This window comes from Mesoplodon densirostris, chromosome 1 (genome assembly GCF_025265405.1).
Source record: "Mesoplodon densirostris isolate mMesDen1 chromosome 1, mMesDen1 primary haplotype, whole genome shotgun sequence".
In the NCBI taxonomy this organism is placed as follows: Eukaryota; Metazoa; Chordata; class Mammalia; order Artiodactyla; family Ziphiidae; genus Mesoplodon; species Mesoplodon densirostris.
This window is the reverse complement of record NC_082661.1, coordinates 13,327,580-13,399,668: the sequence shown is the minus strand read 5'-3', so window position 1 is coordinate 13,399,668 and position 72,089 is coordinate 13,327,580. Positions and strand designations below refer to the sequence as shown.

At 41.4% G+C, this 72,089-nt stretch overlaps 1 protein-coding gene across 2 annotated transcripts; it reads right to left on the bottom strand.

Moving 5' to 3' along the window:
- Nucleotides 1-36,117: 36,117 nt before the first annotated feature.
- FAM204A (family with sequence similarity 204 member A) lies at nt 36,118-68,711 on the bottom strand. Of its 2 annotated transcripts, none has more exons than XM_060098737.1 (8): nt 68,672-68,711; nt 62,096-62,337; nt 61,463-61,550; nt 61,301-61,331; nt 61,012-61,111; nt 50,596-50,685; nt 36,623-36,729; nt 36,118-36,319 (listed from the first exon to the last, which is right to left on the bottom strand). In XM_060098737.1, the coding sequence occupies exons 2-8, from the start codon at nt 62,327-62,329 to the stop codon at nt 36,268-36,270; spliced, it is 702 nt and encodes a 233-aa protein (XP_059954720.1). In that variant the 5' UTR covers nt 62,330-62,337; nt 68,672-68,711; the 3' UTR covers nt 36,118-36,267. The 2 variants fall into 2 exon arrangements, with proteins under 2 accessions (XP_059954720.1, XP_059954779.1); XM_060098796.1 differs by having other exon boundaries at nt 62,096-62,334; nt 68,672-68,710.
- Between the last annotated feature and the right edge of the window lie 3,378 nt (nt 68,712-72,089).

Here is a 72,089-nt window from a genome sequence, read left to right as displayed (position 1 = left end):
CAGTGCCTATCCTCCAGGATTGTGACAGGCGGCTCTGGCAAGGACATTCTGCATCAAGATGTAAATTTCCTGACCTGTTAGGGAGATGGTAGGGAGGCTGGAAGGGCACAGCAGTTCATTCATTCAGTGTCCTCGGCACATGAGCTTCTCAACTTCCTGGAGACCAGTTTGTGCATCCAGGAAACAGGAATCACAATTCATCCTACCAAGTGCTGTTGGGGAGACCAAGTGCCGTAACTCAGCTCACAACGTGGGCGTGGGGCAGGAGCCCAGAACATGTCCACTCCCCTCCCTTCCCCTGGAGGCTTTAAAAAGAGAAAGCACAACTTGATGCTGTTTTATGCAGCCTGGCCAAATGATGTAAAGAACTGACCCTCAGAAACAACACTAGAAAAGGAAAGTGTGGGCACCAATTTCTGAACTGGTAGTGGAGGGAGGGGAAAAGATGTTCTGGTGTCAGTGACATTTCAAGAAGTAAGTCCCTTTCTTCACATGAAGGGGAAAAGTACTTCAAGGGACAGCGCATTTAGCCTGACTGATTACAGCTCACCTCCAGGGTTTATTTGTGACCAGGAGCATAAATTGAAGGGCACTGATTTATGAGAAACTAATATCTGAATTCTGTGCACATTAAGCAGAAACTAAATATTTAAGTCATGACCTGTAATTATCTTCCATTTCACATATAGATCTTTGAGTTACAAGAGAGACACAGACTTCTTTTCATCAGGGTTACAATTAAGCTTGAAGTGGCATTACATGTCCAACTTGCATTTTCTTTTCCATGAAACCTGCAGGATGTCAGGAGAACCCAGAGGAAAGAGGTTGGGATTTGTAGTAAAGCCATTTGGGTTTGAATCTTGTCTCCAACACTTACTCTCTGTGTGACCTGAGTAAATCACTTAACTGCTCTGAGCCTTAGTTTCTTCATCTGTAAAATGGGGGCAATAATGACACCTGCCAGGGTCATTTTAGGGCTGAAATGAAGAAGGGGATGTCCAAGTTCTGTGTTTAAAGCAGTGTCCACCCTGAGGAGTTTCCAGGCTCACCCTCTACGTTGAAGACCAGGGCACTCCGCCAGGTAGGGGAGGTGGCACAGGAATCTTTCAGTTGTCCAAAAATACATTCTCTTCAAAATCGTTTCCTGGAAATAGGGTGTGTGTGTGTGTGTGTGTGTGTGTGTGTGTGTGTGTGTGTGTCTTTCTCTGAAGTGGATGAAATTTGTCAACAAAATCTTTACTAAAAATGGAAGTTTTGCACATCTAATTGCAGAATTTTGCAAAACAAAACAGAAGATATCTTGCCTGCCTCCAGGCATATCCGAGGGGATTAATCTGTCCCCCTTCAAAAACCCTCTTTGATTCTCTATTCTCACATTACTTAGTAGTAGAAGGAACACCGCACACACTTAGGAGAAGTATAGAAGTTAGGAGAAAGAAATCTGCCCGCCCTCTCCAGAGGGAGAAACAGGGAGGGGAGCCAGGAGACAGGCTCCACCGCCCACCCCCCGCCCCGCAACCCTGCTCCCCAGGGATGGGGGCGGGGGTGAGGGGGCACTGCCCAAGCCTTTGCAGTAGTTATCGCCCTCCCCAGACCTCTGCAAGGACAATCAGGCATCATTATTTGGTAGAGAAGCTCTGAAGACTGTTTAATAAAAATATTGCTTTTAAGCCTAAACCCCAGTGATAACCCCAATTGCTTAAAACAGAGACATAGTTGATAGGCTCTTTTTAGTGATTATGAAGGAAGATGATTATATTGGAACCAGATCCCAAACCAGATATCAGAGTTGGAGATTATTTAAGGTCAAACACTGAATACCATTTGTACTTTTGATAAAGTACATATTGATTGTATTGATTGATTTGTCCCGATCAAAATCTTTGTCTGAAGCTATCTTTGTTTCAGATCCATAAGTGTTTATCGTAAGTGATGTTCCTTTAATAGATTATTTTTAATAAAGTTTAGATTTGCTCCTGTCATTTTGTGTGGCTTGACTACAATGATTTTTCTTTAAAAACTTTTAAACATGTTCATCAATTTTCATCTTTCAGAAAAATCAAAATAATACCCAATTAATAGTATGTGTTTTACTGGCTGGAGAGAGCATTTCTGTCTCTAAATTGGGCACAGGCCACCTTTGAAGGTATACATCATGGGTCCCTCCTAAAGGGGAAAGACTAAAGTCCCCATGTAAGTAGACACGTGGAAGTCTGAGTGTAGACGGACATCCGGTGTCCCCCACTTTTCCCCAGGGCTCCTAGCAGGCAGCTCCAGAAGCAATTTCCATTGCCTGCTTGTTTAAGGTAATTACACCATGCGTTTCTTCCCTGCTGGCTCTGCTGAGGCAGAAAATACTTCATCATTTACTTCAGTCCTGAGAATAAAGCAAAAAATCTGGAACATAAACACCATTTCTTCTTTGCATTCAAAGACCGGGCTCAGGGTGAATTTGTGAATAACAAACCAAAGTTGGCAATCACGCTAATAAGTATGAAGCTGCCCGGGAGAGGTGTCCTGCAGTGGCCTGGAACTGAAGGGGTGCCCGGGTTTTTGTCCTCTTGTTGGTAAACAACAGCCCTTTATTTACATACAGTTGTTCAGTTTCAAAAGATATTCAAAGCCTGGGTAGTTTCTGCATTTGCTTTATAGGGGAAGGGATATGTATGTGAATTTTTAAAGGGATTTCACCCTAATTAAATCTGTACTGTCCGGAGAGAGTTGTAGGTTGCAACAGGGAAAGGAGACACATGCGATCGGCGGGTCAGTGCTGTAAACAGGCGCTTTCTTTCTGAAATCAGAATTACCTGAGTTCGTATTCATCATCGACAGTCTCAGGCTCAGAGAAATCCCAGGGCCAGGCGCCTTTGGGTTTAAGACGAGAACTTTGAACTCTCCATTTCAAAAGCAGAGTTTCTCCTCCTCTTCGTGGTTAGCAAAAGCATCTGATGCAAAGCATTTCCATTCAAACTCTCCAGACTTTAAACATTTTCCATTTTAAGCTCCTAGCAATGAAAACCTCTGGTAATGAGTTCCCTGCCCCCGACAGAAGTCCTGCATCCAATTTGTACTCCTTCCTGGTGAAATGGTTTACAAGTCTGAGAGGAAAAAAATCCAAAGGAATGCTCTAGAGAAGGAATGAAGTGCTATCATTGAAATCTTTATTTATGGGAAGAGAAAGAGCTAAAACATTACCTCAGAATGCAAGATTACAACATCAGTCGGATATAAAGTAAATCTATTCTAGTGGTGAAACATCAGAAACCCATAATCCTTTCTCAAAGCCCTTTTGTTATTTTAATGTCTGACAAATTATGCTTTTTTTTAGAAGAAAAACACTTAGATTTGAGAGGTTTCTTTTGCTCCAGTAAAAGTAATTTCACTGATTTATAAAGTTTTAATTTTCTGTAACGCAGACTTTACTGTGCTGGCCAAGCATATGCACACAGTTAAGGTAATTTTTAGCTTCAATAGAGTTGGTCGCAGTGACCACCAAGATGGGCTTCAAGTTGCTATGACAAAGGTAGCCTAAAAAGTACTTAAGTTAAGTGGGGCATTTTTGGTTGCTAATTTGAAACTTTTGCCTTTTATAGTTTTTTTTTTTTTCTTTAAGTGGCTGAGGATAGATGAGTAAATTGCAATAATTTACTGTATTTTCTCTCTCTTTATGTCAGGTATTTCATAAGGATCCTGGTTACTTATCTCCTAAATGACTCTTTAAAGACTAGTAAGAAACAAGGAAATTGTGAAGAAAATTGGGCAAATGGCAAAAAATAAAATAAAATAAAATAAACCTGTTTCTCTGCAGAAGCTCTTTCAGGGAAGTCATCATGGGAAGCCCATGAGAGGGGGTGGGGCTGGAGAAGGGAGGTGGCTTCTCTGTGTTGACCCTGGCTCCAGGCTGGATATAAAGCTGAGGAAGATGGGGTCCACTCTCCTGGAATGAATACAGTGTGCATATTGACACCCTGTAATGTGGCAGATGATGAGAGTGAAAGCAGCTACCAAGAGCTCTCTTTTTAAAATATACTAACAATTTGACCTTTCCTTAATGACTCAGAGTTGGAGGTTAACCAACAGAAATTTACTGAGTGTCTAATACATGCTCTGGCCATGGGCTCTATTGGGAAAAAAAACAAACACTCTGGCACTCATGGAACTTATATTCCAAAGCGAGTAGTCAAACAAAAGCTATAATACAAGATAGAAAGATGACTGACAGATTGAAAGGCAGGTAGATAGATAGATAATTGATAGAAGATAGATAAAGTGAGGATGGATAGATAGATAGACAGACAGATAGATAGACAGATAGATAATTGGTAGATAGATAATAGATATAGATAGATAGGTAGATAGATAATAGGTAGGTAGATAGATAGATAATTGGTAGATAATAAATAGATAGATGATAAATTGGTAGATAGATAATAGGTAGGTAGATAGATAGATGATAGGTAGGTAGATAGATAGATAGATAGATGACAAGCAGTATGTCCAAAGCTGATGAGTACTATGGGAAAGTTCCAGGAGCCAGGATGGGAAATAACTGAGAATAGAGTTGCTAGGGTGGGTGTCGCTGAGGTTGGGGACATTGCACAGAGACATGAAGCAGTTGAAGAGTCAGGCCAGCAGAGGTCTGGGGAAGAGCATTCCAGGTAGAGGCAACATCAAAAACAAAGCCCTCAATTCAGGAGGAGATTATGAATATTGGGTTATTCATAACTATACAAAACAACAAACCTCAGGGTCAGTGTAAGGTTTTGAGCTCCTCTACTAAGAGACCTCAGGCTTCATTGCATAAATTCCTGACTCTGAGTTTCCTTATCTCTTTCCTCCAGGTCAGCCCCCCTTCTACATCAAAATCAATCTTTCCCTGCCCCAGAAATTAGCACCTGCTTCCTTTTCATCTGTTAGATCTGAAGTCACGTGATTTAGGAAAACAGTTGAGCAAACCTGTTAGACTTGGGTCTACGGAAGGTTGGTGGTGCCCAGGGTGAGGGTCTGTCTGTATCGCGAAGAACCCCATCACTTTAGTGCACTGGGTGTCCCTTTGACTTTTACACTGTGAATCTCTTCAAGCCGGGGCCACGTGGTACCCTGTCTGTGTTCTTTCATACCCTGCTAGCACTGGCACCTTGCGCTGTAGGATAAGTAGATGCCCCACGAATGCATGAGTCAACTTTGAGATATCTTTTTGTCTGTTCAAATGCTTTTTCCCTTCCTTCATGGTTCTTATCACTTGTGGATGCCAGATAAGTGAGTGTTGGGGTGAATATGAGCGTGCTTGTTTAGAGCAGCATTTTTCACCGGAGCATTTTCCAATCTATGACCTCACTTGGATTCTAACAACAGCCCTATGAAGTACATGGAGAAAACGCTGTTAGCAGCAACCTCTAGATGGGTTGGCAGATGGAAAGAAACTAAGTGACTGACCCACACCACAGTGACAGGCAGACCCCACTAGGTCAAGGGGTCCTGAGTTCACACGTGGCCTGGGGCTATCTCCAGAATGGACAATGACAGCTACAACAGCAGAGGCTTGGAATTCCTCCAGAAACATGGGAACTGGAGGACCAGCTTAGCTCCAGTCAAAATGTAAATTGCCAGAATTCACTCAGGAATGAACCTGGTAGGTGCAGCCTATGTGAAACGTTTCTAGAAATAGGTGTAGGGGCCGAGGTGCTGGGGAATCGGGGGTCGAGAGTGCTGGCCTGGGCTCGGCCACCAATGTGCGAGAAGGCACAGCAGTTCCCCTCTCTGAGCCTCTGTTTCCTCAGCTATAAGAAGAGAGGTGTTCTAGACTAGCTTTCTCAGAGTGGAGGGGGGAAGCTAGGCGGTTCCCTGAGAGAACAGAGCATCTGCTGAGGCAAGATCTGTGAGCATGACCCTCCCCCCTTCCCTTCTCTCTCCATCCCTCAATTCAGGCGGGCAGCAGTACCCAGTTAACATTCAGTAACACTATTTTCACTGAATTTATGTTTACATTTTCTTTCTACTTACAGCAAAGGATGCTGATTTTTCATCTTTAATAGGAATATCAAGATTCCTTTCAAAATAAATGGGTTTAATTAAACATAGTGATTTATTCAGAGAAAAATATTAGGTAAATAACATTATAAGCGGGACACAGATGTTGCAAAATAATGTGTGTAGTTTAGGAGTGAGGGATGTTTGGGAAACCTGGGTCAGATAGCCCCGAGGATTCTTGTACTTTGCAAAGCAATACAGAATGGTGGTCATGAACATGGGCTCTGAACTGCCTGGGTCTGCATTCCTGGCTCTGCCATTTACACCTGGATAAACTTGGGCAGGTTACTTAATCTCTCTGTGCCTCACTTCTCTTATCTGTGAAACGGGAGTAAGAGTGCACCTACAGCAAGAGGTTGCTACATATAGCATTTAGAAGAGAGCCTGGCTCAGTGTAAGCACTATATGAGTGCTTCTTCTTATTATGACCTCTAGCGGTCCTTGGTTGGACCACAAGCCAAGGGTTTTTGGAAGAGGGAGGTGGGCCCCAGTGACCACGTCCATATTCAATGGCTTACCAGGGTCGCTTGCTCATACCTACTGTTTCCTGTCCCTGAACACATAACCCCAGTGTCCCTCCCTCCTTCACTCTTCCTGTTGAAAAGCGAGTGAAGCTTTCCATAAATAAAGGAGGTGGGGCAGTCCATCTGGCTCTGTCTTCAATCCACACAGAATGAATAGCACAAAGGTGCTCAGGTATTATTTTTCTTCTCATCGTTTATCTGAGATCCCTGCAAAGAGTCAGCTGTGAGCCACATGTTAAGTCATCTCCCGAGCCAAAGAGAAAGAAAGAAAAGAAGGAGTATGAAGTTAGAGCAGCAAAAATGGCAGCGCACCCATTCACTGTCCTCTGCAGGCTATTCTCTCATACCCGCCACCCTGCTCTGAGTCACACTCTCTGTTTCTTTGTGACAAACCCTGTTGGTTTCCCTCTCCAAGGCTGGAACTGCAGCATCTTCTGAGACATGACTGAAGCCCCAGGACGTGGCCTGACCTTGCAGGTGGCCTTGTGCAGAACCTCAACTGTGTCTCAATATACAACTGGTCTACCCCAGCCCGTCTCCACTTCGGGGGCCACAGAGGCAGCCCCAGGCTGTTCCTGGGAAATCCAGTTGCTTTTTTCTGGTGCAAATTCACCACATTCTCCTGGGGTCAAATGTACAGGGAGGGCTATTCTAAGCAGGTTGAATTTTCGTTCATAATTTACTACCCAACACTCCTCAAACAAGTGAGTGAGATGCTCCCCACCCGTCTGCATTCCCTGGCAGCAGAGAGCAGATAACTGTCAATAGACTGGCTTGGGAAGTTTATTTAAAAGGGAAGTTAATTGTATTCTTTTCTAGGGAGGTGTGAAGATGCTTGGGTAGCTTGGTTGTGGCATATACACCCCATCAGCAAGCATCCTGAGGATGATCTCAAGCAGTGATGGGAAACAGGGAGCCAACTGTCATCCACACGTTGTGCAGAGTAGGTCACTGTGTAGATCAGGATCATTCCAGTAGGGCAGAAGCTTCTGGATTCTGGAATTGCTATTCTGAGCACAGTAGCAAACAAATTGCCCCCACCTCTTTAGCTTCCTCCTATTCTTCATATTTCCACACCCACTCCCACAAAACAATTGCAAAAAGCCATGGTGGCAGAATTTAGTGTGATCAAGGGGCAGGATAATACAGTGCTTACAAGTGTGGCTGCTGAAGCCAGGCTGCCCGAGTTTCAATTCTGGCTTTTCTCCATACTAAGTGAATGACATTGGGCAAATTACTTAAACTCTTACTACCTCAGTTTCCTGGTCTATAAAATGAGTGTACTAGCACCTACCTCATAGGGTTGTTGGGAAGTTTAAATACATGTAAAGCACTTTCAGCAGTGTCTATAACATAGCAAGGCAGGAGAAACGTTAGCAATTATTGTTTACTGAAAAAATTCTTCCACTAGGCAAGTATCTCATACGCTGAGTGTAGTAATCAGCCTCCAAGATGGTCCCCAAAGCCTCTAAGATGGTCTCCTGGCATTCATGTTTTTGCATGGTTCCCTTCACATTGAATGGGGATGCAACCACTAGAACATTGAGGAAATGATGGAGTGTGACTTCTGAGGGTAGGTTGTAAACATCATTGCACCTTCCACCTTGCACTCTCTTCCAACAGCCATCATATGAAGGCTGCAGGATCCATTTCCAAAGTGGCTCATGCACATGGCTGACAAATTAATGCTGACTGTTTGCAGGAGGTCTCAGCTCCTCCCTACATGGACCTCCCTATAGGGCTACTTGAGTGTCCTCACAGCATGGCAGTTGGCAAGCGAACCTGAGTAAGTGATCCAAGAGAGTGCATATGGCTAATACTGTTGTCTTATCTTACACTTAATTTCTTATCCTCAAAAGTCCATCTTTTCTCCAATTGTATTACAAGTATCAAGCAGAAGCTATCTAAAAGCTTTGTTTCCTTAGGTAAATGTTTTTCAAAAGAATTATCTTCTGCATCTTCAGGCAATGTTCCCTTCTGTTTTTTTTTTTTTAAGCTATAGGCTTGTCTTTTTTTTTTTCTCAATCAACTGCCCCAAATTCTCTCTTCCTTTCTTCCTTCTTTCCTTCCCTCCTTCCTCTTTTCTTTCTTCCTTCCTCCTCCTCCTGCTCCTCCCCCTCCTCCTTTCTTACCCAGAAATAAAGAAGGGCTCTATCCATTTTAGCTGTTATCCATGTTTGCTTCTAACACAGTAGGTGGATTTGTCCTGACCCTTCATTTAACAGCTCTCTTGCTTTCTGATAGACCCTTTCTTCCAGAGCTTGTGGGAGGTTGGTATCAGTTAGTTCTGCTGTGTAACAAACCACTCAACTTTCCGTGGCTTAAAGTATCAATGATTTATAATTGCTCACATCTGTGGATCTACTTGGATTTGGCTGATCTAGGCTGGGCTCAGCTGAGGCCTCTGCTTCAGACATCTCGGCAGCTCTCATTGCAGGACTGTTGGTTGGTTAGAGCAACCCCACTCCATACGTCTCTCATCCTCCTTTGACCTCCTGCCTAATGTAGGCATGTTTTTCTTATAGTGATGGTAGAGGTACCAAACAACACATAGGAACACAAGCTCAGGATCAGAGCTATCACACTGTCCTCTCACCCATATATAACAAAAACGGGTCACATGGCCAACCCAAAATTCAAGGAGCATGAAACTATATTTCCCCACTCTGTCCTTGGAGATGGTGGGAGAGCTACAAAATCACTAGGAAAGGGTGAATGCAGGGAAGGGTAAGGAATTGGGGCCAATAATTCAATCACCCACAGTGGTTCAAAGAAAAACAAGAGATTTCTTGACTTGGGGTCTGCCTTTAAGGATTCAACAGAAAAGACTGAAAAGGGATGGTATGAGAGAAGGAAGGGTATCAAGGGGAAGACATTAGTGAAGAGCAGCCCAGCTGAGCTCCACCAGTCTCTCTCCTTGCTTGGGGTTTCATCCCATCCTCCCAGAATTGCTCAAGCCTGCTATTACCACAGCCTCTCATGGAGCCAACCTGGTTCCAACCTACTGATTCTTTCTCTTGGAGTCTGCAAGGAAAAACCATGCAGTGTTGATTTCCAAGCCAGTCCAACCAAGCCCATTAGACCCTTCTGTCTGCATGTGGATCAGCTCTTACATGTCTGAGCACATTTCTTGACTGTGACTTCCTGGAAGCTTCATTGTTTTTAATTGCAAATACGTGCTCCCCAACTGGTACAATGAGCAACTCCCTAATGGGCTTCATTATGGCAATGGGCAGAATTTTTTGTACAGAAGAAAAATAATTTCCCTGGAGGACAGAGCTCAGCCTACATTCTGTATCCCAAGGATTTGGTCTCCACTCCCCATCATCCCAGGGAATGGCATTCACTGTCTGCTTGGGACACACAGACTTTTGGCCTAGTTCTTCAAAGAAAACCACATCTAATGCGACTTGTGTGTTCTACCTGCTCAGGAAATCACAGAGAAAAATACAACGTTATCTAATCCAGGAGTCAGCCAACTTTTCTATAGGAGGCCAGATAGTACATATTTCATGTTTTGTGGGCCATCCGGGCTCTGTTGCAACCTCTCAACTCTGCCGTTGTGGCATGAAAGCAGCTATGGACAATAGGTAAAGAAGTGGGCGTGGCTGTGTTCAATAAAAGTTTGTTTACACAAACAGCAGGTTGGTCAAATGTGGCCCACGGGCCAGGCTAGCACTGGCTGACCTCTGCTCGAATCTAAGCCCTCATTTTATGTATGTGGAAACTGAGACCTTGGGGCTACTTTTTCCATCATCACTGAATCTTGCGCACATCTACACCATGGCCGTGGGCTTTTGGTGCCATGCTTCTTGGAGGGGCAACACTCAGCTGGGATGCCCCCATATGAGTGTGCCGAGTGGTGGATGCCCATACCTTCCTGGTGGTTAAATAGCTTAAATATCATGCTTGCTTGTGTTTTCTTTGTTTGTTTGTTTATATTCAAGACTTCCTACAAAAGCAACCTGAGACTGGAGACCTTGAGTCACCCATCTTGTAACCTCAGTGACTTCCCAGCTCAGCCCTTGATACAACAGAAAAGCAGTTGTAATAAATGAATGAGGCCCAGAGAACAGAAGTGACTTGACCAAGGTCATACAGTCTACTACAGAGGTCCAGTTCTGCTCCCATTATGCTTGCAGTCCAGTCGGGGAGACAGACACAGAGCAAGGAGTGACAGCAGAATATGCTAAGGCTCATGTGGAGGTGGTGCAGAACCACATGGTGCACAGGACAGGGCACCCGGTAAGGACACTGAGTCAGGGAAGGCTTCTCAAGGGAGGGACATCTAATCTGAGTTCTGGAGGATGAGTAGGAGGAAGCTAAGTCCCTGTGATTCCTTGGACCTTGTCATTGAGAAGGAAAGTGGAGAGAAAATGCTCAGGATAGTAGGGTCTGAGCTCAAAAGGGTGAGGTCTGAGCCAAAGGTAGTGAGTTGGCCATCAGAAGCATGTAACAGGTAAATTAGGGAATTTTCCCTGGGCAAGGAGGCTTTCCCAAGGAGCGCTCACACCCTGGCCTTCCCCCACCCCAGATCAGATGCCGTTGCATGCCTGGATGCCAGGGTTGCTAGCCTGGAGGCCAGGGTTGCTATCTCTAAGGCTGGTGGTTGGACTCATGACCTAGAAGCTGCAGCTGTCCCTCCACTGTCTGACCACCCAATTCCGAGGGGATCTGGATGGAATCTCTCTACCCACACCCACCAGTGTCCAAGAGGTTCATCCCAGAGCCTCATGACTGGGGGACAGAGCCATTCTACATGACCTACATAGAGTCAGACCATGGCCTTGGCTGCTCTGGAGGCCCCATAGTCCCAGGACGGGAAGAACAATTGCTGTGTCCTGCTGCATTTCCCACAGCATCAGTGCCCTGACATGATGCTGTCTTCTGGATCACACACCAGCAAACACTGTGGTGGTGTACCAATAGTTCAAGAGGCCTGAGTGCAGGGAAGAACATTCACTGGCTGTAACAACAGGCACAGAACAGAGCCAGTCCTGACCAGATCCTAGAAGCCCTTTCAAACCTGAGATCCTTTTCTTGCTCTTGACCTGAAACATCATGTGAATAGCTCTTTTCTTGGGGCTAGAGAGGAGCAGTGGAGATGCACAGGGTTCTGAACCACTTCTGACTTGGAAGATGGGAGTATTAACCTTCAACACTTGCTAGAACAGGAAGCAAGACGACCATATCCACATGGAAACAATCAAAGACCAGTGGTATTTTTCCCTTAGGGTGAATCCAGCTTTAAGAGACACAGATCTGAGACAGGGGCAGATGAAAAAACTTACCTGGCCTGGAAGAGAGAAGAAATGCTCTGCTGGACCATTTCTAGAAAATATACTGGAAATCTAATAAATATATATATATATATTTTTTTTTAATCAGTCTATAACTGAACTAGAACTCTTAATGTAATTTGGTTTTTAACAAGAGGAGTTGGAGTTCTGCTATTTGACCATACTTTTGGAATTCACTTTCAAAGTTAGACATTAGCCCATGTTGGCAATACGTCGGGGAACCCCAGGGACACTAACACATTTCGAGTTAACACCCTGATTGGGAAATCCCTAGCTCCAGGTCAGTCCTTGACGGAGGATCACAACTCTGTTTTCACATTCCATTTTGGCTTGCCCTGTGCAGAGCCACAGCCGTGTCCATAGTAATGACCCCTCGGCTGCTTCTCCAAAATGAGGAATCTGGCCACCTCTGACCCCAAGAGCCTGTGCTGCCATTGTCCACCCAAGAGTACAGGCCCTCCCTTGGGAATCAGGCCACCGCTGTCAAAGTCCATGTAAAGAGAACAAGGTTCACAGACTCTGGACCACAGAGGAAAAGTTTCAACATACGCATTGCAAACATTGCAAATGGCACAGGGAGAAAAAGCAGTGTGGGGCTGTCTCCCTCTACTACTGCACTCCGTGTTTGAAATTTTCAAACAAGTGTTATTTTCTAAAGTATCCAAGTATATCAGAAAACTCAGCCAACATGGTCTCAAACATATGAGGATTTATGTGGCCCATGGAGCAACAGGTGTAGAAGGAAATTCCTGGTGTAACTGCTCAACGAATTCATCAAGGGTCCACATCCTTCTGTCGTTCTGCTCCTCGGTCCTGTAGACATCAAACCAGCCATCGCTGTCACAAGATAGCCATGGCACTTTCCACATATAGGAGGAGAAAGATGAGAGGCTGAAGACCAAAAGCCTTCTCCATGGGAGGTTTGTTTCCCAACACTTTATTTTGAAGACAAAATTCTAACATATGGCAAAGTTGGAAATATTTTACAGGAAGCATTTGTATATCCAGCAGTTGGTTCCACCATTAACATTTTCCCGTATTTGCTTTATCATATATCTTTCCAGCTCTCCAGCTCTCTATCCATCCATCAATTCACAGGATTGATTTTTGAGGCATTTCAAAGTAAACTACAGACATTGGTACACCTTCCTCTGACGAGGTTTTACCCTGTCCATTCGTTGGCCAGAAAGGCATCGCATGGCCACCTGGCTGCAGTGAAGGCTGGGAGATGATGTAGTTAAAATCAGGTTACATAAGTAAGAAAGAAATGGCACTAGACATTGGGCAGGCAACTAGCAGTGTCTGCACAGAACGCACAGCTCTTTATACGGTTTGGCTTCACTAGAATTTTTACCTCTCTTACCTGAAGATGCACCCAGAGCTGAACACTGATGTGGAAGAACCGATGGGGGGCCCTTGAGGCTGAGCCCACACGATTTGATGGCTTAACCTCTGGCACATTCAGCAGCTGTCCTCTTTAGGGACACAGATGGACTGAGGAACAGCCCCTTTCCCCCTTTGACAGCTGTTGGTCCTGTTCTCAATCTTGTTATCTCAAAAAGTTCATTGGAAGGTGGGAAGACCCATATTGGTGAATATTTACATGGTCAAATTACACCTATCCAATGGTGATGCTTCCAGAAACTCAGTCACCCAAAATGTAGGTATAAACCAGAGTAGAATTGTGTAACTCTACTTTCTGTAAATATATTGTGCAGAAAGAGTGAATCCTGGGACAAGAGTTAGGGAGCTTGGGCTCTGGTCTCAGCCCTGTAGCTAACCATCATGTCATCCTAACCATCATGTCATCTCCATCAGTTCACTCCTTTCTGGGCCTCCTTTCCTTTGCTGGAGACATAATCTATGTAAACTAACAAACAGCTCTCACTGCTGAGCCATTCTCTATTCTATGCCTGGGATGATTTTATCACAACCACATGATCGCCATCTTTAAGGATTGATAAGTCTATGCAGTGGAACAGACCCCATTTCTTTACCCTGCAGGCCAACAGGTTGGTAATTACAAGTAACATAAGGCAGCAACTAGACAGTGTGTGGCAAGAAATGACAGCCTAATAGAGAAAGGAAATAAAAGTACAAAAGTGCAGCCATATGGGGACATTTAGTGAAGGTGTGAAAGCTCTAAACACAGCTGCCCCGTGGACATCTGCACCACCATACGAATCTATAAATGATGATTCTAGTGATTACGCTGAACCATTACAAGGTCTCAATTATGTTCGGTTAAATCTGGTTAAGAAAAGAGAGGCATTTGTAACTCATTTGAGAAATATTTCCATAAAATGTTTATTTTCAATGTTATTTACACTTAGGTCACCTGGATAACTCATATGTTTTGTTTCATCTCCCCGTGATGCAGGATACACCGCATCCTGTCGACTATGTCCTACATACAGAGTTATAAATGCACTCACTTATTTACTCAATAGGTAGAACGCCACCTCCGTGTGAAGTGCTGTGAGCCCATGAGAGGTATATAAAGGGTCATGGAGAATTAAAGGAGGGATAGACGGCCAACTTGAATTTCATGAAGGCAATGGCCCATCCTCCATACTTGTAATAGCTGCAGAGCAACTCTTGTACAGTGATGGGTGAGGCTCTCCTGGAAGAATAGGGGGAAGGTCCAGGAGTCCAGGAGTGTGAAGGGGGTTTCTGGATGAGAGTGGGTTTGCTGTGGCCAAAGGAAAGGTGGATTATGAGTGATGTGAAAAGATATGTGAATGTTCTTGGCAATAAAATAATATTGACTTTTAATTATAGACTGTGAGACATCATAAAAGGTATGACAGGATCAGAGTTGTGCCTTGAGAAGAATGTTCTGGAAGCAATGTGTAGGCTGTACTGGCACAGGGAAAGGTTGGGACAGTAAGACCCAGTATGTGGCTATTGAAATAGTTAAATTAAAAATGAATGAGGGGTTCCATGCAAAGACTTGTGCACAAACTTCATAGCAGTTTTAGTCACAATAGCCCCAAACTAGAAACAAAGCCCTTCAGCCAGAGAATGGTTAAACAAATTGTGGTATATCCACACAATGGAACACTACTTAGTAATACAAAAGAACAACTGTATGTGCAAAACATTTATGAATCTCAAAATCATTACGCTGAGTAAAAGAAGCCAGACAAAAAGAGTAAATTTTTTTAAAATAAATTTATTTATTTATTTTGGCTGCATTGGGCCTTCATTGCTGCACACGGGCTTCTCACTGTGGTGGCTTCTCTTGTTGCGGAGCACGGGCTCTAGGCACGCAGCCTTCAGTAGTTGTGGCTCGCTGGCTTCAGTAGCTGTGGCTCATGGGCTATAGAGCACAGGCTCAGTAGCTATGGCGCATGGACTTAGTTGCTCTCCGGCATGTGGGATCTTCCCGAACCAGGGATCAAACCCATGTCCCCTGCATTGGCAGGCAGATTCTTAACCATTGCGCCACCAGGGAAGCCCCAAAACAGTAAATATTGTATGATCCCATTTATATAAAATTCTAGAAAATGCAAACTAATTTATAGTGCTAAAAAACAAACTGGTGGTTGTTTGGGACACTAGAAGGAGGCTTGGACTGCAAATGGAGCACAAGGAATATCTGGGGTAATGGAAATGTTTCGTATCTTAATTGTGGTAGAGGTTTTACAGGCATATACTTCTGTTAAAACTAATGGATTGCACATTTTAAATGGGTGCAGTTTATTATATATATATCACATTTCGTGAAGTTGATTTAAAAAACTAAGAGAGATTTCCGGACAAAAATGGTGGATGGAACTTATCTACTTTCATTCCTTCCACCATAATACTAAAACCGTCTTTTAAAGGCACATATCTACAAGGACAGTAAATAGAAAAAGAGTCATTTGCAACCAAGTTAATAGAAGCTGGAAACAATGAAGAAACCTGAGATGACTGGATCCTTAGGGGCTGATGGGAAAAGCCAAGACCCACTCACTGCACAAACGGTAAGAAATTCTAATGGCTCCAGTTACCTCTAGACGTGGGGGTGAAGGGAGGTTGGAAAAGTAAGGAGGATTGATTGAAAAATCTGTTTATAAGCATTTGGCTTTTTTTGAGGTACATGGGCCTCTCACTGTTGTGGCCTCTCCTGTTGCGGAGCACAGGCTCCGGACGCGCAGGCTCAGTGGCCATGGCTCACGGGCCCAGCCGCTCCGTGGCATGTGGGATCTTCCCAGACCGAGGCACGAACCCATGTCCCCTGCATCGGCAGGCGGACTGTCAACCACTGCGCCACCAGGGAAGCCCAAGTATTTGGCTTTTAAGCTGATATCCTTCCCCACCCTCTCCCTGGAGAAGACGAACAGGATGTCTTTGGACTGAGAGATCTTAGACATGGTAGAGGGAGGGAAAACATACCAGGCCAGGGTGATGAGGGAAGGTACACATGCTGGAAGTTGAGATGCCCACCCATTTACTCATTTAGGTCCCAGAAAGCTGGTAGCCAAGACTTCAACCTTTAAGGAGAAAGTGGTGGCATCTATGGGGAATTTGACTGGTCTGAAAGACCTAAACACTGTCATTTAAATCACAGCCCAGTTAGGTCATCCTACCATAGATAAGGCTGTGGTGTTTGAGCTCCCCTCATGCTCTCAGAGCTTTAAATCAGCATGTCATCTCTCCACTCTTAAATATAACCAGACAACCAAGGATTATAATGAAAAAGAAGAAAACCAAACAAATGAACATAAATAAGCAATTTGGTGGAAACAGATAATTTGCAATTAGAAGTAAACCTCTGAGACCTAAGATATTGCAACCATAAAACAAAAACAGATTACTATAAAAAGGGAAATTCTGAGAATTGTAAAAAGAGCTCCAAGAATTTTAAATAGAGCAGAAATGAAACCCTCAATTGAAAACTTGGAAGATGATAATATTATCTTAAAAACAGAATGAAAGCAAAAACAAAACAAGAGATTCTAGAATGAGAGGTGAATTTTTTCTGTAAGAAAGGGGAAAATATCAATAAAATATTTTAAGAAAGTTTCCCATAATTGACAGACATTAGTTGGTAAAATTGAAAGGGCCCAGGACAATGAGTAAAAACGACCTTGCAAAGACGTATCAACATGAGCTTCCAGAACACAGGAGAAAGAGAGAAGAGATTACAAGCTTCCAGAGAGAATGAAAAAAGAAGAAAAATAAAAGCAGTTCACCCACAAGGAATCAAGAATCATGATGCCTTCAGATTTCTCAACAGCAATACCAGAAGACAGAAAGTAATGGAATAAGGCCTTCAAAATTCAGAAGGAAAATTAATACCAATTTATAATTTCAAACTCAGTCTATTATTCAATTACAGGGTAGAATAAGGCAATTTCAATCAGGCAAGTTCTCAGAAAAATTTTTCTTCTCTGCACCCTTCCTTAGAAATGTCTCGAAGATGAGTGCCACCAAAACAAGAGATTAAGAAAGAGGAAGATGTGGAGTGCAGGTAATAAGAGCTCAACATGGGAGGGAGATAAGGGAAATTCCTAGGATGACGATGTGGGGAGATTTCAGAATGATACCTCTGGTCTGCAATTCATAGTTGTTTTTCCTATTAGGAGCTTACAGCCCAAATGGTATCTCTTGTTTATTAAAAGATTTTTTAAAAGCCCAAAACCAAAATCCTAACCTCTGAGGCATTTTTTGTGCAAAAAAAATTACCCAAGAGCTTATTAGAAATGCAGATTCTGTTGCTTCCATTCCACTGGGGCATCAGGAAAATGCAGTTTGACCAGTTAACTTCAGTAAAGTACAGATGGTTCATGACCACATCTGCAGAACATTTGTCTAAACAATAACACTAACAGCTGAGTAAATGTAAACATGGTTATGGCCTGCCAGTGTATCTACTCTTTTCTAAATTGAGATATAATTCACATAAATGAATTTCACTATTTTAAAGTTTAGATAGAGTTCTGTGGTTTTTAGTGTATCCACAGAGTTGTACAACCATCACCACTGTCTAAATCCAGAATATTGTCATCACCCCTAAAAGAAACCCTGTGTCCCTTAGCAATTACTCCCCATACCCCCTTCCCTCCTTGGCAATTACTAATCTACTCTCTGTCTCCATGGATTTTCCTCTTGTGGATATTTCATATGAATGGAATCATATGTGGCCTTTTGTATCTTGCTCCTTTGACTTAGCATAATGCTTTCAAGGTTCTTCTACGTTGTGGCATGTATAAGTACTTAGTTGCTTTTTATGGCTGAATAATATTCCATTGTGTGGATCTATGGCCTTTTGCTTACCCATTCATCAGTTGAGGGACATTTGGGTTGTTTCCATCTTTTGGCTATTGTGAATAATGCTGCAATGAACATTAAATATTGATCTTTAGTGCCAAATTCTCAGGCTGCAAGATGTATTTATTGCCATCCTATTGTTTGGGTTATTATCCCCCTCAAATTACCCTGGTCAAAAATGCTTTATCCTTTCCTAACAAAATATTATTTAATGAGATTATTATGACAATGTATCAAAGTTCTAAAAAACCAAAAAATTACAGGGATTCGTGTTTAAATGCTTTTCATAGCAATGACTTTTTGATTAGAAGTTGAAACCAGAGGAATATCTCAGCTCTAATGAAATGGCTTGATAGAGACCCATGATCTGGGTGGTTTACTGTAGTGACCAAATTAATAATTTTTATATTTGCTGACAAGTGTAATATTATTCTAAAATAATTTTGCTAATGGATCATCAACTGAACCATGCTTATAAAATACTGGGTTGGTCATAAAGTGCCTTCAGTTGGTTTTTTTTTAATTAATTAATTTATTTATTTATTTATTTATTTATTTATGGCTGCGTTGGGTCTTCGTTGATGCGTGGAGTCTTCGTTGCTTCTTTGCTTCTCTAGTTGTTGCGAGCAGGGGCTACTCTTCGTTGTGGTGCACAGGCTTCTCATTGCGGTGGCTTCGCTTGTTGAAGAGCATGGGCTCTAGGCACGCAGGCTTTAGTAATTGTGGCTCACAGGCTCTAGAGCACAGGCTCAGTAGTTGTGGCACACGGGCTTAGCTGCTCTGCGGCATGTGGGATCTTCCCGGACCAGGGATTGAACCCACATCCCCTGCACTGGCAGGCGGATTCTGAACCACTGTGCCACCAGGGAAGTCCCAATGCCTTTGGCTTTTTAAATAAAAATAAAAGACACATTTTTCATTTTCACCAAGAACTTTATTGAATAACGTATTCACCATTTTGTTCCACTACCTTCTGCCATTTTTCAGGCAACTTCTTAATTCCATCTTCCTGAAACTTTTTTATCTTTTTGAGCAAAGAATGTTCCAGGTGCCTTTTACAGTTTTTCAGGGAATTGAAATTTCTTCCATTAAGAGAATTTTGTAAAGACCGAAATAAATGGAAATCTGAAGGTGCAATGTCTGGTGAATATGGCAGATGAATCAGAACTTCCCAGGCAAGCTGTAACAGTTTTCGCCTGGTCATCAAAGAAACATGCGATCTTGCGTTATCCTGATGGAAGATTATGCGTTTTCTGTTGACTAATTCTGGATGCTTTTTGTAGAGTGCTGCCTCCAGTTGGTCTAATTGGGAGCAGTACCTGTTGGAATTAATTGTTTGGTTTAACGGAAGGAGCTCATAATAGAGGAATCCCTTCCAATCCCACCATATACACAACATCACCTCCTTTCACTGAAGACCGGCCTTTGGTGTGGTTAGTGATGGTTCATTTCGCTTGTCCCACGATCTCTTCTGTTCCACATTATTGTACAGTATCCACTTTTCATTGTTTGTCACCATTTGTTTTAAAAACAGAAAGTTTTCATTATGTTTCAGTAGAGAATCGCATGTGGAAATACGGTCAAGAAGGTTTTTTTCACTTAACTATGTGGAACCCAAACATCAAAGTGATTCACATAACCAAGGTGGTGCAAATGATTTTCAACGCTTGATTTGGATATTTTGAGTATGTCGGCTATCTCCCGCGTGGTATAACATTGATTGTTCTCAATTATTGTTTTGATTTGATCGCTATCAACTTCAACTGGTCTACCTGACCGTGGAGCATCCATCACCCAGCAAGCAATCTCCAGCGCAAAACTTCACAAACCACTTTCGACACATTCGATCAGTCACAGCACCTTCTCCATATACTGCACAAATCTCTTTTTGCATTTCGGTTGTGTTTTTACCTTTCTGGAAATAATAAAGTATAATACGCTGAAAATGTTGCTTTTTTTCTTCCGTCTTCAATATTAAAATGGCTACACAAAAATTCACCAATTTTGATTAAGTCTTTTTTTAAATGCACGCTGATATGACAGCTGTCACATACAATCTAACAAAACTGTCTTGAATGAAGTTAGAGACAACTAAGTGCTACTGGAGCCATCTTACAGAAGAAACCGAACGAACCTTTTGGCCCACCCAGTAATCACTCAGGAGGTACCTAGAGTACATCCTTTTAAATAACTGATGATCATAAAAACATGTACGTGATGACAGTGCAGGTTATTTTGTAGCATGGTGTTTCCCGGCGCTCTGTTGATGTTCTCCTAAAGTGTTGTGTGTCTGCATGGCACCAAAGGACAAAGAACAATCATCCTCCCAAAGAGCCCAGGAGGAGGGTGGCGAGGCTGTGAGGAGTCCAGTCGTCCTGAGATGGGAAGGGCCAGCTCCTCCGGACGGCCAGGAGTCCAGCTGCTGCATTCCTAAGCATGGTTTTCCCACACACTATAGCCTCTTCCAGAACCATTATCCCCTTTGGGACAATGGGGGATCACAGCATGTGTAAAAGCACCAAGTAAAACTTCTTCAACCATAGAGGGAAAGGCTATGACTAAGTGAAGCTCCTAAGAGGGATGATGGATGTGCAGAAAGGCAGAGGGCCACCAGCAATGGTCCCAGAGGCTGAGACCATGGTGGAGGGGGCTGCCACGGGGAGCAGGGGCAGGCTGGGTCCAGGGGTGGCCCCTGCAGCTGGCAGCCCCTGAGATCCCTGGGCCTCCACAGCAAGTGGGCTCGACCAATGTTAGTGATCGCAGGAGTGCTTGGGTCTTCAACACGCTGTGTGGTTGGCCTGGGCTTATTCTACTCCTGACCTGAAGCTTCGCCCCTGACCTCCCCACTCCTGGATTTCTCTTATCCACCCCCAATCCTCTTAAGCCTCTAAGAGTGTCACCTCCCCCTCACCAGAGGACCTTGGGCTGTTTCCCGGCGTGGAGCATGCTTCCACGCGCTCAGCTTTTCAGAGCTGAGCTCCACTCTCCTGTCCTCAGGGAAGTCTCCCTGGTCCTCCTGCATCTTGACCCAGTCATGTCCACTTATCGTGGCCTCTCCTGGAATTGAGAACTCCTTTACACCGTTTACCCCAGTTACTTTTCTCTATTTGGGTGACTCCGATGACATCTTTCTCCTACATTGGACTTTAAGAGGAAAGTGACTGCAAGAGGGAAACCTACATTCTTTTCTTTTTTTAACGTAAAGACAAATTTTTTAGAGCAGTTTTAGGTTTACAACAAAATTGAGAGGTACAGAGCTACCTCATATACCCTGCTCCCACATAGGCATAGTCTCCTCCCTTATCAGTATCACTCACAGAGTGGTACGTTTGGTACCAAGGATGAACCCATATTGTCACATCATAATCACACAAAGTCCACTGTTTACCTTAGGGTTCACTCTCGGTGTTGTACATTCAAATGTATAATGGCATATATCCGTCATTGTAACATCATACAGAGTATGTTCACTGCCCCCCAAATCCTCTGTGCTCCACCTTTTTGTCTCTCCTCTTCCCCCCAGCCCCAGCCCTGGTAACCCTTGATCTTTTTTACTGTCTCCAAAGTTTGGCCTTTTCCAGAAGGTCATATAGTTGGAATTATATGGTGTATATACTCTTTTAGTCCAGATGGAGTTGCATTTAGAACACTAAATGCAGCCTGGAGGAGTAACAGACATCTGAAAGGGGCAGCGTGAAGCCATGTTTCTCTACTGTAGAGGAACAGTGTTGGTAGTGAGGTGGTGTTAGTAGCAACAAAAAGTAATAATGATAATAATGGTGGCTGCCATTTACCATCCATGATATTGTTTAATTCTCATAACAGCCCTGATGAAGTAGATATTATTGCCCTCACTTACAAACAAAGAACACAGGAAAGTTGCCCAAGGTCACACAACTTGTGAGCAAGAGAACCAGGCTTGGAACCTAGTTATTTGCATATTTGACTCTCCCAGGCCCTACACCCGTTCTCATCTCCTTATCTTGGGGTGTGTATGGAAGTGAGAGAACTAACTTTATATGTGTGGCTTTAAGTGTTTGAGCGCCAGTCCATGGAACCAGCCCATCTTCTTTCCCTGAATCCCTTCCCAGGCAGGTCCCCTGAGCCAGACAGTGAACCCACTGGAATTTAAAAAAAAGACCCTATGTGCGTAGTGCATGGCAGGCTACCAGTAACTCCCCTAATCCTGACTTCCCTTTTGCTGGGTACCGCCTCATCCTCTTGTAAAAGTCACAAATGTATCTCTAAAACTTGAAGGCACATGGGTTTCTGAACAAAGACTCATACTGTCTCCTTTCAGGTACTTTTCATTTTTATGTTCCAGAAATTGTTCCTTACATAAACAGGAGGTATTTCCCTGTCTCTGCTCAGATACTGTGAATAATATGCTTTCAGCTGTCTGCAAAGCTGATGAGAGCCAGAACTCCATTTCACCACCTCTAACAACCATTCTTTTCCGGTAGAGAAACTTGCCATAGGACAAGCTCTAGCTTGGGGTAGGTCATAGCAGAGCACGGAGAGGGTTATTCAAACTGGATCAATGTAAAAATGTCTGACCTTAAGTTTTACAACGTTCAGAGATTATTGTTATGTCTCCAGTGTTATTTTTGGCATCGGGAAACATGAGGTCAAGTGACGAAATATTTGGGGGAAGAGGTTTCAGTCAACGGTCACTATTTTTAACATCCCACCCAAGAGTGATCTAACCTTTGCAAAAACCTTTACCTCAAATGCATTTTTATTGTTAGGTCACACTGATAATTCTCTGTTGCATTACCTTTCCTGTTTAAAAAAATAAATTAAAACAATCTAAGAAGGGAGATAATGTTTAATGGAAAAGGGCAGCGATGAGCTAATGGTTGCCTAGCAACTACTAGACATTGTTTTGCTGCTTCACTCTAGAGAAGCCAAAATAGCGGCTATAATCCTTCTCTAGCCCCCTGGACAGTGTAGGTATGAGTGACAGTTCCCTCTGGGCCCAAATCATTTTCTTCTTTGTCTTGGGCAGCAGATCATTCTTTTTTTTAGCTTCCAAAAGGAGAAAACTCGCTGCCTAATTCTTGAGTACGCTAAAGCCTATACTTTCATCTTTGCAGAAAATCTATGCCTGAACTTTTCAGGTTCTTCCTCTGGGCAGTTTTACTTAAGTATTTTCATCCATTCCCCATTTCTCCCTTTGAGTTTCCCTGTCAATCAATTACCAACCCTGGTGAAGTATTTTTTGAGGTCAAACAAGGCACTTGACATGATTTAGTTTTAGAAAGTCTTCTCCTGTCCAGTCCTCCTTTCTGCTTCCAGGAGGGTGTTGACTGCCCAGTTTTCTAGGGCCCAGAGAAGGTTGGTAAATCTTTGACCACTGGGTATTCTCACAACTAGAGAATGGAGGGAGAGCAGAAACATAGTTATAGAAAGTATGTTAAGACTTTTCAGGATGATAAGCATGATCAGTAAGACTGAATGAAACTATTTTTACAATAACATTTCCCTGAGCTTATTCAGAACCCACAAATCTATTTTAAGGAACCCAAAATATCTGAAGTGCTTTAAGGTTTGCTCTTCTAAAACACAAGTAATTGGAAGTAGGTCTTATGTGGCCTTGACTAAAGGGATGAAATAGCCACTGTGTTATAGGTTGTCCATACTAGCTTGCTGATTTGGGACAGACAGAGGGGATGGGATTTCTTGGCCTTCTTATCTTAGTGGGCTGGGTACTCTAGAACAGGAGTTTTAAGTATGGTGCTCTATATAGGAAGTGTTTAGGAGATCCAAGAACCACTGGAATCATATCAGAATACAGTGTATATGTTCACATGTGTGTCTTTTCAGAGAGAGGGTCTGTCTGTGGCCTCCAGAAGTTTAAAAGCCAGTGGCAGAGAGGAAGCTGAGGATCTTTGTCAAAAATCTTTTGGTTTCAGAAAAATATACCGAGGACATTTTAAAGCAAAAATGTCTCCAAGGAAGGGAAAATAAGAGTTTATTAATTAGCAGGTACTTCGGTTCATTCAGTCAGTCAAAATTTTTTATTGAACACCTACTATGTGCTAGTCATTGTGAAAAGTCCTAGGGATGCAGTCATGAAAAAGGAATGGTCCATTAAACCATGCTGTTGCAGCCAAGGGGGCTGAATAACATTGGTTGAATATATATTATGTGCTAGAGTTTTATGTACAGTAATAAAATCTTTGCAAACAACCATATAAACTTCAAATTATTATCATATTATATATGAACTCAAATTATATATGAACTGAGAGCTTTCTGACTAAAGTCAGTCCTTTATCCACCCCACCTATAGGAGCTTAATTTGGAGAATTTTGGGGGCAGAATCCAGGAATACACTGAGTTGGGGTTTGGGTAGTTGAAAAGCAGCTTCTGCCTGGAGTACAGTATGGTATTGGGTCTGACTTCCCGAAAGATCAAGGGAGAGGATAGAAAATGCTCTGACCATATTTTACACACAAAATTAATACAGTAATATGAGCCAATGGTAATTGAGTGCTCACTGAATGCCAGGTCTCGGGTTAAACTTTCTACGTGCATTATCTTAATGTCCACAGCAAGTTCACAAGGTAAGCGCTATTACTAATGCCACTTGACAAATAAGATATTGAGGCTTAGAGAGTTCCCATAGAGAGTGAGAGTCCAGAGCCTAGATTCAAACCCATTCTACTGTCTTTCTTGTCATCTTTATACGGATATTTAACCTCTTTGGGTCATTAGGAAGCTCTCTGAAGGCTGGAGTCACCAGTTGTATTTTTGCTTCTTCCAGAAATTTGGCACATGTGGGGAGTAATAACAGTAATACTAACACACACCCAAACATTCATACAAGTATCCTCAAGAACTATGAAGGGGCTGAGATTTCGCCCTACTTAAAGTCAGTAAGTCAGCCTGCCACTGTTTCATCAATGCTGGTAGAGGATACTAGACTTCTGGATCAGAGACAAAGGACAATTTATTACTCACAAGCAGTAGCCATTGTCTCAGCACATTTTGCACTGATTCCAATAGTGTGATACTAAGAGGGCCAGATGACACCTGCTCCAGATCTTTATAATGGGAACAGGCATGGCTGCCTTAGCTCCAAAGGAAGACGTTCTTTATCATACTGGACAGTAAGCATGGCCTTCGATCCAGAGGGAGACACTATCTCAATCTTCCAAGGCTGTTTATACACAAACATCCTCGCAAAGATAGTTTGCGACAAAAGGGTAGTTCTGCCTTGCTTGCAAGATGTGAGTAATGCAAGAAACCCCAGAGAGGGCTTCCCTGGTGGTGCAGTGGTTGAGAGTCCACCTGCCTATGCAGGGGACACGGGTTCGTGCCCCAGTCCGGGAAGATCCCACATGCCGCGGAGCAGCTGGGTCCATGAGCCATGGCCGCTGAGCCTGTGCGTCCGGAACCTGTGCTCCGCAGCAGGAGAGGCCATGACAGTGAGAGGCTCCGCGTACAGCAAAAAAAAAAAAAAAAAGAAAGAAACCCCAGAGAACTGTCTCCCCATGAGGATATTATTTGCTATGTATCAGGATCTGGGCACTTTCATATTCATCAATTCCTTTCATCCTCACAGCCCTGTTGCACAGGTACTATTAGTAGGCTCCACTGTTCAGTAGGAGAACCAAGATACAGAGAAGTGACGTGACCTGCTTGAGGTGACACCGTTCATAGTGGTAGTGCCGGCCTTTGAATCTGGGCTGCTCCAGAGTCCAGGGTGTAACTGCTTCACTATTTTAACATCTGCTGGTATCAGCAACACCTGCTCTGGACGCTGTCTTTTTCTCCATAGCTTCTCCCCACACGAGAGCACAGTGGTTCTCAAACTGTGTGTACATGAGAGTCACTCACCTGCAGGGTTTGTTATACCAATTTCTGATTCGGGTCTGGCCTAGAACTTGAAAACATGCATTTCTCCATCTCCCAGGTGCTGCTGGTCCAGGATCTCACCTTGGGAACCACGGTGATGTTGTCTAGTTTGTTTATGATCTGTCTTTCCCACTAAAATATGGGCTCCATGAAGCTCAGGATTTTTCTGTTTTGCTCACTGCCGTATCCTCAGTGCTTACAACTGTACCTGGAGTATAACAAGCCCTCAACACATATTTACTGAAAAGACTCAGGAAAGAAAATGCAGGGAAGTCCATTTCTTCCGGATTCTGTCATTTGACCGTACCTGTGGAAAACACTCTAGTGCCATCCTGGAGCAGTCAGTGCTTCCCACCACGAGACTCGAGGGAAAGGAGCCAGGACAGGAATCCTGAAGAGGGCGGCGTGCTCCTGATGCAGCGAGGCCATTTACAAAGCTTTTGACCTCGAGAATTGTTGGAGCCACTTCCAGTAATATGTGAATTTCATAAAAATGTCTTCCAAGCTGCAGAGAAACATCTGAGAACTTTAATTAAGCCTTCCGCCATGGGGAATGGAACTTTTATGCACACAGATTTTGGATTTTCTCCTTTTCTTTTCTTTTTGAGCACTGCTGGTAAGGAAGCGAGTCCCAAGTGAGGATTCCAATCGAGTTCTTTGACACGGAACTTTTCTTTTTCTTTTCCTTTTTTTTTTTGTTAATGAATATGGTTTATGAGTAGAGCTTTTTGGGAATATGAGCATTTATATTAATGGAATTAGACTCAGTATGTATACTGAGGTATCCCTCCCTCCCTATGGTTTGTGATAAGACATGCAAGTTTCACTGGCTTGTTTTTGTCTTTCCCATCCCAGCTTACCTGTGTAGGAAGGAGGTGCTACTCCAAGACAACAATCCTTCAGAATTAATGTGCATTAATCACAGAGGAGCTTATTAAAATGCAGAATCCCAGGCCCCACCCCCAGAGAGGGACCCTGGAGTTCACATTTTTAACAAGTGATTCTTCTGCTTGCTGGTAGTGCATGGATCACACTTTAAGAATCACTGGAAGAGGGGTAAAGAGCAAAGGCCTGGCCTGGGCCCTAACCCCAGCTCTTGTAGGCTAGAGAGAGGGACAGGCTTGGAGTTCTCTCTTAACCTCCGGCATCTCAGTTTCCTCATCTATAAAAAAGTATAATATGTGTTGGCTTCCTTAGAGGGATGCTTCCAAGAGTATGGAACGTGTAATGAAAACATTTTAGCTTCTCAACCGGCAAGACTTTTATATAATGTATGTAGAATTAAGGTGTTTCTTTGAGGCAGGAGCATATACAATACTGATTCTCAGCATGTTTAAAAGTTTTTTTCAGTAGAACAATACCATAGTTCCAAGGCTTATATTCTCAATGAGTCATGAATATTTAATACGGACATCAAGATAAGACTTCAAATGGTTCACCTGGAAGGACCAGGTATGTATATATTCACCCATCCACCCATATATCCATCCACCATCCTTCCATTCACATAAAATGTTGGCCCGTAATCCTGTGCCAGTCTAGCTGCATTAGAATCACTGGAGACCTTGAAAATCAAACAAAACAGTTCCAAACCACATGCTCAGAGATCCAGTAGGTCTGGGTTGAACTCAGAAATCTGTATAATATAAGCGTTCAGAGGATGTGATTTCCACACCCTGGGGGGAGATACCAAGGAAAACTTGAGAGAATGAGGATATAAGATGAGCCTCAAATAAAGGATGGATTTGGCTAGACAGGGGGAGGGGAGGGGCTCAGCACAAACACAGAGGGGGAAAGCACAGAGGCCCTTCCCAGACAGGGTTCCCGGAAGCAAAAGCAGTGTTAGATAGTCTAAAATGTTACCATTCTAGATGTTGTACAGTTCGGTTTGTGTTTCCCAGAGCGTTTAAATACGTGGATTCACTCACGTGGATTGTTAATAAGTGGTAGGTGAAAAAGAAAAAAGATCACATTGTTAAACAAACTTGAGAAGCATTGTGATCAACAGCAGGAGGTTACTGACTTCTCAGAGGCCTTAATGTGCTGATGATATGCACTGTCAAGGTCACAGTGGTGTTAACATGCAGTGTTTCCCAAATGTATTTAACCACAGAAACCTGTTTTTCTTAATGGGCCAAGATGCCACGGAACTTACTATGGGAGCTCCTCCTCTCTATATGTATCAATATATGTACATACATTTATCTATATACTGATATTTAAGCACATATCTTATAGTAGTAGATGGTTTCAATTTCTACCGTGTACTCACGGTTGCAGGCGCTCACGAGTTTTTTCAATCTTTAAGCAGCTCAGTTTTCATACTATCTCAGGGAGCGTTATTAAGGGGTTTCACTTATTATTGGAATCAATAATCACAACACCTATGATTTCAAATCCAGCAGGCTTCTTTCTACCCAGCACTATCAGGCATCTCTATTTCTCATGTAATCAAGATATCAGGCAAGGTGGGGATTACTTAAACCCTTCTGACCTCAAGTTTACCACCACCACCACCCCCCGTTTTTCCAAATAATCTCCCCCGATAGAGCTGGGCCCATGCCACGATGAGGACTGTGTGTCCTGTCCCGCACACACATCCACACTCCCCGCATCTCCCTTTACTGGGTGGGCCTATCCATCCCCCAGCTGCTGCTTCAGCTGCTAACAGTGGCCGGCTGTCCCTCTTTGAGAGAATTGCCCTCCACTGAGGGAGGCCACTTTGCCCAGGGAAGTGACACCCCAGGGAAGGCCCACAGCCACTGGCCGACTGGGATAAGGGCAGGAGAGGCTGTCTCCTTTGCCATAAGGGGCCAAGGCTTAACCAGCTCTTTCCCTTCCTCATCGGCTTCACTCTCTCCCTTACAGGTTTTTCCAGACATGCACACCTTTATACGTCACTTTCAGAAGACATCTGAGACACTGCTTCTCAGAAACCTGATCTGAGGGGCCACTTATTGTGATCCAGATTTAAATCTCTGATTTGGCCAAGATGACCAGGGCCTCCTGAAGCCGCTGTCATCTTACTCGACGGCTCAGCAGTGTTTGCTGCTGTTGACACTCCACCTTTTAAATAAGCCTCCTTCCTTTTAAATAAGTCTCTTTCCTGGCTTCTGCAACAACCTTCTCTTCTGACCTTCCAGAAGGAAATTCCACATGAACCTTGCCACAGTGAGTCTAAGTATCACCAGCATTGCTAAATGTCTGATTTCACACGACGAAATACGACTAAATTACTAAATACGACCTACATTTCCTGCTCTCTGCTACCTGCCTCCCTCATCCCACATCACCGTCCATAAGCACCCAACCCTCCCGCACCCCTGTGCAAACAGTCAGCTAGTCTCGTCAAGGCTCCCCCCGAACACCCCTGACATTCATGCTCTCCCCTCCATTCCCACAGCCTTGGTTTAGGTTCTCATCAGTTCTCCCCTGGGCTATTGAAATACCCTAACTGACCTACCTTCAGGTTTGCCTCCCAACCCATTTCTCATTACGCGAACATGCATTTCTTGCTTGCTTAATATGAGTTGATGTGTCCTCACTCCCTAGAGACACAAGTCCAAACTCCCCCACGCGTCTCACTGTCTGTGCGCAAGGGGGCTCCGGCCACCCTCTCCAGCACCATCGTTCTCCGGCTGGGCCTCCAAACTCCCACACGACCCCACTGCTAAACTCCTGGCTGTGCCTCCAACGTGTCAGGCTGCTCCTCCTGCCTGGGATGATCTTGCTTCAACTGGTCTCCTGTATGAAGTCCCAGTTCTACCCTTTTCGACTTAAACTAAGCATCGCCTCTGCCGTGACCTTGACTGACTTTCCACGGGTGGCAACTACATTCTCATTTGAGTCTTGTTGAAATGTGATTCTACTTCAGCACTTACCATATGTTGTGGGAGATGCTCGGGACCTCTACCATGCACATTACCTGGCAATCTGAGCGGCTATTTTGATCAGCTCTGCCAACACATCCAAGTAAAATGCTTACATCAAACCACAAATAGCAGTTTGTGGTATTCAACATCATGCCTCAGTAACACCTGGCTACTACAAGTCAAGGTCACATGCGATGGTCACACGTGGCAGACACTGCTAGCTTTTTACTAAATGTATTTCCTCCCCTTCCTGGGAAACAGTCTACATTTCCCAGCCTCCCTTGCAGTTAGGTGAGGTAATGAGGTTCTAGCTGGTACAAAGTGAGCAGAAGTATTCCCCTTCCAGGCCAGGCCCATCACCTCCCCTGAGTGCTATTCTATGGTTACTTCCCTACCAGTTGACTGGGATGCTGACCCCCAGGGTTGCTAGGAAGAGAAAGTCAGAGAGCTGCTGTCAGCCTGGATCTCTGAATGAGTGCACAGAGCAGAGCCCTCCGGTGACAGGAACATCCTCCTTCGTCCCATGAGCAGGAAATAAAGTTCTATAGTGTTTGAGTCATTGTAGTTTGGGGACATATTTCTTATAGTAGTTAACAGTTCCCTAACATGGGCAGGCACTGTGGCACAGCCATTGTAGTATAAAGGATGTGTTGGTACAGCCTAAGAAAAACTTTAAGCTTAAAATTAGGGAGTATTGTGCAAAACAGTTGCATTCACCCCCTAGTCTCACCCCATCAGTGACCCTCACCTCTGCATGAGTCTAAGAAATAAGGTGAAAGTCAGGGTGTCAATCCCACTCACTGTGAGGTGAGTGCTAAGCTAGTGAGTGACCGTAAGCAGCTGCCCAGCGAGACTTCACACCCTGGAGAGAACGTATACCCACAGAACTAAAAAGTTTACGTCTAAGTTATTTAAGTTATTACATGTAGATTATTCCTTTGTGTTAATAGCCTACCTAAAAATCAAGTTGTCCAAAACATGCTTTATATATGTTTCCCATATGCTTCCCAATCACACTGTGCTTATTCATTTTTGCATCAGCACGAGTTAGTGTCTAACACTGAGTAGGTATTCAGTGAATGTCTCTCAGATATCAAGTAGGGAGGAATTCAAAGAAACGCAAGGCTTCATTGTTTCACTACTCCTTGTGACATTCATAATTACTTCTAGTATCACTCACATTACAAATGCAAACACTTTTTATTCTGGGCAGTCATAACTGGATACTATCCATCAAAAAATAAAACGTTTATAGCTGAGGCATATGCAGCCTGAAGATGAAGTGATATATTAACTTCTTGATCAAATGTCAGAACTTACAGATGAATATGAAACAGATATCAATAATTACAGCTTGTACCACAGGTGTTGGTTTCTAAACGTTTCAGTTCAAAGAACAAGTAATAACTGGACAGACACACCTTTCAGAAATTAGAAGTGGGAAAAGATTACCTCATTCCATACCCGTCACATAGCTGGCCCCCTGCAGCAACTCAGCAAGAGGCAGCCCATGGGCCCTGGAGGAGATGTGGGCTGGGCCTTCTAGAATGACACCAGTAAGGACACAGGAGGAGCCCCAGGCAGGAGCACCCAGGAGCCGAGGCTTCTCTTGGACACTACCCTCCGTTCCCATCTCAGTCCCTTTTATTCTGTGTTTCCTTAAGAAACCTGGTCTGGATATAAAAGGCATGTACCGAAATTCATTTTTTTTCTAAATGTCCTCCTACTTGGAAAATTCTTATGTTTTACTTGAATCTAAAAAGGGAGTTACTAATATTAATAAAAAGATAATTATCCCTCAGCTAATTCTTGATTTTACAAGCATATCTAAAAACTCAGCGTATTACACGGCATTTAATAGATAGTCCTACCAAAGGCCTGTAGTCGTGTTCCAGGGATCATGGTCACAAGAGCTAGCGGGGCACCACTGTTGTATCTGAAGAAATTCTAGCAAAATGAACACATATCTCCAGAATACTCACAGGAGAGTAGGAGGAGATGCTGTTGAAGAAACTGCACACTTCATTTTAACACGAGAGCACAACAGTTTGACTCCTTTCTAAGTTTCTTCATGACATCTAGATCTTTTACAGGCTGCCATGTTCTCGACTGGAGTTGAGAATCCCTTTCCCAGTATGTCTTTGTGCTGATTACAGCTACAACGCTGAATGTGTGTGCAAGCGCGCGTGTGTGTCTTTTAAGGTGAGTAGAGTGGAGGGAGGATAAAATAATAAAAACTAAAGAATGGGGCTTCCCTGGTGGTGCAGTGGTTGAGAGTCCGCCTGCCGATGCAGGGGACGTGGGTTCATGCCCCGGTCCGGGAAGATCCCACATGCCGCGGAGCGGCTGGGCCCGTGAGCCATGGCCACTGAGCCTGAACGTCCGGAGCCTGTGCTCTGCAACAGGAGAGGCCACAACAGTGAGTGGCTCGCATACCGCAAAAAAAAAAAAAAAAAAAAAGCAGCTCTACTCATTTTAACAAAATCTACAGAGCATCCCAACCTCAAAAATGGAAAAATGGATCTCATTGTCTCAGTATGCTACTAAGGTCAAGAATAAACAAATTGGTAAAAGAATCTTTTGATAGTTCATTGAAATTTACTCCATATAGATTCTACTTTCTAGTAGAAAGTCTCTCACTAATTTAAATCTGAAAACCTAGAAAGATGCTCTGATTATTTCATAATAAAAATCAATTCCTTGAAATACATGCCCTGGGTTTATAACGACTTAAGACTTTTCAAAGCATTTTCAGATCCATTACCATGTTAGAAAGCACTGATGCCACAAACACCAATCTACATTTGGTCTTGGAAAAAGATTTTCGTGCACATATTTTGTCCAAATATTACTATTTGTTTCATGAAAGTCAAGGCTAAGACTTTACTAGAGTGTAAATTTTAAGCCAATGAATAAACAGTTGGCTTCAAAAAACATTAAACTGACATGCAAAGCATTTGTTGCTCTGCCAGATACTAAAAATAAAAGCGACTTCTGCCAACATGGAAAAACTTGAATTATTTTGGTTGGTTCTGAATTTGACTACCAGGTTTCACTAAGTTAATTTTCCAAAATGGGGCCTGATGTTAATATTATACTCTTGTTTCCTCAAACATTACCTCTTAAAACATACTACTGACAATTGGCATTTTATTTAAATATTAACCTCATATATTTTTTATAGTTTAGCAGGACATACCTTTCTAAAAATGTGATATCTTTACTTGACAAATGAAAATGTGAATATTTGAAAATCAACCTTCACATTTTAAAAATTAAGTTCAAACCTGTCTTACCAAAGAATAAGCTAAGTTATTAAAATATTTAGATAACATTTTAGACAATAGGTATCAGGGAAATCAGATTTTAAAGGTGAGGTTTTAAGCTGTTAGTCAAGTTCAGGTAACATTTTATTCCTGTCCTTGGTCTGCTCCTCCCTTAGCTGTCTCTCTAAAAAATAATAAGCACGTTTAAAATATGGAGTTTTGAGATTTATGATCAGTTGCAAAAACCTGCTTAACTACTGATTTACAGTTTTGGCCAAGGTATTTAAGTCTGTCATCAGAACTAATTACAGCAAACCTGAGATTATATATTCAAACTCTTCCTTTGGTGAAAGAATAGAATGTTCTGCTGAAAATCAGAAACATCCTGAGGGCTCCCAAAGAAGAATGCACTATCAACTTTACTTCTCAGAACCAGTGCTGCAAAGCTCAAAATTACTGTTCTTTAGTAAAGTGTTTTAGCCTGAAGTACTCAAACAGTAAACTGTAGTTACATTAATGCCATACCCATGGCCTGAAACACATTAATCTTGGTTAACAATACCTGACGTTTACATTACTAATCTAATTCAGTCATTCTGGTGGTAGTAAATGCACGTGTTAAAGCTTCAGGAACTGAAGTTATTACTGATCCAAAAAGAATCTTTATTTCACTGTGACCAGACAGAGAGGACAAATGACTACACTTTGGGGGCAACCTGGGTTTTCTAAGAATAATGTCCCCATTTTAATGCTTTCATGAGTAAAATGTATAATTCAAATTAAAACAGATTAAAAGTAAAGTGTTCCCAAATGACATGCCAGCAGCGTTAACCCAAGAAAACCAGTCCCTTCCTCTCCCTCAAATCCTCTTCCTCTCCCACCCTCTCCTTGGCTGCACTGTTTTAGAGCCTTTCACAACCCAGGCCCCGAAGAGTGGGGCCTTAGGAGTCATGGCTCCTCTTATCAAATGAATCCTCTGCTACCTAATTCCACCATAATGCCATCTACTCAGGGAAAAAGCTCCCATCCACGTGGGACCTCTGAGTGGGGGCCCTGGGCAACCGCTGGCCCCGGAGCAGGCGGAAGAAGAGTCAGGGGAACTCTGGGTTCAGGGGCTCCCAAATCAGACCCTAAAGGAGGCCACTCTGGCAAGGCCTCAGCACGAGCAGAGTGGGGATGTGCCTGCAGGGGTCACTCACTGCTCTAAGGAAGTGGATCCAGGGGGAAAGGGGGGCAGAGACTGCAGGGAGATGCCTGTGCTGGGGCCCTAGGCATGAGAATACTCATACTACCTGCCTGCTCAAAGTGAACATTTTTCATGTTTCAGACAAAACTACTGGATTGTGTAGTGGATACTTCCCCCATGAAGGATTTTTTTTAGAGGAAAATTTCCTATACTCTAAGTCTGTATTCACCTATAAGGAGTTTGAAATAAGATGCTGTAGCTAAGCAGGGTATGATTATAACCACAGAACCCAACAGGGAATATTAAATCATAAAATATTAGATTTTCCAATATTTAGTCTGACTATCTCTCCATTATGAATTCTATAAGAAGGTACACAATCTCCTAAAATCTTGCTTTCTCTGTTATACTGACTTTTGTCACCTAAGTGGAAGCAAGATATTATTTTTGTTCTCGTAAATAGCAATTAGTTGCTCACTTATTCCAGAACACAGAAAAAAAAAATGCCACCATAAATAAGTAAAATTTGATTACTGTTTGTAAGTCTAAAAATAACAAAATAGGGCTTCCCTGGTGGTGCAGTGGTTGAGAGTCCGCCTGCGGATGCAGGGGACGCGGGTTTGTGTCCTGGTCCGATCCCACATGCCGCGGAGTGACTAGGCCCATGAGCCATGGCCGCTGAGCCTGTGTGTCTGGAGCCTGTGCTCCGCAACAGGACAGGCCACAACAGTGATAGGCCCGCGTACCGCAAAATAAATAAATAAAATTTAAAGAAAAAAAAAATAATACTAATAATAATATCATCATGACTCATTTTCTATGTTCCTGAATTTATGTTATCAGCCTAGAGAAAGTTTGTATCGGACAGCTAGAAACCTCTGATGAAGGCTGAAGAAGGGAAGAGACCTGATGAAAACCACAATTAGCAGTTCTTTACCTCCACTGAGCACCAAGAGGAGGTGCCAAAATACCTAGGCCTACCCAGAAAATCACAACATCCAGCTGTGGTCTTGTCCACCAGCTTGTGACAATTTCTCAAAGCCCCTTCTAGTTAGGACTACAAAACACACCTTCAGTGAAAACCACTTCCCAGGGCACCAATCCCCTCTATCCTCATTCATTCACTCAGTCTCTCCAGGAGTAACGGGGAAGAGGAATAAAAATAATCAAACCATGTTTGTTCTTAGAAGGTTCAGAGTTACACTGTCTTGAGTTATAACTGTCTAATACTATTAAACCAATTTCTCTCCTAAGAACTATCTCACAATTTAAGGAATGACATGGCTGAGAGAGAGATTTAGGAAGACACTTCCAGGCAGAACACTTGAATTTAAATCATCCTCTAAATACTACATTCTGTCCTTTTTAAAAACTGTGATATTTAATCTGAAGGTACACAAAAATTAATCAATTCCTTTTATTATGTGACTGTGAAATAGCAACTCTACTGTCTCCAATAAAGAACCAATAATTACTTTTATAACATTAAGATAAAGTCATTTATAAAGACAGTATCTTTCTTGCACTTATGACTAATCCATTATAAACAAATGCCAATCTTAAAAACACAGCTCCAGAGTAAGTGCAGTTACACTGAGTACAGATAAGAAAGTACAAGGAGCTCATTGGCTATGCTACACCAAGTGGATGAAAAGTAAAATTGATTTTATACTGGAGGTCTATATAAATAAATAAATAAAATCCTATCTTTTTTTTTTCCTGTATGTATGCTTAGATTTCTTGTACAAATAACAGAATGCTCCGTTTCATTCACTTCAGCAGGATGAGCTCTTTAGAAAAAGACTGAAAAAAAGATTTGATAATCAACTTCCAAATTTTATGCTTATTTTTTTCTATTTCCATCAATTCCCCGACATAGTTAACATGAACAGGAAAATCTTTTCAGTAAATTAAGCAACTGAAGACTCAAGCGAAGTCTCAAAGGTCTTGAAGAACTCTGGCAAGTCACATATATCCCATGTTGCTTTTGGTTTCCCACCTCTTCTTTGCTTCAAACCTAAAATGAAGAATATGAAAATCCCAATTTATTTCTAAATACTTTCCTGAAGTAACATGTTTACTAAGTGCCAAAGTAAAATAAATTTTAAAAAGTTTTCACATACTCCATCAATTACAAAATAAACATCAAACAGGAGGAAGAAATGCCTCCGTATTTATAATCTGATAAACATTCAGCAAAGATACAAAGAATAAAATGAATAACAATTACACACAAACTGGATTCAACAAATATATCACAGGATTTCTGTAATTCCTATGAATTTAGTAGAATTACTAATTTAAAAAATATTGAACTCACCCCCAGGCAAGTTTCTTCTTTTTTCGAGCAACCTGTGAATTTTCAGCATCCTTTTTGGCTTTTACAAAGTTGTGGCAGGCAATCGCTTTGGCAATTTTTACACCAAGCTAAGGGTTACACAGGAGGAAAAGTGAAAATAAATATTCTAGCTGATACAAGAATTACAGTGATACAAATACTCGAGAATTTGTGGGTATGAAACCCATGTCAGCGTTGCTTTAGACATGCTAAGAATAGAAATTCTTATGCTCGGCCCCCAAAACCACCGAATTACAACAAATGCAAAGATGTAGCTAGCCCCTATTCTCCTAACCTCCCACAGACCTTTATCCCAGCTGTACCAGCCTCCCAGTCTCCCAGATGGAACTCCTTCCCACACTAAGGCCCGTCGAGGGTCCACGAGGGCTGTGGATGAAGATCTTGAAGCGCTTTCAGCATTTCAGTAGGCCAGACAGGAATTTACCCCGATAAGGCTGCACAGGCTGACAGAGACATCCAGTTTCTTTGCTCTGGGCTAGAATTACAGAAACTCAGTATGGGTGTACCCATTATCTCACGCTGATCAGAAGCTCAGATTGGCAGTCATAGATGTGATTAATAAAACACAGGAAAGCTAATTACTACTTCATAAACACAGTTTGTGTGACGGGCAATTGCTTGTCACTCACTGATAGAAAAAGGAATACAAGAGGTGCCAAGAGGCAAAAAGGCGGGGCACCAGGACCACAGTACCGAAGTGTTCCCTCTTCCAGTCGCCCGTGCGTGCATGCTCCCCCCTTACACCCATCTGCCCCAGTGCTAGAGGTTGAAGCAGAACAAAGCCTCCTCTCAGCCCCATCCCCGGAAGACTTCTCTAACTCAACCCACCAAAGTCTTTATTTCTGTATTTCTCTAGCCCTTCAGCTTCTGTGCCATAACCTATGGTACAGCTCTCTGGCCACAGAGCTGTTCCTCGGCGAGCGTCTCCAGGACAGGCATGGTAGTCCCCTAGTTTTGGTGGGCTCTGATTTTAAAAACACCCACCTATACGGATGGCTCAAAAGTATCTGTTAAGAACCCAGGTTAAACAACAAAGACTAAAAATCTCTTCCTGGTATTTCCTTCCTTTTCTCTCTCTGTACACAGCCTACTGCATTTCAGTAGCCAGCAGACTTGTGGACAAGAGGCAAGGTCCCAGAAGCTACTCTCAAGTCAGAGTATTACAGCCCAAGGTTTAGGGACCTGCTGGCCAACAGTGAGGCACGGCAGGCGGTCAGGGGCTTGTGTGTAAGGAGAGAAGCCGACTTAGGAAAGTGAGGTTTGACATGCCCGACACTCCTTTCAGCTCATCTTGCAGAACAGTTCCCTTTAGAATGAAACAAACAAGCAGTCATCAAGCACTGACCGGGCTTTATAAATGAGAACAAAAATAGATCTGATTTTTCAGTCTAGGAAAGAATACACATAAAGAAGGTAAGTAAATGGAAGCAATATGACAAAATGGAAGCAATATGACAATCAAGCCAGCGTGTTGAGGTAGTCGACACCAGAAGGAAAGCCACTGAAGGAAGGAGGGTTGATTGTGGCTGTGAGCCCACCTGGGAAAGCAGACCAACTCGGAGCCTTCCTGACACTCCAGCCAACACTAGCAGCAGCATCTTTTTTCACAAGGACGACATTCATTCAACCAATATCACGAGGGCACAAATGCATTACTTTGCCAGGCACTGTTGCAGGCGCTGCAGATACAGCTGTTAAAAAGAGGGCTTCGGGGGCGGGCGGGGGGGTGGGGGGTGGGCAGCTGGGGAGAGGGGGTTGCCAGTTACATCTGACCGCTTCAATCCCGGACCTGTTCTTTTGGCTCTCTTTTCATTTCCAGTTCTTTATTACAGAGAAGTTCATAAAAGTCAACTAAAAAAAAAGGTTAAGAATCAAAGGGCTGTAGCATCATCATCTAAGGAGAAAACAAAGCTCTGGAAGAATGCTCTGGAATCATGTATCACGAAGCTGGATTTCCTATAGACTGAAACACCATTCATTTGTCATAAACGTAAAAACATCAAGTTACGCCTGTCTGGTCAGGCCAGTCAAAACTGCAGTAACAAACAAACCCCCACATCTCAGTGGCTGAACTTTTATTTCGTGTTTCACTTAATGTCAGCTGTGGACTGGCAGGTCTCTCCATCTTGTGGTGCCAACATCTCAACACATGGCTTTCAAGGCGCTGTGGCAGAGGAAGAGACGGCCAGAGGGTCTCACACTGGCTCTTTTTTTTGTGTGTGTGTGGTTCGCGGGCCTCTCATTGTTGTGGCCTCTCCCGTGGCAGAGCACAGGCTCCGGACATGCAGGCCCAGCGGCCATGGCTCACGGGCCCAGCCGCTCCACGGCATGTGGGATCTTCCCAGACCGGGGCACGAACCCGTGTCCCCTGCATCGGCAGGCGGACTCTCAACCATTGTGCCACCAGGGAAGCCCCCTTACACTGGCTCTTTAATGCTTTAGTCCAGAAGCGACACACAGCGTTTCTGCTCAAAGTCGTCTGGTCAGAACTACTCACAATTCCACCTGGCTGCGAGGCGGCTGGCCACAGGGGTGCTGGGGGACATCAGGGGAACACTAAATGCACCTAATGAACTGTCTACTGTCATAACATGCAGCTTGCCGCCTGGGTTTAAGATGTATGCTGGGTCTCTCCACATTCGTGTAGGATATTTAGTCTCTTCTCTGTCCCCCACCTCCAAAAGATAAAACACAGAACTCAGTACTTGCCTGTCTAATTATATTCCTGTGTTTTAGATAGCGTATGCAAATTTGAAATATGATATAGTTTTGCCAGGACCACCCCCTAACAAAAGTTCCGCTCAGCTAGTTCATCTTATATTTAAATTGAGCCTATCCTTTTGAGCATGAAACAAAAATGACCTGAACTATATCTGCCATGTACCATTAACCCCATGACAAAATTATTTCCTAAAACTGTTGTAAATTAAGATGCAGCTTACATTTTTAGCTTATTGAAATTTCCCAGTATGGATTTTCTGGTTTGGGGACAGACAAACCAAACAGCGTCTCAGTGTGTCTGGACACTCACCGTGGTCATGTGATTTAAATGGGGACTCTTCAACATGGTCATATACCCTTACAATGTAAAAGATTTTAGTTTTCTAGCAACACGAAGGACAAACCCAGCAAAAACAGCATCACAGTGAAGAATGAGAGCACATATGCCACATAAGACATAGTATAAACTTGTTAAAAAGAATTCATTACAATGTAAGAAACATGTATTTACATGAGAGGGCTCCATCGCTTTGTAGACTAATTAAATATGGTAAACGATTAGGTACGTAGGCAATACCTTCAAGCAGACCTGTTTGTAGGAAAGGTATATTTTCTAACTGTATTTTGCCTGGGGTTAGGTTCAATGAAATGTTCTTTAACTGATAAACATTAAACAAGCCTGGTCTATGCATTTTACAGAAAGAATCTTTTAGCTTGTAATGATGATGCAAAGTCTTATCAACGTTGTGTCCTTCCCATGCTTAAAATGAATGTTTCACTTATTCCTGTGGAGAAAGTAAAAAGAATGGAAATATTTGGAAATATGAAAGGATCATGAGATCTTCTATAGAAGAGACAGTTGAGAAGAAACATGTTTTCTCAGGCAAGATGACCAGCCCAAGTTCCAGAAGATAAAAGAATACCGTGCTACGTTTCCGTATTACAAACAAACAATATAGGCCCACAAGAATCCCCCTTTTGCTTCTCTAAAAAGAAAAATGCATCTTCGTGTCCAATGTAAACATCACAAAAGCTTGGTCAATGGTTTTTATATTAAAAAACGGTTTCAGGTCATCAGATAACTATAGCAACACAATGTGGGAAGAAATTTTTTTAACCGAACAAAAATATATACAGAATTTCTTGTATGTGTAGCCAAAGTATCAGCATTTTCCATATAGAACATCCAATATTTTGCTGCATTTTAATTAAGGTGTCTAAACATTATCACAAAGAACTGCAAATTGGTCAGAGCAAACGGTAAGGAAAATTAAGCTCTAAAGGCTTTTTATCACCATATTTCAGGAACCAAGGGTGTAAAATGTTCTAATTTGGGATATATTAAAAGCCATAAAAGGTCTTTCAAAAAGATTAATGGTACTTTGCTTGGATTTAAGATAAGGGCTTTAGCTGGTTGGAAAAGCAGGGCCCTGGCTGGACCCTTGAGGCATTCATCTTTACAGCCACTTGGAAGATTTGTAAAAGCGTCTGCATAACCTCAAGCAAATGCACCCAGCGACATTTTTTTAATTCCTTTCAATTTTACAGGTTTAGCATGCGTAAATCATATTGGGTTGTAAAATAGATATAATGGCACATCTTGTAACACAGTAGAGATTTTTAAAAGACAAACTTGCAAAATAAAGTTCATTTTTCTCACTAAACCTTGCCCTGCTAAAGTATGCCGATAATCACTTGAAGCATCTGATTCAAACAGCTTAATCTAGCATCACTGTAAACTTCTTATCCATTTCATAAAATACTTTACTCGTCTTTGAATTACTAGCTTGTAACAGATTTATGAAGTTTTCCTCCCTTCTGAACACTTTCAAGGCACTTATTTAAAAATACCAATTATCATACTTTAACTTTTGATGGAATAATAGGTCTCTATGAAAAAATATTTATGCCATTCTCTTTTGTTCTTTAATTAAATGAAAACAGATGTTTTCTGAAGTAAAGCGGAACCATTACTGGAGCACTTAAAGTGTTAAGGTCTTTAATTTCTATATCAGTTTGGTCGACAATTCATGATTGTCTTTACTCGAGCTCAACATTAATGTCAAGCAAGTTACCTAGGAGACGAAAGAGATCAAAGAGACAAAAACCCCTCCAATGTCTGATTAATCAAGCCTGCAAACAGCTTATTTCTTTTCGCCTGCATGCAAGTATGAAAATGAGATTCTGGGAGCCGAACATTGTGCAGATTTGTTCATTCTTATCAGAACAAAGCCAGCGGCAGCTTATTTCATGGATCATTGGCACTGTCATCAGTGCTACACAGAACGGGTGACAGCTCCTCATTTTGAGGCTTGAACAAAATTAGCAAAAAGTCGGCACAAATTAGCCTCTCATCTTTTTGGTAATATGACATTATTCATTTACTTTTTATCCAATTTTTAATTTTTTCCTTGTCAGCTATCCCTTTCTAGTGTCTCCTGCATGGCATCACAAAATGCCTTCTTAAAAACAAGCAGAGAAATAGCCAAAGTTGAAATAACATGCAAAGTCCGAAAAGCAAAGAAGAAAAAGCACTTCCAAGGACTGCTGATGCTTTATTTTTTTTTTAGTAACTTTCAAAACTTTGCAAAAATATTAACAGCTCAGAACACCATGCAGTTAAGGAGTTTTATGAAATCGCTAGTATATTTCAATAAAGAAGATGATGTGGCTAATGTATTTCACTCAAATCACAATTTAACATGGCAGGTGCTATAGTAAATTCAGGATGTCTCCACTCGGATTGGTACCTTTCTCTCCACAGTCATACCTGAGATGCCAAAGCTCTGAGGACAGCAAATAAGCTCTGCCATATCCAGTCATTTAAACACTGACTGTAAATCAAGTCTTTTTCTCTCTGTTAGAGGAAACAGCCCAATTTCACTGTCATCTTAAAATGTGCACACACAGGTTTGCATGTTTGTGTACTACTTACATCTATGTTGTGTGCACAACTGTACAAACACCTATTATTTATTTTTATACCTACAACTTCATTATCAGTTAAATCCAAATGGTTTTTATTTCAAAGCATAACCCAACAAACCCTGTTTTTAAAATACATTATAAGATATATTTGCATAGACATATTACATATATGTGTGTGTGTGTGTGTATGTGTATATGATTCACCTTGCAATTTATAAAAAAATTTTGTATTTGGTCCATGAGGTTGAGAAGATAGACTTTGATTCATATCCTCAACTCTGATTTCATAGTGGAATAGGTTATATAACACCTGGTTTAATGATGACTGTTAAGGCTTCAAATTATACGTAGATTACAGTATTCCAAAGGGGGGAGAAAAGATGTTATACTGTTGAAATCACTCCTGGATAGAGACATTTATATTCAAGCAACTTATTCCATTCATAAGGGAAAAAAGCATTAAAAAATTAACCATAAGCTGTTAGATGCTTTACACAGTCCCCATCAGAAAGACAGTTTTTTTAAAGAACTGTAGTACTGTTTTCAGCAATTTCTTTATCTCTGTTCTTCTAAGTAAGAAAGCTTATTAACAAGCTTTGAACTTAAAATCACATTTACAATAATGTGCCATCAACAGTTTTATAAGCTAATTAGAAAAAGATTAATTAATGACTGGCTGCTAATAAAATGGCAATCATGAAGAAAGAAACCATGGGTGCTAAGCTTCAACTACCACCAATTAAGAGCTAATTACAAACAAATTATATATGTGTTTTGCTGTGGGCTTTAATTTACTAAAATGGTTTTAATTAAAAGAGAAAACATGCTGATTAATTGAACTGCAGAAAAAATCTACAGTATAAACTGTGCTTTGTCTGTCTCTTTAATTAGACTTGTAACATCTGAATTTTTTTTTAAGGTTTGTTAAAAGCACAGATAAACATAATTAAAAGAGAGCATAAGGAACACCATTCTAGGTGATCACCCAATCATACCCCAGAGGTTAAAAGAAAGTGTCCTCAGTGCAATGAGATCTAAAAAGCACACCTAGAAGCCTGAGAGGAAAAGCCATCCCTCGGTACCATTTTTATTTTTCTCTTGAAGTTGGAGCATTTCTAAAATGCTCCAACTTCAAGGCTGTACACCATTTTTTATAGGAAAGAACATATCTTTAGGTTCCACGTAAAGGAATTCAACTAAGCCTTCCCTCACCTGGATAGGCATAGCTTATTTTCCATACGATGTGCTAATTGTTCATCTATATGAAATAACTGAATTACTTTTAAGAACTAAGGAGAACAAGGCTTCAAAGAATTAAAATCACCATTTAAAGGTCCCACATACTATGCACAGACTACAAAATGACACACAGAGGAACATCTAAATTAAAAAACCACTGAGAAATGACCAAAGTTAATGAAAGTGAGTCAGTTCTAGATGACCCTAAATGGAAGCACACACCCCTCCCTCCGCGGCAGGCAGAGCGCAGCCGGCTTCCCCAGGTGGCTGGTCACTGCCAACTAGCAAGAGCCTGTTCAGTGAGGGCTTTCTCTCCCTAGTGTCCTAGATTCTCTCCCAGTGCTAATCAGTGAAATATACCACAAAGAAACTGGTCCTACACTCTGCTAACTGGAAAGAGAAAAAGAAAGAAAGAAAGAAAAAGTAAGGGATGGAAGTCAGCGTAGGAAAATTTCAAATAGGGGCATAAAACAAATTTTGCCAGAGTTTGCAGGCATTAGATGACTTTGTATGAAATAATATATTCTTCATATACACCCCTGGTACTAGCAAAAAAAGGAAATCTCCTTTCTGTAAAAATAAAATGTTGAAATGGAGATATTTAATTTTAAATTCTTAATATGTACAAATGAGTACTATTTATTTTTACTTTGTTCACCTTACCTTCAGTGGCTAGAAAACACAATAATTAAGAAAATCGAAAGTACCTGCCAGCCTTCTTAGAGTCATGGGTTCTAATGATAAATTCTTACAATAGCTAATTGGAATATATGTTCAGCTTCATACCTGAACAAATCGTTTTACCTTTGCAATCATGGCTGTTAAGATAGTTCTAAAAGTAGTCACAAAACCAGGAAGAAAATAATTTTGCTCTCCGGAATACAGAATAAAGAGTTTAGAACCACAAGACTTGCTTCACTATAATATCTTTCAATTTAGCCTTTTTTTTGTATGTGATGCAAACACCTTTCCTAAAATATCGAAGCTCTGAAAACAGCACTGATGAGAAGTAACTTCAAACTGATCAAGTTTGGCAGCATCTCTATCTCAAAAATGTAAACAAATGTTTCAATTCTGAACTCTAGATATGAGAATGCTCCAGGTACTTTGATGGATAAATCTGTCAAAATTGTACTATTTGGGGCAGGGTTTTTTTGTAGCGGGGGGGCAGTGAATTCAAGCTCTTATTCCATCAGACAACACAGCATGTACATCGACATAAAATAAATAACCAAAATGAAAAGGGTGAATTGTAGCCAGAATCCTCCCGGGGAAGCTAAAGCCTAACAACGAACGGTACTGGGAAAGTTCTGAATGCTAGGGCCAAGTGCTGTAGCACCTGAAATATTTCTGAGAAAGGACCACTTCTCACATGTTAACATAAAATACAGACGCTATCTCCTCGTGTGTGTGTGTGTGTGTGTGTGTGTGTGTGTGTGTGTGTGTGTGTGTGTGTGTGTGTGTGTGTGTGTGTGTCCCTCTCCAATGAGAATGCCTTCAGATTTTCTAGGAAATGGCTCTAAAAATAGAACTTAGGCAACAAATTAATAATCTGCCCAAATTTAGAGAGTATTTAATGTATTGAGCTAGGAAAGAATACAACTCAATAAATTGAAACATTAGTTTCTAAAAAGGCCATTCCTACCTTTGTTATTTAAATATTAACAAACTATTACTATTTCAACATTATTAAGTTTACCTATGTTTGGAATCCAAAAATCTAGGTACTATATTTAATAAATTTAATAAAGTTAAAATTAAATTCTCAGTTTAATTCATACTGCCAATGTAATATTTATCTATATCTATAAAAAGAATACTATCAAAGTGAGATACTTTTTTTAAATCATTTTATACTTGTGATACCTTGGTTAGGTTCTAAATAAATACTATACTTAACAGCACTAAAGGCTGAAGTCATTGCCTTGGGCCTCCATTCAGAAGTTGGAGCAAAAGAGCTTTAAAATGTATCATTTTGTATCATTACTCCAAACTGAAAGGTTTTGGCCTTAGCAAAGATGGTAGCAGGTTATAACCAAAATATCTCAGATGTGAATATTAAAACCTTGCAAATTATTTTTTTAAATGACTATTCTAAGTTATACGAAATGGTTATAACATTACAACATGAAGTATGTACCGATGTTTTCAAGGAATTAAGTTTAGCTGGTGCTGCCGAAGTCCGTCCTATTTGAGTCACTTACAGAAAAGGCAACCTTTAAGGGCATGAGGTATACAAAGCGCAAACCAAATTCACAGGCCACCTCCCTTCCCCACTCATTTCTGCCCTGACATTGTACAGCTATAATTGAAAGCAATATATCTAGCTCACGTAGGTGTGACTCATTCGATGGGAGAAACTCACTGTCTGCTGCCAAACCAAGCTGGTTTTTATCTACAGCAGGCTAACACAAAGACGCCTAGAGAAAAATTCTTTCCAAAATGTGAGATTCAGCTGAAGTGCAGCTTACTTTATTAAATCTAGGCTTTAGCACTTAATTTTGAAATACTTGTTTCTCCTGGTTTCTACAAGTTGGTATGATCTGAATTGTAACAAAGATGGTGTGCCAGAAAAGGCAAGTACCAAAGGATGGCATTTTCGGGGATCACTATCAATGAATGGAATGTCCTTCCAATTCAGGCCTGAGGTTAACAAGCTACAAATGTGCTCAAACACCTGTGTGCATGTACGTGTGTGAATGTACTCGTATGATATACATATACATAAATAGTATTGTTTAAAAAAAGAACTTTGGTTTTCAAATTAGAACAGTTTCATCAGTAGGACACAAACCCAAGTGTACTTTTCCACTTTAGCTCTCCTCCAAGACTGTTAACAACAAAGAAGGATTTCATCAGCAGGAGGGACAGTCCCAGAGCAACCACATTACTACACGGCAAAACCGAACTTGATAGCACAATCTAGGTTCCACCATGTGAACTTGAGCCATCCCCCAAACCAGATTAAGTACGTCTTTAATGTCATCATTAATTTAAGGGAATATGATTCTGGAAAAATATGTGCTTGCTGTGTCATAATGCTAGTGCACTGACAGCTTTGTTCTGGCATGCCAGTTTGTTCTGTTTTGTTTTGCCCTGTTCTGAGGAACTGTTTTCAAGGTCCATTCTCAGACATGGCTCTTCTTTTGGCTTCATTTTTCTCAATACTGATGCGGCCCTATTGGTTTCACAGGCTTATAAATGTTAAATATCAAAAATTAGTTTCACTTAGTATGGTTGGAGAAGGCTTTAAGAACTCTGGGGTCTGTGCCTCTGAGCAAAGGCTTTATCAGCAAGTCCCAGTCACTGCTTCTTAAAAAAAACAAAACGGTACTGATTAAAAACCCATATACCTGATTTCCAAAAGGACACCTACCATGCACATATACATGTAATTCATAAAGGGTTTCTGCCCCAAACTCACAATTACTTACTTCGCAAAATCCCATCTTTCATATCCACAGTGATTTGCACCAAGGAGATAAACATGAGAATTTAAACCTCAAACTAAACTATTTATTCAAGAATTCCATCTTGATTACTTTAGTTATTCTTCGCGGGTGTTTAATTAACACGGCATCCGTATCTCTCCAATGTCTGTGTCTGACCAGCAAAAACTTTCCAGATGTTTTTCCACTTATACAAGTAAAATAGGGCCCAAATTATTGTTTTTCCTCTTAATCAGAATTCTTTAACCCCACACTACATAAATTTCTTTTACTAGGACAAAGCATTATACTCGTATGGAAGTAAAAAGAACACTTGGGAAAAATGTTTACTATCCTTACAAGTGCTAAAAATAGTATAAATTTCTAAAGCAATCTCATTCATATGTCATGAAGTGTGACAGGAAATAACTCTTAAAATGGAAAATACCTAGCCAGTATTATGCAATTCCCATTTCTAAAATAGCAGTCTGACAAAACAAAACACAGAAACTTAATATTCTCAAAGGAAACACAGGGCTTCCCTGGTGGTGCAGTGGTTGAGAGTCCGCCTGCCGATGCAGGGGACGCGGGTTCGTGTCCCGGTCCGGGAGGAACCCGCATGCCGCGGAGCGGCTGGGCCTGTGAGCCATGGCCGCTGAGCCTGCGCGTCCGGAGCCTGTGCTCCGCAGCGGGAGAGGCCACAACAGTGAGAGGCCCACATACAGCAAAATAAATAAAAATAAAAAATAATTAAAAAAAAAAAAAAGGAAACACAGATTTCTGAGGCCTCGGAGGCACTACTTCTGTTTCCTCTGACAAGCAGCTTCCTGCAGCAGGGAAAGGAGAGCTCACGCGTGGCCAACTGATGAGGCAGACAAGGAGGGAGTGAACACGCAACCCTGGTGGACACAAGGCCACTGCAACCCCAGCCCTCCCAGCGCATCACTTAGGGAAACTATATCCAATTCCCAATTGACCAGGTTACTGAGAGATTTAATATAGATACATAAAAGATTCTAGAATCTGGTATCTCACTGAAGGCACATTTTAGATCTGATTTGCCAGGTAAAGGTGAAAAGTACAATCAAATAATGTTTTCAAGATCTTACTGCAATAATAATTGTCTTGAGCAGGAAAACAATCAGCAGTGAATACTAAAACTAGCAAGTAAAGAACAGTGAGGAAAAGCATATTAACAGAGTCTCAAATCATCTCCCACCTCTCCATGCGATACTCATTAATTATATAGGGAAGAACAGTAACGTTATAGAGGGGAAACCTGGAGACACCACCTTACCCAAATAATCAAAGGAACATAAGCAATAAATTGGACAAATAGATATCACATGCCTCCTGATATCTTGCACTGAGAAGGACACAGTATCATTTCTGTGATCCTCCTGCCAAAAAATGCATAATCTGAATCTAATCATGAGGAAGCATCAGACAAACAAAAACTGAGGGGCATCCTACAACATAAATGGCCTCTACTCTCCAAAAATACTAAGGTCCTGAGAAACAAAGACAGACTGAGGAAACATTCCAGATTAAAGACGACTAAAAAGACATGACCAGAAAAAAGAAAATTTTCTTTTGCTATAAAGGAAATCAGTGACATATTTGGTAAATCTAAGTAAGGTACATAAATTAGAAAGAATGGTAAAGCAAATGTTAACTGTTAACGTTTTGCAAATTTTGCAACTTTCTGAAAGTTTGAAATTATTTCAAGATAAAAGATTTTTTTTAAAAAAATCAAAGTGTTCAACTCTTAAAACTTTAGCATTACTAACTTTACCTAAAAGGAACACAGTGCCTCCAGTAAAGTAAATGCTTCTCTCTAAATTCCCCTGGCCTCTGGTATGGGTGCTAAAAAACAGAAAAAAGACAAAAAGAAAAATAGCCAGCCATGGATGGATCACGGGGAACCCACATTCTAACGTTATAGACCAGGGCTTGCATTACTCTTTCTTCCTTTAGCAAGGCAAAGATCTGAGGAAACTTGGTGACTGAAGAAGCCACTACAATAACCAACAGCTAACACTGAAATCCTACTGAGTTTGTGGTACTATTCAACACACCATCAAATTCACTGCATTCAAATGTAATACCTGAATCTTTCTACTTGGAAAGAGAATAATAAAATGCTATTATACTCAATGAATGCTATAATCAATGAAATCAAAATATGGTTACTTTAAAGATGAAAAGAGCAATTTTCAAACTGAAAGCACAAGAATATCATAGGCTAGGAGGGATGAATGAATCTTACTAAAAAAAAAAAAACCCTTTTTTAAAATCTCACATTTTTGAAAGGCCACATAACTGCCATTTATTCTGCTTCTTACCTAGGTCCCAAACTCAAGCTCACAGCTTCCTAATTTTCTTTAGATTAGCCATTAATAAATGCATATACATATACATAAACATTATAAATGGAAGTATCAATATCTAATGTGACAACTGATTTTAAGGCTATGGGGGGAAAAAAAGACAACCTGTGAATCCCTAAGCCTTGCTTCTGAACTGGTTTTCTCCCCTACATGAAAGTATAAATCCCATAAGATACTTGTGGCCAGCAACCAAAAAGAGAAAACAAACAAGCCAACAAACAGCCACCAATGGTAAATGGTTTTTTTTTTTTTTACGGGCTCATGGTAAATGTTTTGACATCAGAGGATGTAAGAGTGGAATGGTGTTTCCATAGAAGAATTTACTGAAATAGTAATTTCACCACTAGTCTCAGTTTAGAAAAAATGTTCACCAGCAGGTGAATAAGAAAGATCAGTGCACGTGCCAAGAGTTTACACAGGTGACCGATGATGTTCTCTATGTAATTAAACACCATGGAGTAGTTATAGTTTAAGAATGAGGCGAAGAAGGTAGGGATATATTAAAAAAGAAAGCTTTGATAGAGCTTTCTTCCTAGAAACTAGGACAAAAAAGACTTACAAAACAACAACAAAAAAACATATGCCAATTATGAGCTCTTTATGTGTGACTTTACCTAGCGATACCTGGCAGTCATTCCCAGTTGGAGGAATATTCCTCCCAGAGGGTGCAAGTGAGAACCTTCTGATGCCTTGGTACTTGGAAAAAGAATATTCAATATACCTATTAGTTTTATACTATAGACTATAGGTTTAAAAAAAAAAGGCTGAAAATTCTTTAGGGTTGAGGCAACTACTTAGAATATGCAGTAAGAAAGCATTCTGGGGAGCAAGGGTTAGGAACATGTTGAGAGGTGTGACATTAGAACACACGGCTGCCCTCAGGGAGAGTTAAACTGAGTTAAAGATGCAAATGGAAAAATAAAGCTAGCCTTTTAATCATAACTGGCAAAAAGCTCTCTGAACTAGATGAAATCTAGGGGTTGAATATTAATCATGGATTATTTCCAGCATAAGATTTAGATCAGAATAATTTAATAACTTTAAAGACAAAAATAAAACCCAGCATTTCGAAATAAAAGGTGGATTTAAGAGAGAAGAAAACGGACAGAAAGGAAAATCTTAGGTCAAATATTTGAATACTGAACTTACTCATGATCACAGAAAGAACATACGCTCATTTTAGAAGATCTGGAAGCACAAAAGAGTGCCACCAGTTGGGCTGACTCACCTCTCGAGTAGCTAGGTGATTGCTGAGTTCCTCAGCCTTCTCAATGTTCCACTCTTCCACAGCCTGGTCTATGCTCTTTTCAAGGCCCGACTAGAAAGAAAAGAAACCTAAAAGTTAGAGGCAAGAAAGAAAGGCAAACATTTGCTAGTAAAGACTATGTCACAGGACCACACCAAACACATTACATACTTAGACTATTTAATTTTCACGATGATCGTATATGGTAGTTGGTACCACTCCCATTTACTGATGAGAAGGTGGTTCAGAGGTATTAAACGACTTAGCCAAGGTCAGATCACTTCTTGAACTAAGAAAAAGGAGATGCAAATCCAAACTTCTGTGACCCTAAGGACTACGCTTTCCCTTAATAACAATATAATGCTAATGATAATAAGTTAGAAGTTATGGCATGCTTATTATGTGGTACACCCTGTGCTCAGTACTATAAGAAAGCTCATTTAATCCACATAACAAATCAATGAAATTACACCGTTACCCTGTTTTGAACATGAGGAAACAGAAGCTTAGACTCACTAATTTGGCCAAGGTCACAGCGTCTGTAAATGTTAAAGCCACCACCATCACATGAATCTAGGTTTGCCCAGAGCCTGTATTCTAAACCACCATTTTCCTCTGCCTCTTTTCACTATGGCCTATTCCTGTAACTTGAGACTTTCATTCAACAGCTTCTCCTAGTCTCTGACGATGGGATGGGTATTCAGTTGGATATTAAACATGGGAAGAAAGTTATATATAAGAATGACTGTACTTTCCTATGGAAATGTTATTTACTAGTTGAAGATACTTCAGGAAATCACAATTAAAATTTTCATGGGATCACCAAACAGACTGTGTAGGATACATCATACTTTATGGAAAGATGCTTCTTAGAGTTAAATAACTGAGTTTTAGCTTATGGAAATAGTTACTAAAGAAAATATAACTTTCTTAAAATAGTCTAATATATGTTTCTTAGAAGAAAATTTTATCCCAACAATGGCTTATCTAGTGTATCTTCCACATTTTCAGTTAATGGACTTCCCCCTCCTTAGCCTAATAAAGGAGTCCAGGGAATGTCTCTTCCAGCAGTGTACTGCTTGATTAGACCAGTCAACTGAGAGAAACTTTGCTCCCATGTAGCCTTTATTGAAACAAGATTTTAAAAATGCCCACACAGGGCTTCCCTGGTGGCGCAGTGGTTGAGAGTCCGCCTGCTGATGCAGGGGACACGGGTTCGTGCCCCGGTCTGGGAAGATCCCACATGCCGCGGAGCGGCTGGGCCCGTGAGCCATGGCCGCTGAGCCTGCGCGTCCGGAGCCTGTGCTCCGCTACGGGAGAGGCCATGGCAGTGAGAGGCCCGCATACAGCAAAAAAAAAAAAAAAAAAAGAAAAGCCCACACAAAATCTGCCTAAAATGATTACGAAACAAAGACCAGCAAGGCTGTCACTGATGTCTGTGTTAAAGTGAAGACTGTTCCTTCTCACGAACCCTCATTCGACAACCCAAGGGGCTGGAGGATGATTAGGCTTCTTTTACTTGCTCCCGACTGGAGCCTGAGACTGGCATTCAATAGCCTCTCAGAGCCTCAGAGCCTAGGCCATGCTGCTCTACTGTCCTTTTCCCATTCTGGTCCTGTGATCATCCACCAGTCTTCAGAAATTTTTCTTTTTTGTATTTCTGCAGAATTCTTCTCCTGATAGTCCAAACTACATCCTGGACTTGCTCTTCCAACATCCTTCATTTTCAGGGCCTGCTAAATAACACCCCACACCAGATTCTATACTCAAGGCCAAGGATTCTCCAAGTGTGGTCTGTGTACCAGGTCAGGTCTGCGAGTGATGCCAGTCTAGGAACTGAGCTTGTGCCAGTATGCAAATCAATTACATGACTACGCATAGGTCTGTCTAGCTGACTTTTCTTAGAGGAGGAAGGGTATGGGATGGGGACAACAAGACTTTCTCAAAGAAGGAAGCAGTACACTGAGTTACACTCAGGCACAAGTTCTTTATTTCCTGGAAGCCCAATACTCTGAATACACTTGCTCTAGGCCATGTAAGAGCTTTACGATCTAGGATTCTCTCTAAACACAAGATTCTGTCCTTCCACTGACCCCAAGTCCTCGGAGCCGGCGAACCGGCCTTGTCTTCGTTTGGAACCTCATGCTCTGTCGCCATCGTATTGGTTCTCACAGTCCTTCAGCCCTTCCTGGAGTCTCCTATCCTGCCTCTCTGGCCTGCAACCCATGAGTGACCTTTCCAAACTAGACTCTAGGCCAAAAGTTCTCAAAGTCTGAGTCTGGACCAGCAGCATCAGCACTACTTGAGAACTTGTTAAAAATGCAAATTTGAATCAGAAACGCTGGGGTTGGGGCCCAGAAATTCATTGATTCTAACCAGGCTCAAGTTTGAGAGCCACTGACCTAAGCAATACCTTAGGCAACTAAGCAACTTTCTCCAACATCACATCTTGTGTTGGTTGCTCCCAACCACTTGTTTCCACTACTTTAACATCTAGGTGTCCCAGCAATGTCAGAGAAACTCAAAGGACTCAATTCACTGGCTTTACTAAATGCTCTTTTTCCAAACTCAGCTGGGTGGGCTCTCAGCTCTGCCCTTGAAAGTTCCCACACTCCTTCAAGAAGTTGTTGCATGTCTTTTCCATTTTTTCAAATACCCTCAACCCTACCTCCTTCCTTTTCAGCAGATTATAACCCTACCCCTACTTCATGAGAGGCTGAGGCGGTGGGAGAGAGGGGAGACGATAACCAAGGGCACGTATGTACTTTCTATAACTTCCTCTCACCCGCTTCTCACTTACTCTGTTCTTCCATCCTTACTGCCTCCAAGAATCGTCTCTCTTCCCAAGACTTATCCCACCTCCTGTGCTCAGCATAATTCCACCTGCTTACATGTTATCCAGAACCCTTCTCTTTCAATGTTCTCCTCTCTCTCTCTTTTCTCCATCTTTCTTGCATCCTATAAATAAGCCTGTCCTCCCCAATCTGGACCAGGGGCTGGAGGAGACGACACAGCTCACCTCCCTCCAACTGATTTCTTCTCATGGCGGTACTTCATCTCTCTCGAAAGCAGTGTATCAGTCGTCCCGTGTCATCTCCCATTCTCCTCCATTCCTCCTGTCCTCATCATTCCTCTGAAACTGCTCCCTCCACAGCCATAAATGATACCATTTGTCCTCCCATCACCTCTTATGTCAACTACATCCTCATTCTTAAAACTCTCTCCCCAAATGTCTATCTTAATTCTCCTTTGATGCCCCTTATCTCCTCCTGTTGTCCCCCAATTATAGCCGTCCTCAAGGTTCTGTGATTGGCCCCCTTTTCTTCTTACTCTTCCCTCTCCTCAGTATTATACTCGATCCTAGGGCTTCAAGTATTTCTTATAAGCTGCTTTATCTCTCTAAATAATTCAAAACATCTGACCTCTCCCCTGTACTAAGACCTGTGTCTCCAGCTACTTGCTAGTTACCTTCATATGGAAGGCCTTGCAGAGGCAGGGTCTTCAATGTTTATCATGTGGAAAAGCAAGCTCATCAGTTCCTGCCCTGACTCTCCTTCAGAGGTGACCACCCCTAGTCACCCCGGAGAGAATCCTCCCTTATATTCAATGCCTCCGATCCTTGGCTCTTATTTTCGCTCTGTTTTTGTAGTGTTTCTCATGTCTCCCTTCTGTGCTTCCTCAGGGCCTCATCATCTCTTGTTTGTAAGATTTAAACCCTCATCAAACTAGTCTTCTGTTTTCCTAAAGCAGATCCCGTGTCATTACCCAGCTCCAAACACGATCACTTCTTTCCTCGTTTTGAATAGCACCCAAATCCCTTCACAACAGGGTCCCCAAATGCTTTCTCAGCCCCATCTTGGGCAAGGCTGTACTTCCTATTCTCTGGCCACATTTACCAGTCTCTTCATACTCCCTGTGCCTCTGGATGAGTTTCTCTTTGAAAAATCTTAACCACCCTTGTAAGTCTCATGTCGAATGTTACCTTCTCTATCTCTGCAGGTTCCCTCATGCCTATACACCCGCTGACCACACTGCACCCTCCCCGATGCCCAGTACCTAACCGCGCCCTGCGTGCTGCCAGGCCTGCAAGCCACGTCTCTCTCCGGCACTTTCAGCTCAGCAACCTAACAGCATCCATTCTCAAGCCTGTCCTGCTTATTCCACATAATAGCTCTGTTTGTTTCCCTCTAATTATTTAGGCTTCCTGAGATTATTTAGGACCTGGGTGCTGTATGCCTTTACTCCAGGCCCTAGAATAATGCAGATCTCTTTTTATCACCAATGCCCAGGAACTAAACCAGCGGTCTGCTTATTTAGCGAGGCATTTCGCTGCAGCAACTGGCTAACTTAACTCCCTGTGGTTGCCACACAGCCACAGCTTACAGTTAATGTCACAAAGTGGAAAACAAGAACATTCCCCTTTTCTGGAAACTTATATGAACTGCTGGGCTGATAGGTATAATTTTCACTTAAAAATAAATTAACTAAAATTACAAATCTCTCTCTCCACCATCAACTAACTCCCATTCCCCCAGCCATTCCAAGCGGCATCTAATATAGCGGAAAGAGTGCTGGACCAGGAGTCAGAGGACACGGTCACAGCGCCAGGTAAAGGAGGTACTTAACTCATAAGCCTCAGGTTCTTTAAAGAAAATGAGAGAATCAGCTTGGATGACCAAAATTCCCTCCTAGAAATAAAATCCGAGAATTCCACTTACATGGTCAACTTTGTTTTTAGCTCTTTTAAAAGTTTTTTTTTTATTTCAACAAAGTTTCGCTACGCATGACTGTTTCTTTTTTTTCCTCCTTTTTCTTTTTTCTTTCTTTCTTTCTTTTTTCTTTTTTTTAAAAGCAATTTATTTAAGTAAAATATAATAGTTCTTTTTGGCTCTGAAAAATTTCTGGTTCCATAGGCACACCCAAACTCTCTGCTTCTATAAGAAGATACTAACATTCCAAATATTTTCAAAATGCTCACGTTAAAAAAAAAAAAAAAAAACCCTGAGGTATAACATTTCCATCACCTTAAGACCAAAAGTTAATAATAGTTTACAAAGAACATGGTTGTTGAGGTCAGACCTGGGTTCAAGTTATAGCTCCTCTACTTATTGGCCAAGAAACCCTGGGTTTTGTCCTTAAACCTCTATAAGGCTGCAGTTATCTCACCTGTAAAATGAGAATAATGCCACATTCTTTGCAAAGTTATGGTAAAGGTAAAAAAAAAAAAAAGTAAAATACCTAGCAAAGTTTTTAGATCATAGAAGTCATTCAATAAATAAGCTATTTACATTGTATCTATCAGGATACCATTAAAACAAAAAGAAGGTTCAGCTCTATATTACTACAGACCTCATTATAGTTTGTCAAGGGCTCAGACCCAAGTATAAGACCCAAGATTTCAACTTTGAGTCAGTAAGTAGTCTCATGAAATAAGATTTGAGTATTAAAGCTTTCTAAAAGTCTTAAGTTGGACCCCAGAGTAACCTTTATTGGAATTATCTAGGGCATCTTTCATACCACAGGAGTGGCAGGGGGCACAGAAGCACTGCTGATACTCTACAGGTCCTCAGCATGCTCCTAAGATGCCTTCTGGCAGGAATCGAAATTTAGCTTAAGATATACCTCAATACAGACAAACTTAGGGATGGCAATTTGGTCCCAGGTGGAAAATCATCTAAGGCCAGTATCTGACAGGTTCCCATGAGGCAATAAGTAAGCCCTAATTAACAGTTTTGTTGCAGATGTCAAGGCAGTACTATAAATATCTAAGAAACTTACGGGTATTAGGTTTAACTTTAAGGACTAACCATCCATATGTGTGTAGTAAAATCCCTTTGAACATACCGATTAAAGCTCTTTAAGTCAAACTGGAACAATATATTTCTAGAGAAATTTTGCTACTAAATATTTAGTCAGATAATATATTCAATTTTCAAACCTTAATACAATTGAAGTGTCCACTCAAGTTTGTTGTTCTATGATTAGACCTAAATACCTAGAGGAAAAAATTAGGTAATCTCTCCATAAAGGAGGAACTAAAAAAAAGAACTGAGAATTAAGTGCTACTACTTTTACATAAAAATCACACCTACCTAAATTATTTGAATCAGGTAAGTAAAAAACTAAGTTGGACTGTTACTTCAGAAAAATCTAGATTTGGGACTATTTTACTTTTCAACCTGCTCCGTTTTCTTAGACAAATCATGCTAGGCTTCAGTTTCTTCATCTGTATTGTGAGAATAATGCTGGCCATACTACCCACCCGACGGGGATCACTTAAGGATGACGAGAGAATGGTCTGTACCTGATCTCAGGGGAACAACATGGTACCTCTACACCCCACCATCCACCCTACCCATCCGATACCCGCCCACTCAAGTCAACCAGCCTGTGATCTTTGTATTGGCACTCCATGTAAGATTCTAGTAAGAAAGAGTATTCTGCTAAAAAAATAAGTTTGAAAAAAGCCGTACTATACAATAGCAGCTTCCTCTCATAAACAACTAAAAATTATCAAAGACATTGTGCAGTTACTCTCAAAATTATTAAAAGTACCTCTGGTTTTTCTTGCCAAAAAGAATCCATTAAGTATACATAAAACTACTTTCAAAAATGACGGCTGACTAATCAAATTGATTCAACTAAAGAATACTTGAGACATTTATAATGAAATGAATGAGTAAAATTTATTCTAAAGAAATTCCCACATAAACACAAAATAATTGTTATGATTACAGAATTATTGATAAGTGCCAGAACTGCTGCCAGAAACACAATTATAGCTGTATTTAATACAAAGAACACTTTAAAACAGCTTTGGATATTAGGAAGATTACATTTTAAAAATATAAGTCTCTGCACTGTCAGGGAAGCAGGTTGACAGCAGGGTTGTAAATACACATCCTTGGTTGAGCAACGGCTTTGGCTTGGCAGTGAAGAAAGAAAGAGAGAGAGAGAGACGGTGGGGGGAGAGAGAGAGAGAAGGAAGGAAGGAAGGAAGGAAGGAAGGAAGGAAGGAAGGAAGGAAGGAAGCGGGAGAGAGAGAGAGACGGTGGGGGGAGAGAGAGAGAGAAGGAAGGAAGGAAGGAAGGAAGAAAAAGAGAGAGAGAGAGAGAGAAAGAAAGAGGAAAAGAAAAGAAGGAAAAGAATAAAAAAGAAAAAGGACTACACGACAGACGTAAGAAGTTTGTTTTGTTTTACCATTCTTGAGAGTTGAGTGATTGAGTGAAAAGGGACTAAAAAGGGTCTCTGAGATATAGTAACAGATCAGCCTCTGCTCCAGAGAAGTAAAATAATGGACTAGAAATCCATGCTAGTTTTGTCCATACTGCATCATGGATTTTCATGATCCTCTCTAGATTTCTTGGGCAGTGCTATTATCTGCTGAACTTACATTTATTCTTAGCATTTATCTTGGTGCCCCCAGTGTGGACATTCTTTAATGTCTATTTACTCTGTTGGATTCACAGTAGAGACTTTAGCATGACAGCAAAAGGGGTGCATGTGAAACAGTGATCCCAAACCAAAGAATGAGTGTGAACCTGCTGGCATGCAATTAAGCTGAACTACCAAGAGAATATGAGATAATCTGGCTTCACCAAATCCTTCCTTTCCTCTTATGCTTGCACTTATTTATAGAATATTAAGTGCTGGCAACATCCTGGGCAGATACAAGCCTGGCCAGCAACAGTTTCCTTGTTGAGGTGATGCCATGACTTTCTTGGGCAGATGTCATTCATACAGAGGAATGCCTACCATTAGGAAAAGCCAAACTTATAAAACAGATCAACAGGTGATTATAAAAGGATTTAGAGCGGTCTTCCCTTAAACAGAAATTCCTTTTTAAAATGGTTTTTGACTTATAATTCTTTCTAGAATTCGTCTAACGTACAATGCGAAACAGAACACTAGTTCCTAAAACTGAGTTGTTTAAAAGATTTTGCACATGGAATCCTAGTATCCTTGATTAAAGTTACTCTTCACAAATTCCAAATTTTAGACAAAGAATATAAGTTGCCCTTATCTTGCCAGTATCAAGAAGGTACAATTTCATATATGTAGGGAAATAAAAATATTCTAATACAGATAGATTGTAAAAAAATGCCTTCAAACTTTCTACTTTTTAGAAAGGCTAAAATCTGAATTTCATAGCTTTAACTTCACTAAGAAACAATTCAGACATTCTAAAGTCAATACAGTTATGAGAAAACACAACAAATACTGTAAACAGTTGAAGATCAAAGACCACCTAATTCACAAATAAAACGTTAAAAAATATTTCCTATGAGAACCAACATTTAACCATTTCTTCCCTCAAAAGAACAATCCAGTCAGAGGTTGGGACTCTAAAGCAGGTGGGCCAGAGATGGCCCGTGGACCACTGCCATCAGCATAAGCCTCCTCCCTCATGCTTTGGAACAGGTCTGGTACAGTCAAGAGCATCCTCCTCACAAGATCCCTCCTCCCAGCCCACCAGAATCACAGGAGTCAAGAGCACATCAATCACACTTTAAAATGCTTACCAGCCCCTTGGGCAGTGAAGCTGGAGAACTGAGAATGGTGCAATAAAGCCTGGGTTTTAGTTTCACCTCTACCAGTGCTCTTTCTTTGTAAGAAATTTAGCATTTCTGCACCTGCTTGAACATTTGGAAAAAGGAGATTGCTCAACAGCTCTAATTATTTGCAGCAGAAGGTGATCCTGGTTCCAATTCCGCAGTGTTCTAGGGATTAGGTGACAGGAATTCTTGGCAAACTTGGAATCAAAAGGTTCGCATGTAAAACTCTGTTGTGTCAGTTTCTTACTGCATGTGCCCTCAATGAGGCAATTCCACCCAATGGCGGGTTTAAAAATCAGAGGTTTTTCATAAGAAATATTGATTAACCAGAAAATGGTAATCATCTCTATACACAGTAGTATACAGCAATGATCCTGTCTATACATGCAGGATACAATATCCTTGGGCTTCAACCAGCAGGCCTCTGTGCCTCTATCCCTATGGCCCAGAGCTCAATTTTCATGCTCCTGGAGTCTGTCAACATTCCCCTAAGTGAATGTATAAGTTATTCACTCATTCAAGCCTCTACTAAATATTAACGCCATCTACAGACTGACAACTCCCAAGCATGCATCTCAAGCTTAGACTCTCCTCGAAGCTCCTGCCTCGTTTTACCAAGTCTACTCTATTCCTGTTTGCTGATATTACCCATGCCCCAAAATTAGATTTGGATAGGCCCCACTCTAAATCTTCTCCCTTCCAAAGCTTTCCGATCTTTGTAATTCACATGACTATTCACACCATTGCTTAAGTAAAACCCTGAATGGTTCTCTCCCTGTCCTCATAATCCTAAATCTCCCCACCACCTCATAAGCAATCAGGAGGCAAATACTGTTGACCCTACTTCTACAGTGTACCTCAACTCTATCCACTTTTCTATCTTCAGCAGCGCCATTTTTGTTCAAGCCGCCATCATCTCATGCCTAGAAGAGTCTCTTAACTGTCCTCTTCTCATCTGCTTTTGTTGCCCCAAGGTCTATCTTCCACATAAGATGCAATCTTTTCAAACATAACTTAGATCACATCACTCCCTTAACTTAAAACCCTTGAATGGCTCTCAACTGCACTGTGACTAAAACCCAATTCCTTACCTTGTCCTCTAAGGTCCTACAGAGTTTGGTCCCTGCCTGCCTGCTTGCCTGCCTGCCTGCCTCTCCAATCTTACCTTGGGCCACCCACCCTCCTCTTCACTGACCCCATCCAGCCAGGCTGACCTTACGGCTGCTCAAATGTTCTATGATGACTCTTCCACCCCTAGGATCTTTACCCAGGTTATCACCTCTACACTAGCATTCCTTATACAGATGGTTCCTTCCCATCCTACGGTCTTAGTGAGACGGCACCCTCTAAGAAAGGCCTTCCCTGACCACTCAGCTAAAGTGGGGCTTCCATTTTAATTTCTTCACTATACCCTGTTCGTTTCTTTCTTAACAGCTTTTTTTTTTTTTTTTTTTTTTTTTTTTTTTGCGGTATGCGGGCCTCTCACTGTTGTGGCCTCCCCCGTCGTGGAGCACAGGCTCCGGACGCGCAGGCTCCGGACGCGCAGGCTCAGCGGCCATGGCTCACGGGCCCAGCCGCTCCGCGGCATATGGGATCCTCCCAGACCGGGGCACGAACCCGTATCCCCTGCATCGGCAGGCGGACTCTCAACCACTTGCGCCACCAGGGAGGCCCTCTTAACAGCTTTTTTAATGATTTGTAACTATATATTTACTTGTTTATCTAGCATCTTGCACACATTAACTTCTTCACTGAACGAATTAATGAGGAGAAACACCTTAGGCAAGGTTAGTTACAAACATTTCCCACTGGCTAATATAAGATGCAATAAAAAAGATCTTACCTTTTCAATTTTTTTCCTTTTAACAGGGGGGTCAAATCTATCGTTGACTCCAAAATACTGAGTAAGCTCCTTCCACTGGGTTTCTCTTGAGGACTGTTCACTGTAAGAAGAGAGACAATAACTTATGTTTTACACAAAATGTACTCATTTTTACATTTACTGTTTTTAACTGGTTACTACAATTATATTACATCTACTAGTTCTTACGTTTCAGAGGTAAGTAGTTCAACTATTTGTACAAGTTCTACAATACTATCTAGGACAGACAGATATTTTAAATTCCACCTACCTTTGAGATTCTTCTTCATTCTTCAATTTACCTGAAAAAGAATTCACAGTGTCAATACCTAAGTATTCGGTTATTTCAAAATTATGGTTATTAAAAATTGTTGAGCTCAATTGGTCACAATTTAATATTAGCACTATTGACAATTAACCTAAATTAAAACACCTTTTCTGGAGCGTTTTCTTTTTTTCTTTCTGGATCTTGAAGTTGAGGTTTTCTGTTCAGAATGTTTTGTATGCAGTTCTTGAAATTTCTACATAAAAGTAAAAAGAAAGAAAGAGAAGCAAATATGCTTTGAAGCAAAGCATACATCTGAAAAATAACATGTTAAGTAATAAAAAACTATAACATTTATAAAAATACAAATTTAATGAAACTAGTTCAGTTCTTCTTGAGATACTCTATTGTCTGAGACTTTCACAACCTGAGTTTTTATCTTCATTTATTTCCAAATAAGTCAATCTGATAATCTGAGGGTAAAAGTCAATGGCTCATAGACAACAAAGAGATTAAGACTGAAACTCCTCATGTATTTTGTTAGACCAAGTAGCTAATCCTACTAACTGTTTTTTTTCCTTCCTCTTTTTATGAAAAACAAAACAAAAATAAACATAAGTATCTGAGTGGCCAGTGGATTGGCCACAGACCCACAGAGTAATAAAATTATTCTGAGTCAATCTTCCCTACCTATTTACCTCCCAAGAACATATACATTCTGACCACAGCAGAGACACACACAGGACCATGCACAAACACACAGGTACAGGCTCTAATAAGAACACATCAGAGAAAACCTACATTCCACATATTTAAGGGAATTCCAGAGGGACACTCTTCATACGCATTTACATTTGCCTCTGCTTCAGTTTTTGGTCCATCTGTAGGGATATCTGAGACCTCTGTGTTTGTAATGGTCCCATCTTCTTTACCTTCTTGTAAGTTAAGTTCAGAGCTCTCTACTGTGGCTTCATCATCAGAATTCAACTCAACATCACTTTCATTTAGGCCAGGAGGTAGTAACCCACTCCACATCTTTTCTGCTAAAGGGAAAAAACTGAATTAAGCACATAAAGTAGACATGGAAAGAATTTTAAAACCATTAAAAGATACCCCAGGAACCTAATAATTATACCAATGGTTTGGGAACAGTCTATCTAAACTTTTTTTTAAATTGGTATAAAGTGGGATGTACCCTCCATATTAAGGTAATTTAAATATTTTGCTTGTATAAATTTTTTAAGTGTATTTTCAGCAAGTTTGTAACAAGACACACCTACAGATGAATGACTTAATGACAGCAGAACCTCGATTCTCTAATATATGGATAATCTTGTCCAAAGAAAAGAGGAAATTCAGTAGAAGCATTCACTGCTCAAGAATGTTAAGAGCCTAACAATATACACTGCAGGCAACTTAAGAATTATAGTACTATATTTCAAGCTGTAACAGTTAGAGAAGAAAATAAAATTGGATGTTTCGCCTGTATTTGAACGTACGAAACTTCAGGGGACTTATTACCTACAGAGTAGGAAACGTATTACTCAAAGGAAAAATTTTAAGCTGTGCAGGTAGTTTGAGAAAAGTATGGTGGTAAAAAGGATGTCCTAGTTTTACATTTTATACTGCCTGCTAAAGTAATACTAAATGGAGTATAATCCTAACAATTTAACAAAAACATACAGCTTTTTAAAATAATACTGTATTTGGGAAACAAGTTAAAGTTCAGGGTAATTCTTATCATTAGTTATACAGCCCATTGGTAGAGAGAACCATTAACTATTGTTAAGTCTAATTAAAATGATCTTTAAAAATTGAGGTTGTAATCATTTGCTAAAATTATAATTGAGTACATTTTCACTATTAATCTCCATGACACAGTCTATTTTAGCATACGTAATGAACCAAAACCAGTTCATTCAAAAGAGGCCTAGAATACAGAAGTTGGCTGTACTGCTCAAGATTTACTACCAACTTAAAGGAATAAAATAGAAAGATGGAAATCTTTTTGCTAAACTTTCTGTCCCCTACTGCGTTAACCTAGTAAGAAAACCACCAGCATTGTCTCCGAGACAAAGTATCACGGGATTTTGCATTACTCTGAATAATGGATGCCTGATAACTTTTAAGGACCTCCTCTGAAGTCCAAAGAATCAGCTCTCACTTTTCACAGTTTGGGTCCAGCCTCATAGCGGCTGGCTCTCTGAAACATCCTCACCAAAACATTCTCTTGGCTTTTTAAGAGGAAGGGTTCTAACATCTAATTACTCCAACTGTAATCCTGACTCAACCATATATGAGTGGTATGAGGAAATCATTTTTAACACCTCTGACCCTCAGTTTTTTCATCTGTTTTACAGGAATAACTATATTGCACACAGGGTTATTCTGAGGATGAAACGAGGTACGCTATTGAAACGCTCAACACAGTGTTTAGGAGGTTCTGGGGACTTGATCAATGCTAAGTCCTTTTTGCCATCATTATTATTACTTCTGTGGCCATGTACTGCATTTTTATCATGTCAATCATGGGTGGCAGCATCCATAAGGTAGCTTTGAAGTTTCTAATGTTTAAGGTGCATTCACTTAGCAATTGATGCAAGTCATTTACTTCCTTGATTCCCACAGTCTGACTGAAGTTTCAATTAAAAATGTTGATGGGGGGCTTCCCTGGTGGCGCAGTGGTTGGGAGTCCGCCTGCCGATGCGGGGGACGCGAGTTCGTGCCCCGGTCCGGGAGGATCCCACATGCCACGGAGCGGCTGGACCCGTGAGCCATGGCCGCTGAGCCTGTGCATCTGGAGCCTGTGCTCCACAACGGGAGAGGCCGCAGCGGTGAGAGGCCCGCGTACCGCAAAAAAAAAAAAAAAAAAAAAAAAGTTGATGTCTTTTTCTGAATGGAGCAATAAAACCAGAAACAAATTACCAGGAAGATAGTGGAACCTAAGCTTCAAGGCTCTTCTTTTTCACAGGTCCTCCCAAAGCACTATACCTGATTTTCTATATTTTTAATCTGTATGCCTTTTTTTTAAAGAGGAGACCTCAAATTACATAAGCTCCAAGCCCTATAAACCCTGGATCCATCCCTAAATCTGGCCTGAGGATTTTAAAAGTTGGAATGGAGGTTATGTTGAGATATTCTGTTAGCACAAAGGACATAGTGTAAAACATGCCAATATTGAAAAACAGGTGTTGTGCTATTAATAAAAATATTTCTAGTGCTCTGAGAAGCAGGGGGAGGGGAGTGATAATAAGCTCCATCATGACTTTGCCACTGGCATATAATATACCTTCAGGCTCACTATCCCATTTCAGGACTTAAGGACAGTAACAAGTTTCAGAGTTAGCTTTCTTAGCACCAATTGGGGTTCTACATTTGAAGCCACTGTTCCTCTTCCCTGTCCATAGCATCTTTCGCATGCCCACTGTGTGCCAGGCACTCTTCAAGACATAGGAACAGCAGTATACAAAACAGGCAAAAATGCCTAACCTCATGGAACCAACATTCTATACAAATGGCAAGCTTCTGTCCATCAGCAGCCAAGTACCACTCAGCCCAGACTTCAATTGTGACGCTCAGATGGGCACAGTTCCTCCACTGGGCCACTGCTTCAGTATCTCCACAGGGTGAGTCTGTGCTCTGGGCACCCAAATGGGTTTCTCCTTGGGAAGCAGTGCCAGTTGCCGTGGACAGGGCATGCCTTTCCTCATCAGCCCTTAATCATTTTTTATCACTTTTGGACTTTCTCAAAATCATCTATTTTTAATAAGTTCTTGCTGATGTGGCATTAAGAACCGTCCTCAGGATGCCACTGACGGGTATGATAGTTTCTTGTGTGTGCCCACAGGGGAAAAAAAATTAAAATAACTTTAAAAAGTGGACTCTATGTCCAAATCCATAAAACAAGGCAAAGTTCAAATAAGGTGTGTTTCTGAACTTAATTCCTAAGTATCTGTAAAGTGATGAGCCATTCTCCTCTGACCATAAAACACATATACACACACAAATACCAGGGCAACTTGGTGGCCACAGACAAATGCAGATTATTCACTGAGGAACCTGCAAAGTGAAACTGCCCACCTGAACAGCAGCTTGGCTGCAAATCAGCCAATATGGAGTGGCTGCTTCGTGACTTGTTTTAGGCTTACGTTCCAAAACAGTCTTTCTACTCAAAGCACACACATGTTATTTATACATTTGTAATTGTACTATGGTACCAACTGGTCCTATTAGGCCCCCTGTTACTTCTGTTGGGTTCCTCTGGATCGTGATGCTCTAGTTCTTTGAAGTGTTGCTCACCTCATACCTTTCAGAGTGCATTCCTTCATTTTAAAGCAGATCACGCCAAATTACCCTTCACATGTGGAAATCACTCAGCCATTCTCAAGAGACGTGGCATACCAGAGAACAAGAAACAAGTTTTTAAGTGTAGATTATAGCCAGATCTATATAACAGTCCGTGTATCAATACATAAATTTTCACGTTTTTAGCTTGCATGTCAAATATTTTAGTTTTATCATTTAGCCCCAAAGAAGATGTAAATCATTCAGAATCCCTTTTTTCTCTACGGTTTTGAATATCAGCCTCTCCGTTTCATACCGGAGAGATTTTTCCAATTCCACAATTATTCTACAAAAAAAATTCTGTGTATGCTATGCAGAACACATCTTTAGTCCAGGGCTGACATGATTTATGATGAACAAAAAATATTTACGTATCATCCTCGTCTCAATGGCTTGGGCTTTCTTTTGCCCATGGAAACCGAACACAGTCACTACACTTAGCACACCTGGGCAGATGGCAATGCACCTAGAAGAACACGACACAGCTCAGCAGCTCCTCAGCTTAGGTTTTCCCAAAGTTTTATGAAGACCGTAATGGAGGTCTCTAAGCTAATTTCAATATTCAAAAAGCCCAATATATTTTATTATCCCTCAAACAATATCATCCACCTTTAGGTCAGGAGACTTAAATTCAATGAAACATTATTCTTCACCACACATTCATTCATCAGAGACTCTGATTGGTAGCTACAGACCTGATTTTTATTAAAAAAAAAAAACAAGAACAAAAATTAATGAATATAGTTTAGTGGACACAATCTTTCAAAATATAGCATCCATGGAGATATCAAATTATAATAAAAGGGGTTCTAGGTTGTGAAAGGATTCGGAACCAGTGGTAGAGCAGAGGAAAAAACACTGTTTTGGGGCTTCCCTGGTGGCGCAGTGGTTGAGAGTCCGCCTGCCGATGCAGGGGATGCGGGTTCGTGCCCCGGTCTCGGAAGATCCCACATGCTGCGGGCCCGTGAGCCATGGCCGCTGAGCCTGCGCGTCCAGAGCCTGTGCTATGCAACGGGAGAGTCCACAACAGTGAGAGGCCCGCGTACCGCAAAAAAACACAAAAACAAACAAAAAAAACCCCACTGTTTTGAAAGTCAGAAGATGGGTTCCTGGTCCTGAACAACAAAATTGTGGGGAAGCCACTGCATCTGTCTGGGTCTTCATTCTTAAGCTATAAGATGAAGGGTGTGATCAGATCCCTGGGATGTCCTGCTGCTCTAAAATGTTTCTTTATGGATCTCAGTATTATACGTGCCCAAATGCCCAGAATCACCTCATTCTTTGCTGTAACATTCCATCCTCTCACAGTCAGAACAATACTAATTAAACCTCAGCACCCCAGAAGATAAGGGTTCTCGCCTAACCCAGCCACCACAGGCAAGCCTGCTAGTTTTCAGTAAGACTCTGCACTTCAGAGAGAACACCTAAAAGATGCTCTGCAGAAAGGGAAAGAAACCCCAATTGTGACAGAAGAAACAGAAACAAAACGAAAAACAAAGCAGGTCACCGCTATACAGGGCATACAAACAATGTGACAGGCACTGTTTTACCCTTAATCCTCACCAATGACCCTTCCACTAGGAATTATTATCTAAACCCCTTTTACAGATGAGGTAACAGACTCACCTAATGCACTGTAATCCACTTACCTTAGGAAAATAGAACTCTGTAGCTTGAAAACTCTATAGAGAACAGACTTAAGTAGTAATATATTCTTGGTGACACAGATTAGAAAATGGGTCTGAAGAATGTCTCCAGCCTGTAATTCTGTTAACATTTGATTAAGAAGAATTTTCGTCTCACTTTCTAAGGGCAGAAAGCTATGTAAAATGCTAGGCTAAATCGCATACATCGAAGTCACATTCAGAGGTCTGGGTAATAATGTCACATTCTCTGGAAGTCCAGGCAACTGTGTATAACCAAACCTCAATCTGAGCAGTTTACTGGGTAAATGTCTCCTGCCTCTAATATTCCAGAATTTCAATTCCATTTTTACCAAATGAAGCTGTCCTATTTCCCAGATTTTATATTCAATTAGAAATAAAGAAATCTGAATCTTGTCTGATCTGAATTTAATCTTACTTGTATGACAGTCACAAGCCACCACCCACCAATCTGAAGATTGTGTTAAATAATTTACACAATAATCAGTTTCTGTGACTGGGAATTAGTTACTTGCCTGAAATACTTTTAAGCATGCTGTCATCAACATTAATGTAAATGTCCTATTCATGTTTATGAAATAAATACGCTCCCTTTTCTCAAAAAGGTAGAGAAAGTACAACTGAATCACAGGCCTGACTTCGGATTTAAGTTACCAATCTGATTACCCAGATAAACTATTTAGCAGGATTTTGCATGTATGCATATGTTTTCATCAAAGTGAGTGTTTTGTTTAGCCAACACTTCCCCAGACTCAAAACCCTACACGGAAGGATTTACAAGTAACCAATAACACTTCGAGGCTCATTTCAAATTGGATGCAGCTGTGAGAATACTTACAAGGTGCAAGACAGCAATAGGGTGGCTCTAGAAAGGTACATATTTTCCTGTTTGGCTGCACAACCCGTAACTCTGCAGGCTCTCCGGCAGCAGGGTCACACTCCGATCCCCGAGCGGGAAGAATCCCCTCCCAGCACAGAACTAAGCGCTGCAGATTCTGGTGTAGGACGTCTAGCTTGCTGACACTCCCATTGACTGCAGCTCTCTTCCGGGTACAGCAATTGTAAACCAGAGACTGTTTCCCGGATCGAAAGTCTGTCTCCTCATCCCCTCTCACTCTGGCTGGGGTGGGACGAAGAACCCCTCTCCCACCAACAGGACGGGGAAGGCGCTGCGACGCCGGGTCCAAGCAAAGCGGAGGCCTGCTCCGCCGACTCTCCCGCGGGCCCGGCCAAAGGGTTTGAAGGCTCCGCGGGGAGGCTGTGAGGCCACCCACGCTGGCTCCCTCGCTCCCTGCACCCGGCCTCCCCAGGTCCGTCACACCGGAGCCCGGGCCGCCTGGAAGTTAGCCCAGCCACCAGCTCTACTCACCGGTCCGTAGCCTGCCGTCCAGCAGCCATCTTAAGACCCGTCAACATCGCGCCTTCTCATTGGCTCCGGCATCTCAGCCAATAGGCTAAGGCCGTTCTGGCCTGGGGTCGCCATGGAAACCGGCCGCGCTCAGCTGTGCTTTTAAATAGGCAGGAAGGGGTTTATTCCCTTCTTTTCTCCCAGCTTTTCTCTCGCCGTTTTCTTCTTTTTTTCTGGACGTTTTTAAAGACTGTTCTTTCTCCATTCCTTCCCGTACTCCGTGGTGAGGAAAGTGCTGGCTTAGACTTTGAACTGAGTTCATTCCCCAATGACGGAAAGTCACTGCAGAAGCTCTCTAGACCCTTCTGTGAACGTTTCCATTCATACACCCTTTTCCCCTCGCTCCCTTCCTTACTTTTTTTTCTTTCTGTACATATTTATTGAGCAGGCACCCTGCCAGCCTATGTTTAGAGCAAAATGATCCCTACTTCTGCTCTAGTGGCGCTTACCGTTTGGTGATCGTGGCAGTTGCTTCACTGACCAGCTGTGTGGCCTTGGACAAAAGCTCACTGAGCTCCTTTTCCGTGGCAGCCACTGTCTTAAGCTCTGAGAAGGGGCTTAGGGAAGCATAGAAAATAAGCAAGGGGGGGAAAACTGGGGGAAAAAAAAAGCTCTATGAGGAAAATTAAACAGCATAATGTGACCGTGATGGGAGTGGGGCTATTTTAGAAATGCTTCCATTTTCTGAAATAACGTTCTGTAATAATAAGAAGAAGAATACATTCCTATTTTCTAGTGTTGTAACGATTATGTAACAAAATACACATAAACCCCTTAAGGCATTACCTTGCCCACAGTAATTTTCAGTTGGTATTGGCATTAGCCTTATTAATAATGCCTTTCTTTGAAGCATTCTAAAAATGTGAAAGAATTTTGTATTGCACTCAATAACATATCACAAATTAGTATAAACCGATGTTTAAGTGTAATACTTAACTATCAACTACCTCACCCCCATTGTTTTCCAGAACATGTGCCAGGTGTATGGAGTAGTTTTCTATGACCCCAGAATCATAGCAAAACCTGAAATGACAAGTTTGGGTTACTAAAGTCCTTTCTCACATTCACATTCTCTGATGCTCGATTAGAAGCAGGGCTGAGTGGTGTGAGGATCTGTATGAAACTCTCCTGGCCAAATGTGTCCAGCCCCTCAATAGTGTTTTTCCCTGAATCCAATCCATAAAAAGTGGTTAAAGAGAGGATGTGTAGGAAAATGCTGTTGTGACTGTTACATTGTGCCTCTTAATTGCTATCTTACTCTGCTGGGGCTGCCATAACAAAATGCCACAGACAAAGTAGCTTATGCAACAAAAATTTATTTCTCACAGCTCTGGAGGTTGGGATGCCTAAGATCAAGGTGTCAGCAAAGTAGGTTTCATTCTGAGGCTTCTTCTCTTGGTTTGTAGGCAGCATCCATCTTGCTGTGTGCTCATAAAATCTTTTTTGTGCAGTTGTGTAAGGAGAGAGAGAAGGAGAGAGAGAGAATGAGGTGGGTGGGGGCAGGAAGGGCTCTCTGGTGTTTGTTTCTTCTTAAGAGGACACTAATCCTATTGGATCAGGGCCCTACCCTTATGGCCTCTTTTAACCTTAATTCCTTAAAGGCCCCATTTCCAAATACAGCCACCTTGGGGTTAGGATTTCAACGTATGAATTTTAAGGGTACACGAACATTCAGTCCATAACAAATGCTGATGGTGGAGGTGTAACCAAAATGGGGAAAGAGAGCACAGAGGGGAAGAACTGAGACATGGGGTAGGAAGGAAATATTGTTGGCCTGTTTCAGAACTATCTGGATTGTTTCTACATATGTTCCATCAAAGAATACTCATTGTTTAGTGCATATAAATGTGCAAGGGATAGAGGGGGAATATAATTATAAGGACTCCAAAGACTTACAGCCACCAGATTTCACATCAAAGGTTTCTGGAAAGTCCTACTCCAAAAATATGTAGTTTAAAATGTTCTCAATGTTAACTTGAGAATTCTCAAATATCTGATTGTTTACTCTTATGACATTATTGGATTCCTATAATAAACGTAAATAGCTCAGACCTTTCTTCCAGTTTTGCTTGTAAGACTTTCAGTCTCTGAATATTATTATTTTGCCAGTTTTCTGGAGGAAATGTCAGTCATTTGATTTATTTTAATCAATAAATTTACCTTCCCTCCAGCAAATTCCTGTCCTGGAACTCTGCCAAACCATGCATTTTGTGAATGAAATACTTGTATTTGTGAGATTTCTATGAAACATAGAATTATTGAATATCTTTTACTAAATCATAGTGAATGTGATGCAGCTAGTGAATTGTGCTTGAATTGTGTTGCATCTGGCACTAATTTCAAACATGTAAGTTTCACTTAAATTTTCAAACATCTTAAAAAGCATAAAGCAGTTTTTCTTTGCCAAGAAATATTATAGTTTATGAATCATTTTTCCTTATATTTAGTAATTTTTATCCTTAGTGTAGAGATTACAAGTCACACTCATATTATAAAAGATTAATTGTGGAGGTCTTTTTTGACAGCTGCTAAATCTCTGATTGTTGAAAATTTCCCCAAATATAATGAAACCCCTTAAATATTTCTCAGTTGTAAAAAGTGAATATGACTTTGTTGAACAAATGATAAATGTGCTTCTTGCTGAAACTGAGATAGAGAATAGTTATTTCCATCTGTACAAAATGCCTCATTGAAGAAAAAGTAGTCTAGTGACTTATGCGAAAGAATAGAAACAAGAGAGTTCTGAACTTTAGGAATTGTGTGACAATTTCTCTATCTAAATTTTTTTTTAATTTGAAAATTGAAGCATCGATAACAATGTTAATCTTCCAAGAATATGTTGAATAACTAACACTATGACATCAGTAACTGTTGATATTGGAGGAAACAAAATTTCTGTCATAGGATGTTGCCAAAGAAAAGTACTTTTTCTTTATTCATCATGTCTGGTACTTTCAAATTCTTCAGGTCCAATAGGTTGTACATAGGAAGATAGGAGAGGAAGCATTTCTGGGTGCTAGGTATTTTGCAACGAATGTCATATAAATCTATGGTGTACTTATTATTGTATCCATTTGACAGACAAGGAAATTAAGGCTTCAAGAGTTTTAAGAAACTTGCCTAATGTCACACAGCTAGTAACATGCAAAACTAAGGTGGGGACATTTCACTGCACTCTGAAGCTCCTGCTCTTTCTGCTGTCACACACTACCCCTTTTACAGTGAAGTTCCTGATAAATCCCAGCATAGTGCAGTCAATAAAGTGTAGACATCATTAATACCCAGTGAGATGTGTACCGGGTGGGAGCTCGTGAAAAGAGAGGCTTCAGGAGCAAAATGTGTCTTCTCTCTCTATCTCTCTTAGTACCTAGTGAGTGAT

Coding starts and splice junctions, on each gene's coding strand:
- FAM204A (XM_060098737.1), bottom strand. CDS start 62,329: ATGTGGAGTGGGTTACTACCTCCTGGCCTAAATGAAAGTGATGTTGAG. Junction 61,332..61,462: donor AAGAAAACGCTCCAGAAAAG/GTGTTTTAATTT, acceptor ATTCTTTTTCAG/GTAAATTGAAGAATGAAGAA. Junction 50,686..61,011: donor AAAGGAAAAAAATTGAAAAG/GTAAGATCTTTT, acceptor TTTTCTTTCTAG/TCGGGCCTTGAAAAGAGCAT.